At 43.1% G+C, this 72089-nt stretch overlaps 1 protein-coding gene and 1 long non-coding RNA gene across 2 annotated transcripts; one reads left to right on the top strand and one right to left on the bottom strand.

Moving 5' to 3' along the window:
• Nucleotides 1-20105: 20105 nt before the first annotated feature.
• LOC129382367 (uncharacterized) lies at nucleotides 20106-46033 on the top strand. Its single transcript, XR_011894926.1, has 5 exons — nucleotides 20106-20318; nucleotides 23779-23900; nucleotides 24813-24927; nucleotides 39621-39774; nucleotides 45691-46033. It is a non-coding gene; the product is annotated as an uncharacterized lncRNA (long non-coding RNA).
• Nucleotides 46034-48486: 2453 nt separating this feature from the next.
• On the bottom strand, nucleotides 48487-67939 carry LOC129382518 (multidrug resistance protein mrp-7-like). The gene is made up of 9 exons (XM_055066627.1): nucleotides 67726-67939; nucleotides 61448-61758; nucleotides 59072-59404; nucleotides 58433-58534; nucleotides 57104-57298; nucleotides 55792-55950; nucleotides 54625-54791; nucleotides 51742-51936; nucleotides 48487-48805 (listed from the first exon to the last, which is right to left on the bottom strand). Exons 2-9 carry the CDS (start codon nucleotides 61682-61684, stop codon nucleotides 48661-48663), a joined length of 1533 nt encoding a protein of 510 aa, XP_054922602.1. The 5' UTR covers nucleotides 61685-61758; nucleotides 67726-67939; the 3' UTR covers nucleotides 48487-48660.
• Nucleotides 67940-72089: the final 4150 nt, after the last annotated feature.

The raw sequence follows: 72089 nt of genomic DNA, 5'->3' as shown, positions 1-72089 counted from the left end.
GAATGTTTCTGCAATTTAGAAATCATCAGCGCGATGTGGAAATATTGATTTGATAGGAGAGAGTAAGAAGAACAGAGCAAGCATTATGCAGTAGCGCTTAGGGTTTGCTCTGTTCTTTCTTCCTTAATTCATACGAAGTGTTCATTTCCACCTCGCTCTATGTGACCCCTAGAGTTGAACCAACTAACGCAGTAGTATATATTACGTAGAAATCATTGTTTCTTTGTAGCTGCTAAGTTTGTCGCCTGATACTATGTAATGTCGAGGCGCTTATTATGGTCTTAGATTCGCATGCTCTGATTCACAATCAAGAGACTGCCGCCTCAAGCACACCACATCAAAATAAATTGATCAATCACGCAACATGAGGTGTTGCCAATGATCGATAGCCGAACAAAAGAAAGAGGGTGAGGGATATAAAAGAGTACAGACATAACGACGTTTCCAACCTCTACAAAATGACGCAGTGTTGAAGGCTTGATCACCAGTCGAAAGAGAATAAGGCCACATTAGCACTAATGACAAGTTTAATGAGAGCAAGTATTTCTAATTCGCCCAATCATTCATTTAGCATGTAAAATAATTCTCCAAAGAGCGTGCACGCCGCTTCGATCGCGGCCATGAATGTTGAATATTTTGCTACGTATTTTTTATTTATTTTGCAGGCATTGCTATTACAGCAGCCGTCGAAGACTCAATAAGCTTTGGATGCATCTTGAGACAAAAGTGCGATTCAGGACGAGAGACATAGAAATGGACAACACGGCATATACAAACGCTGTATGTGTGTTCTTTCAATCAATGTTAGTTTAAAGTCAAACTAGTGCTCAGCTTGTCCTAACTGTCACTCTCGTTTTCATTTTCTTCCTCGCAGCTTGATTCCAAGAAGGTTTCAACAAAAATGTGTAGCGCATTGCGTTTCACATAAGAAATCAACAACAAAACGGACAGCCACTGTTTCTACAAGTTATAGTTTACCGTTTCTGACCCACCAGAATCTGGAAATCAGAATTTCATCTCGCACACATACCCTTTTTCGACGCAATGAAGTCGACGCAATGAATTGAGTTGCTGTGCTTCGGAAACAAAAATGGAAAAAATAATTTAGTAGGAGATATTATGCACAATGCGTAAAAGGAAAGCAATATTCACGTAGTTTAGTATCGATCAATTTGTGGGCACTGCTTTAGTGCCGCTTAATGCGCCCTAAAATTAGTGATACGACGGCCAATGAAGCTTTCTGGTCAGCAATACAGCTTTGTGATCCCGAAAGACTGTGCTATTTAGACAATAATTTATATTCATTGAACTTTCGAAAGAAAGATACGCCCTTCTAAATGTGCCTCTTTTTTGTTAACAGCTCCGATAGGTAAGTATTACAACTAGTACTCGTTTATAATTATGTGCCAACCAACGATATCATGTGCATAAAAATCAGGACGTCTCAAAAAATACTTGTTTCTAGTTTGTTCAAATATGAATGACCTGCCATATATAAGGGGTCATGACACGGTCGACATGCTATTCTCAATTTACCACTTTGTCTAAGAGTAGAGTGCCCAATATAGTTTCCAGGGAAAGAGACAACTGGGAACATTTGAGCTGAAATTTTGAAATTTGAAATCGCTGCCTCTCAGCCTCTCCCACCGACAACAGTCGCCATTTTGGTGTGGTCTGTGTACAGTCAAGTAATGAGGAGACAGCGTTGTGTCCTCTAATCCGAAGTTGGCTTAGACATGAAAGTACGTTTCTCGCCGTATGCCTCGAATGATTCGGCGACCAAAGGTGCAGCAAGGGCGTCGCCCGTTGAATGTGCGTGCAATTCCTTCGCTCATGCGGTTAAACGTAGCAGCGGGACGCAGAGACAAACATTTAAACACGAAACAACATATGGTAGCCGCCATGCATTTCTACGTCTTGCAATCGCTTCCGGCTCGTACAATACACAAAAGCGTGGTCTTTGAGATCGGCTTCCGTTTCTCCAAGGGAACCATTCCAAAAAGTAAAGTTCATTTCATCACCGCTCAGTGTTGCTAGGATGTAAACTGGGATGTAAAAAATAAAAATTCATTTGTTCTACCGCGCTGAACGCACAAAAGTTTCGCCAGGTTGCTCTGGGACGCGCACTTTTTACTGTGAAATTCAAAACTAAAATTGAAAAATTCGTTGTCATGACACTTTTTAAAGGTGCCAGTGAGAAACCAGGCAAGAAATACTGAAATTAAAAATGACTTGTACCTTTCTTGTCTAGAAGTACTCCGTACAGTTTGTATTCTTCAACATGGTTGGAGTAGCTATCAAAACTGACCGCTGTATTTCCTTTTGTCTCACAGGTCGGGCGTTGCATCTCAGTAATTTACCTGAAAGTTGTCAATACGTTGCTGAGATAGAAGTTTATATAGTACGAAGTCATCCGTAAATCGCCTATTACTTAAACTATATTTGCGTGCCTCACAGGTACTTCGTCTCTGCTTCCAGCTGTTGAGCAGACGAGATTGCCGATAATTCCGAAACTTTACAAGTAACGTATGCTAGCTAGCCCCGAACTGGATACTTGAGCGAAAATCGTGCGTCCCAGGTAACGTTAGCCAGTCTGTTTCAAGAAAAGAAAATGATCTAAAAACAGATCATGGTGCAAGCATCAGATATAAGCCTACGGTGCTAGGTCTTGATAGGTCTGACGAGTGAACACCGTTGGTAATAAATTTGTGTCTTAGGCGACGATTGGATTTCGTTTCTTAATGAGCTTGGCTACCGTTAAGAGGCGCACCTTATGTACGGCAGGCCTAAAGTGCAGGCGTTTTTGCAAATGCACGACATAACGCCGAGTATTTCGCTTCATCTTCTATATAATGAGTGTTGCCCACTTGTTTTGCTCTTCTTAGTTAACACACGCATTCCACACAAGAGAACGAGTACTACCACTACCACTACTACTACTACGGATACTACGGAAAAAACAACGAGCAGTGCTAAGACTACGACGACAACGCCAACGGTAAAAACCACGCTGATAACTAAAGAAAGTGAGTTTATTTCACCTGCTTAGCTAATGAAGGAAATTCTACTATGTGGTGCATTTTCGAAGCGTGACACAATATTAGGACAAAAAAAAGACGAATGACAAAAAACAGGTATACGCCTTGAGTGCATCAGTGCTGTTTGTCTGCGTATTACACAGAACACGCAGCGAGACGTGTTTCCTTGAAGCGTTGTTGTGCGGGCATTGTTCATAACCTCCGAGAAGGTTAGTATTGTCATTCCCTCACGCGGAACATCTCGTGGCGGCAGAAACGACAAACGTTAAATGAATTATGGGCTGTAAGTGAGAAAATCACAATCTTAGGCACGCGTCGTCACAGACTATAGATAAATTTGACTCCTTGGGGTTCTTTAACGAGCACCAAAGTCAAAGTGCATGGGCGTTTTTATAGTTCGCCCCCATAGAAATGTGGTTGCCGCGGTCGTGATCGAACCCGTGACCTCGAGTAGTGCCATAGCCGCAAAACTACCAGGGTGAGCGCAGAAGTGTTGAAATGACCTGCGACGCGTAGACGCTACCGTGGTTTTATGCGGCCTTGAGTCTGCACGCCATGCGTCAGGTGTCCGCTTGACAAATTTCGAGGGCGTTAAGTTATCAGAAATAGGAAGAACCGTACCCTACCGTACCTTGAACTTAAATTTATTTAGTTTGTCTGGCACCGCTTTCGTCTCAGTAGCGTTTCCTTGCCTTCTCGCGTCGCCTTTTGGGCGTCCCGCCCTCCCATGATACAAGCGAGTCCTTGGTGAAGGGCGCATGCCAAGGCTGTTATTCACTCGTTTCGTGGCTGCGTTCGTTCTACCCATTCTCTGTATTCGCTCCCCTACCTCCTCTCTACTATTCTGCTCACCTTTTATCTGGAATGAAAGGTAAGCGCTGGAATTTATGCAATCCGTTTGCGGGCGTCAGAGATGCTAACAGCCGTCAAGTGGGTATTGTGGCGACGCCAATGATGCTCCGGAGGGTATTGTGCACATACGTGGCAGTTCAAATGTCCAAACGAGGTTCTCACGCTCCTACCATGTATATACACGCTCTGAACCACATTCTGACGCGGCGTGCAAGACAGCAGCAGCTGCAGCAGAAGAAGCTGAAGCAAGACGCAAAGAAAGCTTCGCTTGAACAAAGACGGGAACATACCACAAGCTCCAGCCACATGCGTTTATTTATCAATTGGCAATCACCTGCACTTCCCCACCCAAGGCAGGCGATATGATATTTTTCAAGTATAAAAGAAATACGCCCACCTCCGACACCCTATTTAGGCACTACTTCCGCCACACTTCCTGCTAACTACCACAGATATACGGGCACTGAGGCTTATAAATGCTTATGCATTTCCAGCGCTGTTTAATTACCAAGCGAGGGCGTACGCAGGTCGATCTGTTGAGTGAGGGTCCGGCCCGAAGCGCGCGAGTTGTAGCCTCTAGCTGGACATTGATCATGCGGCGAAAGCACTCGTTTGTCTCATTCGCTTCAAATGTCAAACAGTGAAAAGGAAGCTGTTCTGCTGACTCAAGAGCGGGAGAGGGCAGCGGTATGGTGGTGCGGCATCTCGCGGCCATATGCGAGGTTGAATAGAGATATGCTTGTCGTGGCCTGTGATATGCCGTTTAAGTGTAGGTCACACACGGTAAAACCGCGGCCGACTTGGTGCGGTCTGATACAATTTACATGGGTAGCATGTCGCGCAAAATGTGATGGAATAGCTCAGTCACGCAGTTATCCTGCTGGTGATAGAAAGCAGTGGTGCGGTGGACAGTACGGCACACAGCCACGAGCGCATTAAACACCTCGGAAAGGAAGACATGTGCCCTGTCAATCAGAAGTTCCCGGATCGCACCTTGACGAAATACGATATGTTGCAAAGGGGAAGTGGCAACATCGCAGCCTGTGGCGATCGGAAGGGCAGCTCTTTCTGCATAAAGCGTCGGGTGATCAGCGACAAAAATCCAGCGATTTAAAGCCGGTGTGCACGTCAAAGGCTCGTAGAGTTAGTGACCAACGTGGTCAAATGTTCGAGAGGGGCACGGAATTGGCTGCAAGGGACCACAAGGACAGCGAGCAGGAGATTTGCAGCCTTGGCACGCTGAACACCAGCTTATGTACTTCTGAAGAAAATTGTAAAGGGTGTCTGGAAATTTATGCAAGAGTTGAATTTGGCGCCATTTCTGCGGTAACGTGTTGGCAACGAAAAAATAAAGACAGCGTGATAGCTGATAGTTAAGCCTTACTAAAAATGCAGTGCTATACGAAAGAACGCGTTTTTATTGCTGAGTTACATTAAAAAATATTCAAGGACGGCAGCTACAGTTCGCAATTTTCCTACAAAATATGGTCTGAATAGGGATTCAACTTCATCAACTGTGAAGCGAATGAAGTTTTTTTGAAGTCAAGGTTTATGTCATTGAGCCCACGAGCCCATACGCTCTGAATCAGGATATTGAGTTGTGTATCGTCGACCTTCAGTAACACTTATGCATAATTGTAATGGAAAATTTGAGCCGAAGAGTGCGTATGTGACAGCAAAGCTGTGGAGGAAATATAAAAGATGTGCTATTCCATATATAACCCTATACTCTAGACTTTATGAATCAATAAAGAAATTGCTATTTTAATAATGAACGTGCATTTTATATCAAAATTAGTCCTAAGCTCATATTTGGGACACCCTATACATCCGACGCCAGAAAAAGCGGCAGAAGAGCATGGCACGAATTTTTCAGCGCCCAGTGTGGGCGCGCTGCGGGTCCGCACGGAAAGTGGAGCATGCATTTGCGCAAAGATGGCGACGGACAAAGAACCACCTGTGGCGTTGTCGGAGGTGTACTTGTGACGATAAAGCAGTCCATCGCGCACCGAAGTGTGAGAACCTTGGTGGCGGAAAAAAAGACAGGCTAGGGCGAGTCGTCATGGAGTCCGAAAGGCAGCCCGAATGGAAATGGTCACCTAGGATGCTCGATTTCACCACGGACACTTTTACTTTTGTTTTTGCTTACGTTTGTTTTTGTCACCATCACACATTTTAATCTCGTGGTTGTTGCTTTATATTTTTGCTTGCCCAGCACAGTACACCCAGACTAACACCACGACTCTCTCGTCGAGGTTGCATGAGGCTCTGCGGAGCTCCGCCCTCGACGACCAAACCTGGGCGACCCAGCACGCCCGCGAGGCGGCGGCGAGGCAAGCCCTCGACGTCCCTTCGTGGGAGGCTTAGGCCCGGCCATCATAAAGTGCTGGTTCCACAATAAAAGTTTATTCCTCCTCCTCCTTTACTTCCTGTGTAGAAGTGCCTTGAGTTTCCCCGCGTCGTAGATGGAGTTAGTTGCCAGCTGGCAGTAGTACTTGTGTTATTCGATACTTGGTGACTCGGTGCTTTAGTCGTGTGTGTGTGTGTGTGTGTGTGTGTGTGTGTGTGTGTGTGTGTATGTGTGTGTGTGAGTGCGTGTGTGTGTCTGTGTGGCGCTGACATTAGCTGTATTTAATACTTCCCGCAGGTTTCTTCTATATATTTCTGTTTTGTCTAACATTGTCACCCGTTCCTAGTCAGCGCTGGTCTTCTCTAGTCCCGTTGCCTCCGCTCTTAGCTCAATATGTCGAGGTTTATCCGAGGCATCTTGCCGGCTGTTATCCCTCTGTTGCATACACTGTTTTGAGAATATCTCTTATATGTTCTAAGTTGTACAATATCTGAACATGTCTCACCTGCAGGTCATTCACGACAGTTTGGTGTTTACGTTAGAAGAAAGTTACGCGTCAAGACAAATACACAAGAAGAGAGAAACCAATGACACAAATGCCGGATGAACATTTAAGGATCGCACAGTGGCGCCCAAAAATAGGTAGACAAGACAATTATCTGCGCATGCTCAGGAAAGGTATCGCCACCCGTCAAGACTTACCTGTGTGAGCTCAGGAGAGGCAGCGTTAGCTGTCAACCTGGCACACGCGCGGCCTTGTTCCATGGACAGCTATTAAGACAAGCCATTTCATCTTTATCTGGCATAATTAGGAGCTGGTTTACGCAAGCACTTCCGCTAATACTGATATGCCCAACCTCAGCCGTCAGACATGCTTCTTCGTCCTTATGTCTAAATGAAACTATTCTGTCTTCAGAGTTTTGAGGCTTACGTAAGATTGCGACTGCGCAACGAAGGCTAGGCGGCGTTCTTCGTGTTTAATGCATTGTGATAATGTAAAAACATCTCATTATTACGTTGCTACGGTGGCCTGTCTGCCCTAGATAATGTGACCGTAGCTAAAAGGACCTTGATATATTGTACCCATTTAATATTCTGCCAATTTCATGGCGAGCTTTTCTTAACGCCTGACGGCCTTCTTGACGTTTGACGCCATTTCCACACGACGAAAAAATTGTGCACTCAGGTCGAGTCATTCAGTGTGACTTCGGTACGCATGACCTCGTTGTGTTGAATTGCTTTTCCTCCATACGAATGCAACACTGGGCTACTTTGATACAGCTGCGGCTTGGACGCATATTGGGGCAGTAGCCCCAAAGGCAGCCCATTTAATGTGCTCCTGTGTCAACTTTAGGTCTACTGGCACGTTCTCCACTTGAGCTCGCATCGTCCGGTCACATCGATTTTTGCCCTAGATTCAACACGTTTATAATGTCGACGTTGTCTACGGAGGCTATAGGAGCTCGTCAACTTCCATGGATGCTTTACAGAGTGTGGTGAAATAGTTACGCCTGTGGCATTTCCTGAACCTTTTCCCAAAGGCTGGACATCACGTTGTATGCCTGTAACCTCAATGCAGACGCTCGGAGAATGTAGGTTCTTGCTTTGGTGGAAAAGGCTAGTGATTGTGAGCCACGCCTACCTGATCTACATGCTTCTCTTCGCGTACCCAGACTTTGTGTGCTGCTGCTCTTCCGCGGCTTTACAGGCGAGCTCTGCATTTTGCAGGGTTAAATTGTTCTCCCTTAACAGCTTTTCTCGGAGGTTGCTCTAGATAGTCCCGTACACAACCTGGTCTCTGATCATCGACCCTCTATGGCTGCCGAAGTTGCGCACTCCTGCCTGAATCTTCAGATTTCCTGACAAATCGTTCGAAGGTGTTTGGATCCTTGAACGAAACGCATAGCGTTCGTGCACTTCGTTACTGTGTCCCGCGAAATATGCGTTGAACTTCCGTACGACTGTTTTGTAGTCGCTGCTATCTTCATTTTGCTGGTATTCGCACGTTTTGAAAATCTGGTGCGTCCTCATCTACGACACCTAGGAGGAGCGCTGTGTTTGTTGCCTCCGTACGAGGTTTCTTACTTGGCTCCGACACCGGCAAGAGCAACTCGAACTGCTGCTTGAGTACCTGCTTTAATACCCTCGTCAGTGCGTAGTGAGGGTGGTGGATTCAATATGTTCATGCTGTACTTCCTTAGGCGCTAGCTTCGGTTATGTTCTGGCACCATGTATCGTTTGGCGCCGTTGGGCTATTCTGACAGTCCAATCGTAATGAAAAAAATGATGTCACGTTTATGGTACGAGGCTTTATATACATGCATGGATCGGGAGAGGGCAACCCAAAAATAACTAGTACTGATCAACATGTGTAGTAGGTGCTGTGGCGATAGCGTGCGATTAAGGTAAATGTTAATTCGTGCTATGGTTAAACGGCAACTTCCACTTACATGGCTTTCCGCGCAAGCTATTTTGATTTATATTTAGCAGCGGACATCTGATACTGGAAGCGATTTCTGTGCTCATCCCGAAAGCGTCATTCCTGTTTCATGTTTCTCATGCCAAACGACTTCGCAAAAATAATTATATTTGCGTTTTGATTCTTTATATTTTTACTTTCAGTTACACCCCTGTACTGCCATCTTACTGCTCCAAACAAGTACGAAAGGAAATTGCGATTGACTAAGAGCACTTTCGAAAACCAGGACCCACCACCATACGGGATTTGTGACGTTATCATCTTGTCGATACAGCAAGAAGCCGATGGCACCTACAACGGTAAAGGACATGCCCTGCATAAGTGCTCTATAGTGATTAAGCTTACAGATTTCTTGGTGTGTAATAGGGGCCGCACTTACAAAACGCTCTCACGCTAGCATTATCTTCAGGAGTTAATTCGAGCCAATTCTGATGGTGACCATGTGTAAAGATAAGGCAACCAGCTAATGACCAAAAATGCTTACGCACAAAAACCTTTGTGAATTTGGCACTAGATGCTCGGTTGACCACAGTTCATGCAGCACTGTCCGGTAAACGAAATTGAAGCATCTCGTCACGTTTACTCACCACGCGCTGTTCACGGAGGCAGTAACTTTCAGTCTGCGAGCAAGTAAATTTGTAAAAGAATGATGTGCCATGTGTTTGTGGCGTGTTAACTGGATTCGGGAAATAGAGGCCTTTAGTACAGCGTAAATGGTTGCGTTAACATGAGCCGATGACGCTATGCTAATGCTGTCGTATGCTACAAAGCACGGCCCAAATCACCCCTGGATCTCCAGAAGCGAGCGCAACAATTCCGCAACTCAGAGTTCCAAAAGCACCTCGATGGGAAAATTCACATATAGAACTCACAAATGCACATGAAATATCAGCCATGTTTAATGACGTGTTCGCATAATGCACAGAATACCTACCACGATAGCCCGAACTGATTTCGACTTTACGCTAACGATTTAGGTTGTGGCACGATTTGTCGCGCAAAAAAACACTGCCCAGCTTCTAAGGTCTCGTAGCACCTGTGGCTTGTGGCGCCCATGGCGAAATTCCGGAGGTGAAATCTAGCTAGCGCAACAACTTTTCTTGAGTGTAAAGGAACGAAAAAGTGAGAAAGGCTTCGGGAGCAGCAGCCAGTTGTCGCTTCATAGATTAGTAGCGGGCCGCTGTCGCTTTGAATGCCCTGCCATGATTTCGGCACTTTACAGACAGTGCGAGCGTTAGTATCTACACGATGTTCCATAGAGAGAGAAAGAGAGAGAGAAATACTTAACTTTTTTCTCAGCTGTTTGATAGGCGGCAAACGCTAAGTCTAGTGTCACCTTGTTGCTTCATTTTCGGCTTGGTTCGACCTGGTACGGCAGTGTAAACTTCAACTTCAGGCCCCTACGGACATGGTCACGCATCGAAGCGAGTCTTCGACATACCATGTAGCACACTGGTTCTGATGACGGGCAGGTGTATTCAGCCGCCTTGTTTGAAGGGTAAGCCGCGTAGAAGGATGGAAGGGGTACAGGCGTTTGGGTAGACACGTCCATGCTTTGTGGAAGGTGTGTTTGAGACGTGTGTTAAAGTCTGCCGCCAATAGGAACCCGACGTGGGGCGAGTTTCGATTGGCGACGCCTTTTTTCGGTGGCACCGTGAGCGTAAGGACATGTGAGGGCCGGAAAAGGCACAGACGCTAGTTGCGAGGCTGGACGGAGCAACGTTGCTTGCTTGTGCTTTTTCTTCTCTTATGTTCTGCGCTGCCGAAAGGCCTCATGATGCGAAGTCCAAACAGACATGCTACGTTGTTGGGCGCACAACAGCTATTCAAACGTGGCTAAAGCTGGGAAAGCCATTCCTTTTAATCGGTTCCCGTCACGGCGTCACCATCCCGAACGATGGAAAGCCTAGATATGCGCAGCCCACCGACAGCGGCACGTACGTACATTCCCCTCTCTACTCTGCTGTTGTCTAGTTGCTTTAGCATGCATGGAGGAGCCGTTCAGTCACAAGAGCATCGGAGCGTCGTTTTCTTTGTACGTCTTGCGCCTTCGCCTCAACAGGTGTGACGGCTCCGAAGCTTGGGCACTGAAGCCGGAAGATCCAAGGAGCCCGAGTTACAACCCTTCCATTTGTCCGTCAGCCAACAGAAAGCTGATGCAACCTCGCAAGACTGCTACTAGAGGTACGCACTTGTAGGTGAATTCGCCTGAAGAGTAGCTTTAGAATGGATGCTTTTGCTAGCGCAAGATACTCTCCTTTTTTAGAGCTGTCTTAACGTCGCTCCGTCGTCGGCGCGGAATCTTTATTTACCATGCTTTAACAGAAGTATTTGTACTTTGAATTTGTTTTTCCGATACTATTTAGAATGTGACAAAAGAAGCTTTACAATTCTGAACCAGAAAATGTAGCGATATTTAATTTGTTTGCTTGTCGTCTGGGGCTGCGCGTGTAGCACGGTGAAGTTTTAAAAAGGCGTACTAACTTTTATCTTTTATCCTTGTATCAACAGAGTGAAGAAAGCACAGCTGGAACTGGCCTTCTCCCTGTTAGTTCCCCACTAATCGAAGCACATGAACAGGTACTGTTTCCTAGCAATAGTCTGAGCGATCAGGCGAGACCAACATCTTTAGAAAAATTTTTTTTTCATCTCCAGTTCCTTCTATGCAGGGCTAAACTTGCGCCTGCAGATATCTATAGTGACGACTGCGCAGCTTAGGATATTCCTAGTTACGGATACAATAACTGAGCGCGTGAGGTAAGTTATCCTGTATTCTTGGAGCGGTGGAATATCGGAATGATTGTGCCAAAGCAGTTTGCATATGTACTAAAATCAGTCAGAATGAACCAACAGTGGATTCTTTTGAAGCTTATAGTCGGTTTATATCTGGCCTCTTAGTACTTTATTACCATGTCTACTAGCACAATATGAGGTGAATGTGTTCATGTCGTGAATGCTGAGAAAAAGGCATCCAAGAACATATGGCTATCATTTCGCACTGAAACAATCAAATGTGCTTTACGAGCCCTGGTGCGTTGTTTGTGAAAAACGCTATACCTTTTGCTTATTCTGTTTTCTTTAGGTCGGCACAATGACGTCCTTTGATTCAACTGGCGATCTTGGTTATCCCTGCATTTTTTTTTTCTACTACCACAGGGGCAGTAACTTGAACCCAAACATTCAGCAAGTTTGTCGCATCCCAGTCAACTCAGTGTGAAGCAGTATTAAAACATATTCAGGCGCAGCCGTTCAGTTTACTTTGCTGCAGTGCAAACAGTGCTGAGCGATATAGACGCCATGCAAAGTCTATGCTCGGAGTCCTTCACGGTGTTTCAAAGCTATTTAGTTTATTAGTATCAAAATAAGTGTTTGGGAAATGAGCGAATCCGATCGATTACCTCTGTTTCTCATGAAGCTGAAGACTGGACTTACATACACAGCATTGGGCGCTTTGTTTGGTGTGCACCGTAGAACAGCTACTATATGGTTTCTTAGCATTCTGAATGCATTCTACGCGAGAGCTCGCACTTGGATTGAATGGCGCCCCAATATCTACGGGCTCTTTAGAATAACCAGTTGCTTCAAGCTGCGTTATCCAAAGTGCAGATTTGTGACAGACTGCACAGAGATTAAGTTAGGGCGGACTTTATTACTAGAAACACAGAACCTGATGTATTCATCCTACAGAGGGATGTGTACAGCAAAATATCCTAGTGGAATTGCTCCAAATGGTGTCAGAATGTTTTTAAGGCAATCTGGAGGAAAGACCAGAGATGCGTTATGAACAGTCGACTCAGGATTACTTTTATTGCGAGAACCAGGGGATGATGTTCTTGCGGATAAAGGTTTTCCTGGGGTGGGGATTCCCATGGCAGAAGAAAATGCCATGCTAGTAATGCCACCATTTTAAACCGAAGGAAACTTCCAACGCGAAGAAATGGCTGAAACTTACATTATAGCAAGTGTTAGAATGCATATAGAGCGGGTGATGTAACGGGGCAAAAATTAAACATTCTTAACGTCCGACTACCTGTTGAGCTGCGTGACCACATTGACCAAGTTATCAATTTTATCTGTGTTCCAGGAAATGTACTATACAGAACATTTGAATGTGCTTAACTACTTGTTAATTCTCAATTTTCGGGTCAGTGTCCGAGTCAATGGCTTTAGTACATTTTCAACGCAAACAGAAAGTGATGCAGATTTTATAACTGGTGTCATATACCACTTTTATTGCAGCTTGCATTGAATACTTGCCTCCCACAGGAGTCACACATATACCTTTTATGATTCTTCACTATTTACGGCACACTTTTTTCATGCATGTGTTGACTATATTGTAACATTTGGGAAGTATTATTCTCAAACGTGTTCGAATTTTTGTTCTGTGTATGTGATCTTACTGTTGCTGTTAGGAGCTACCGTTAAGTCCAAATTTTAGCATATACATAAATACTGATGCAAATTGCATTGTAGAAAGTCTTTATTGCACCTTGCCTTCATTACAAACATTCCGTCAAAATCACACATATCATTTTATGATTCATGACTAGCGATGACAGCAGAAAAGCCCTCCCAGGTATCACAGCTGCTTTCCTATTCAATGTACAGTTGACTAGAAGAATAAAGTTGAAATAATGAAACACAGCCACGTGCAGTCTCATTACTGGCTACGTACTGCCTTTGGCAACTTTTGATTCAAATAAAACTCTTCTATCTTGGGGATAGGTTGGTTCAAAAACTGACAACAGCTGTTCACAACGATAAGAAGTTGCTCTTTGGCAGCTTGCACTAAGATTTTCCACACTTTCAGACCGAGTTCCTAAAGCGCCACCTGCACTTGACTGTAGTAATTGTGGGATGCCTTAGGGGAACATGCTCCACCTGACGTCGTATGTAAGCAAGACTTTTTCCTTCGAGGTACTTCTCTTGCCCGCTCCTTCTCGAGTCGGGGCATTTCATCTCAAGAAGCCAAATTTGTGAATGAGGACACTCAACTGCTACACCTAGACTACATCCTAGCCATGGTTGGCTGCCTTTGACAACAAATCCCAACTCATGAACATTAGCATTTTCATGATAAGCAAACCATGCCCGTCCTACGGATTCTAGCTTTATGCCATATGTCATGGCCGCTGTGGTAACCAACTTTTGCTTGATCATCTCTTTAGCAAGGTCTCCGATGGGCCCTCGGTGGCACAGGATTCTGTGGGCCTGTGTTGCGGTCACTCTGCAAGCTCACAAAAAACATTTAAATATTGCAGGCTAGTGCGTTGACTGTAGGCTTGTGCTGTTCTGTGCCAACGACTAGCTTGTTTCGCACTCTGTACAAACTTTTCACTAAACCGGATGAAAAATATGACATAGAGGCAACTTTACAAGGCTCATAAGAATTGTTTCAGCCACCTTACCTTCTGCCATGCTGTTGTGCGCTGCGTCTTATATGTGGCCGCAGAAGTCACCTGTAGAGTGTAAAAGGCATTCACCTCAACACTGAGTTTGGTAATGGGCTTTGTGGAACTTGCGAACATTGTGTTTTCCTCCTGCCACTCATAATGAACTTCTAGAGGTGCTCCAACGTGGAAAAACACAATTGGGTCGAATCGCCGTCTATGGAGGGAAACGCGTAGAACTTACTGGCTCGAGGTCGCCTTGCTCCTCAGGCTTTGTTTTCGCTTTTAAGAATTGCACCGTAGTGCAGCTGACGTCACATTTTCCCACCACATAGCGGGATGATTGACTATCTGGTATATCGGTTTCTAGAGAAACGTCATGAAAGATATATCACGTAAAAAAACGCGCGTAAACCGAGGCTTTAAACGTCGCGTTGTTGCATGGTTAAACAAGGATTTTTTTTTTGCAGCCGCTGATATGTTGACGCGACGTGCCATCATTTCGGAGGCTCAGCTTTTTTTTCCTTTGGGGTGCACTTTTTTTCCTGGTGCTCCCCAGCTCTGGCTGCTGCTGGTACACGACTCGGCGTGCTCAGCATCCACGGCAAGCGCCAACGCAGCGGCATTTTTACAATCGCCGCCGACTTGTCTTTACAAGCGCACCGGCCGCCGAACACTGTTCTCCGTAGGTCAAGCAACGTGAAATACTCTTTAAGTGAACATTACAATAGCTTGTAAAACATCAGTATCAGCGAGGCATAGAAAAGTAAAGCACGACGGACAGCCTATGGGAACGTGTAAGTACAATCTATCAAAAACGCCTGCAATCGGCAAAGCAGTGCAAGCAAAAAATAATAATAAAGAAATAAAAAAGGAGTAGGGGCCGTACGCTCTTTGTACTTAATTTATAGGAGACAGCGTTAACGTGTACAGCGAAAAACAAAATATTGGAGGAGTAGGAATAGTTGCATTGTGCTCCACATGTTAGCTTGTGGCGTTCAGCTTTGTTTGTAGCGTGCACGTGTCACGCAGTTTGCACTAGTTTTCTTCTTTGTGCTCCCTGATGTCGTGTACGTGACCTACTTCGTGCAAGCGACGACCTTTTTGGAGGACAGGTGCGCGAAAAGGCATTTTCTAGTTGGTTAGGCCTTGAAAACTGCATTGCGAAATTACTTGAAGCGTCATGGGTACACTCCGTGCCTGTGCCGTATCTTCTGCATCACATGGCAGTGCTGTTGCTGCCGCCGTTTGGAGCGCTGTTTTACAGAAGCGCTGCTGGTGCCTTTAGGTGCGTTTAAAATTCAGGGGACATTTAGTTGTTCCTATGCGGGTGAATGTGAAAGCACTGCGATCACCGCGCGATGCCTATGCTCTTTCAGTCGTCCAATTTAACTTCGCCTTAATTAACACCGAAGGTAGATGTTTCCACTCCCAACAAAGCTCGTGGGTTCGAGTGCCCTAATTAGTTCTACCTGAATTAATTGTGCCTTAGTTAGCTTCACCTTAACGCAAGAAAACGTGGGCTCGACTGCCACCAACGGTCGAAGGTTCGACTCCCATCAAGGTCGTTGGTTCGAGTACCTCATTAGCAACCTTCATTAACTGCCTTAACTGCGCTTTATACAACAGGAAAAGTGAGTTCGACTATCGTCAAAGATCGAGGGTTTGTAGCCTTTTTGGACTATGGCGTGGTTACGCAAAAACCAGATTTTCGGCCTCGTGAATCATATAATGCTTTCGCATTAAAAGGCGTGTTGGCCGAAGCTTGGAAATTGGCTGATGGCTTCGGTGATCTGTACATGTTGGTCATGCAAAGATAATGGCTGGTACCTTTGATGTCCACAAGGGCAAAAAAAGCACAGCAGGTCCGCCGCAATCTCAAGATCATATTGACCCTTTTTTTTTTACTCCTGTCATAAGCACAACACGGCCAAAGCACCACAATGGAATACTACAAGGAGGTCTTTCGTCGCCTTCGCGATGCCGTGCGGCGTAAGAAACCCGATCTGTAGGCAGTAGTAACTCCGCACCTCCATCATAACGAACCCGCCCATTCTGCGCATCTGATTCAGGCTTTCTTCACCAAACACAACATTCCTGTGGCTCGCCAGGCTTCTTATTCCTACGACATGGCTTCGTATGACTTCCCACTTCCTTGGCACTTCCCAAGCTTAAAATGTCCTGAAAGAAATCCAATTTAAGTCAAAACAAGACATCATGCGGAAAGCGACTGCTCGGCTGATCACCATTCCAAAATACGCGTTCCAGAAGTATATTCAACAGTGTCGGAACCACTGCAAGAATCGTGTACATTGAAGGAGACTATTTTGAAGGGGATTATGGTTTTGTACCTCCTAATCAATATGCATATTTCTGCTGATAAAAGGTTCAATTGATACTTTTTGAACACATCCGGATAGCTAGGGATAGCCGAGCTCAAGATAAAGAATTAACTGTGCTCGACGAAATATTAGAGGGTGCAGAAACCGGGTCACGTGACGATTGTACGAGATATGAAGTGCGTATTGAGTGTCTATACGGATATACTTATTACAACGGTTCGGTAGTGCTCGATGCCTGTGACGAAAATATGTTTGTTTAGTATATAACAGGGATAATAAATGTCATTGACAATACAGTCATGTATCGACCACAGCTGAGTCTCTAAAATGGTTTATGAACGACTTGTCCAAATTACTACACACGAACAAGGAGAATATATCCTGCATGTGTGGCGATCACAAACGTATAACCTTAAATTTTCGGAGAGACGACGCATCAAGAGAAAAAGGAACAGAAGCCTAATTTTTAAAAGTGAAAAAAGAAACCAATAGCTGAAATCGCAAAATTACACAAAAGAACATGCAAGCCTCAGATACAGCAATCTGCGATTACAAGGAACTGCTACACAACCTGCAGCAAGAGATAATATAAAAGCGGTACAAAATTTTTCGGGTTGGAAGAAAACCCAATCAGGAAAGAGGATCCCATCACACAAGCAGTGACTCTCAACTAAACGTTCATTAAGAAAAAGCACTAACATATAAACAAACACCAACCTGGCTACGATAAAAATCCGTTCATGCAGAGCAGAAAGCGTGTGCAAAAAATTTGTCACGTACAATAAACACATGCGCGAAAAAAAAATCCGCCTCTATTCCACTCTCTGAAAGTGGATGTACAGCAAAACTGTTGCCGACGTTAAACAAGCGCAACCCACGTTAGACGGCGTTACACAACCACCCCATTCACGAACGACGTAAGTAGTTCGCACGTGTGTGTGAAGTGATTTTTAAATAGAAAAGGAAGAGATAAGTGCAGTGCCGTAACTTTCTCTCACAGGAGGACACCTCGCACGGGCGTGTGCGGAAGTGAAGCCTACATTCTCGTTCTTCGAGGCCCTCCGCCAAGCGGAAGCGTATTATTGAATTCAATCAATGTTTAGTAGTAAACTCCGTAAAAAAATTGTAAAAATGTGACTTACAGACCTGCTGCAAAAATGATGGCTCCACATTGTTATTCGATATACGAGAAAACATAACCGTGTTGCGCAGAAACTAAACTGAAAGACAACGCACTTTTCAAGCTACCTTTCGAGGTCTATCTGAGTGGCCGCCACTGCTACGTGGCGGTGCTGTTAGCGCAGCATAGATCCTCACTCTTGTAAGCTGTCCACCTAGCGCAAATGCCTTATTTAGCTACTTCAATTCCTCGAAATAAGATACATAAGAAAATTCGTTATCTACGACTTGTACACAACCTGCATTTTACGATAGCATTTGATTATCATTAGAATACACAAGAAACCATAATTACCTTACGCGGAAACTGAAAAACAAAGGCTTCCAGCTGCCGTTTGTTTTTGGCTCAGCACGTCACGAAAGCTCCCAACACACTAGAGGCTAACAGCTTTGCTGTAAAACTGAAATCCCATAAAGAAAATTATTTGAGAGCCTTATACAATCTAACGTAGAGTTCTCTCTTTAAGGTCAGTAATACTAACCTGATAGCGGTAACAGACAGCTTGCTACCGCTTTTTTATGATGTCAAATAAACTTTTAGTTGAGAGTCAGTGCTGGTGTTGTAATCCTTTCCGTCTTCACAAAGTTAGCGATAGTGTTTGCTAAATGTGAACGCCCACAAACTCGCAAAAATGTTCCTACTATTGAAGACAGTGGATTGGGTTGTGATTTATGCTATACCCGTAATGAACAAGGGCTGTAACAGAGAGTCGCTGGGCTGACGTATGTGGCCGACTTAGTTTTACTACCGGACATTGCAAAGGATTTCCGGAGACTTCCAAATACGTATGGGGAAATACACCTAGGCTGTAGTTGTATATAGGCACGACGTTTTGGCAACAATGTCATCGTGAATTCGGCTTTTGTGAAGTTTACCGCTGCACCTCCTTCAATAGAGCTTCGTCGCCGTGGCTCTTGTAAGGCCCTGCAACAGCAGCGCACGTGTTTGCGGTGGAGACGATAACGAGATAGCTCTTATGGGATTTTCTTTTCTCTTCGCGAATTCATACATGCACTTCAAATCTCATTATTCGTCATTTTGTTCGTGCATGAGTCCGTGATGTTTGGCGCTATATATATATGGCGCATTGCTGGTGTGGTAACTATGGAGCTTTCTTGCGAACGCTTACGCCATGTTTCAGCGCTAATGCACAGGGGTGTGTGAACGGTGCTTAGCGTTTTTGTAATGAGACGGACCCTCTTGCCCTATTTTTTTCGAATTCTCTGGGAGACAGGCTTGACGGATTAATTTTTACTTAGTGGTAATAACGACTGTTGTCACCGCACAAGAAAGTGACCATTGAATGGAATATCTCCCAAATAAATTTCTCGTTTTTTTTTCCAGACGCCATCTGTGAATAGAAACAAGATTCCAATAAAAATTGATTTCGGGGACCGATATTATATGTATAGGAGACAGGGATAAAAACAGCATAGAGTAACGGCACTTGGCCTGCGTAGGGTCACAGAAGGATCGAGGAAATATGTCGCGGTTTTGAACGATACTGCGTGTCTGAGTGATTAAACACTGCGCTGTTTAAACAGCAGTCACCCCACCTATATCAGCACCTTGAACATGTTTAAAACATCGGGTTGGGTTATTTGCCTATATTTTGCAACGCCCTCGCACACATGAGAAGGACAAGTGAAAATGAATAAAGGCACTGCCAGGCCATATTCAACCCCCCACCCCGCCTCCATCTTAAACACTTCTTGAGTCTTTATAAGTTTAAAAGTTCTGGTGAATAACATTATCATTGTACCTTCAACTTAGTGCCTCTTTTTTCTTGTATTGGGATCTACAGCTCCTTAGATCCCAATGAGAATAGTTTGTGCACGTTTGTGACCACTCAATCATAATTTTTGAGAACCGATGTGCTAACGTTATGGTATTAAGAACAGAAGTGTAATAAAAGCTTTAAAGGCGGCTCCCCTGCGTTTCGCAGCAGCCACGCGATGGACTGCAGGCTAGTGTGCCGAGTGCAAACAGCCACGCCAACCACCTTGACCGAGCAACAAATCCCTGTTGCAGGAACTGTGGCTTTAATGTAGATGGAACATGTTCTTAGGAAGCAGACAATCACTAAAGAGAAGCTCTTTAAGCAAAAGAAGTTCGGCAACATTCAGTCCACACAATTTCATACCAGGGGAACTACAAGGGCCTTGGGGCTCTCAATGCAAGCAGCTCAAAGACCTCTATTTATTATTTTCGTAACTCAAGTGAATTATCTACCTTCCATAATGCTAACTGTCCCATTTCAGTGCGTCTGCTTTAAACTCTTAGCTATGCAATTGGGATCACGAATTGGATTCACATGTTTGTCCGTAGCGAAGTACTGCAGTCCCGTTATATTTTACCAAATCATAATCCAGCCCACGTCATTAAAACTTCATTATCCTCTTCATTTAGAACCCAATTTTTCAAAACCATACACATTTTCGTTCCTCTTTGCAGAGTCTGCGTACAACTTCCTGAAGACGGTTAGCAAGACCACAAGATTTCTCTTCACCATATCTTGGCAATCATTTCCTCATAAAACTAGTGCCGCTATCGCACAAATGCAAACCTTAACGTTTACGGCAGAGGCAAGGAAACTGTATAATAATATGATGTGTCGTGGGTTCGGTCTCTTCCTAGACGAAAACGATGACCTCACCAAGCCCGAATTGAATCTGTTGTTCAAGGTGAGTATAAAAGTTCTTGTATACGCGAAGTATTTATTAATAATCACATCGGTAGTCATAGCTTTGTGTCTCACAAGCTCATGCCGTCCTCTTATATTACACATCTTGCCACGCCCCCCTGGCGCCTGTATGCTGACTGTAGTGCTGTTCCAGCATACAGAATGAATGAGATAGCTACTATTTTTAAGTGAGAGTGCACGTAGTGAGAAAGAGGAGCTCTTGGTCCAAGGCCCTCAGGAGCCGCATGACGTCATGGGCCCGCGGTGTCACATGGCGCTAGGCCTGCAGGTCTGAGATGGACACCACAGTTTCCGAAAGACAAAGGTTAGCGTTATGGTTGCGGAGTTTAGGGTAGACCCTGGCGCAGCAGTATGATTCCCTAGAAAATATAGTTTACTATAAACACATCTGTAGCGATAGGGCATGTGACTTCACACACGTCCATTCATCCCGCCGTGGTTGCTCAGTGACTATGGCTGCTGAGCACGAGGTCGCGGGACAGAATGCCGGCCACGGCGGCCGCATTTCGATGGGGGCGAAATGCGAAAACACCCGTGTCCTTAGATTTTGGTGCACGTTAAAGAACCCCAGGTGGTAAAAATTTCCGGAGTCCTCCACTACGGCGTGCCTCATAATTAGAAAGTGGTTTTGGCACGTAAAACCCTATTATTTAATTAATTTTTTATCATGTGTTGATTCGGTATACGAGTTCTGTCTTGCGTGTGACACATTCCGCAATACAACAGCAGCCACGCTCAGTAAAATTTGGAAGGGTTCCCAAATAAATGTTTGCCTTATACGAACATATTGAAAGCACACTAAATGCCGCGATTCCAAATTAAATACTATTGGCAGTGTTCTAAGCAGTTATCAGGGTCAAACAAAGCTTCGCCTCAAACCATTAGCCGCGACGTGATAATAGAACGCATTTGCATTCAGACATACTCTCCTCCTCTCTTTGAATATTGGTGAAAATTTACCAAATTTACCACATAGTAGCTGCGTAACATGTGCAGAACTTCTTCGCAGATCATGGCGTTTGGTTTCCGCAGCCGCTACATTTTCATTAAAACTTTCTATCAACTTTGTTCCAAGCACCACTACTACAAAGGCTATTTTCGTAGCATCGTCTTTCACACCATTTGCTTAAAGATAAGCTTATCTCTTGACTAAGCATGCTTGCCACATATATTTCTCATGTTTGAAATGCGGTAGCCTGTGAGCCATGGGCGGTAGTAGGTTCGTTTTACAGGGTCATTGCGCATCGGCGTATGCTACCCTGCTTGTTTCAATAGGATCCTTCTCACCATTGTTACGTTCTACCGAAAAGCAGCCCACACCTATGAGCTGAAAATGAAACCGATAATGCAAAGCAAAAAACGGCAGTTTATTTCCATCTCAGAAATATTTAGGAAATAAAGGGAGACAGAGAAGAAGAGATGGGTCATGAACGCATAGGCCGCGAAGCGTTACTTGACCCAGACTTCGCGCCTACAATACCTTCATATTTAATTTTCAAGAAGCATGCGCTGAATTCAGCATAAAACACCAGAAACGTCATGTAGGTTATTTTTCAGTTAAAATTGTGAAGACGCAAACCGAGTTACTCAAAAGTTGCCTAGGTGCCCCATAAATGAATACTTGTCTTAAGTAAAGAAACATCCAGTGAATTTAGCAACCTTCATCCGGGGTCACTGAGCATCGTGCCAGGCTTATGATGGTAGGTTGTTTTTGTCCTATTAGGTTTTCAAAATGAGAAACACTAAATATACAAGTGTAAATTAACTCATAACCGGAGCCTAGTTTAAAGGCCAAGGAGAAGGCCTGTATAAATATTTGACACGAGAAAAGTTGAAATGAACTGAACCCCCCCCCTCACCCCCAAAAAATTCACCACATTCCGTCTAATACAAAAGCTGTTCACATCTAGTATAGTGCGTTTAACTGCAGTAAATTACTTCTAAGAAAAACAGGCTACAAGTGAGAGAGTCACTCAACAAGTCCCACTTGATCAAGTGCGTCGCAACACCGTAGCATGTGCTCGGTAAAAAGTGAATTCGTTGGAAGCGCTGTTTTTTTTCCTACACCTTGGTACAGGCTTGCGTATATCTCTCAGAAGAAGTGGTGTAAAAATGAAGCTGCCATTTTAGTTTTCTCAGCCTGAATTCTAAATCTGTGCACTCGAAACATAATTGAGTTTATGCCCATTAGGCATCGAACCTGTTAGACATTTTGCATTGGCCCTATAGACGCTAGCCCTTTTGCAGAGTTGGCTCCAGTTGTTTTCACATAAAGCCTATGCCAATATCGACATTAATTCGTTAGATATTGCCTATTTGACGGAACTAACATTAACCCTGTAATAAATTATGTTGTCGTAGCTGGTGCGATACAATTCACGGCATTTTCATGCTGTAATTCAGGATTACCCATTTTTCAGCATTTATGCAGGACCACTTCTCGTGTTCTCCATATCCTTCCGTGAAAGTGAACTGCGTGCGTCGTGTGAATAATCAGTAAAGTTGTAAATAGTCGCAGTTTTGCGCAAAAGGCGAAGCATCGATTGCGATGGCAAATTAGTAGACAGCTATAAAAGTAAGCAAAGTAGTTTTATCGTCCGTATAAACTTGTAAACATTCGCTTACCAACTAAAGTAATATGCATAGTGACAGCGCGTACAGGCGCATTTGAACACATCACACTCGATGACCCCGGACACTGTCAAAACCCTGCCATGAGGAAGCGTGGCAATAGCAGCGAGCAAAGAGACCTTCATACTGTACATTGCTCCAACTAAAACGGAGTGGCGAGAACATAGCATACACAAAGGTGTGAGCCGTCGGCGTACGTAGACTCTGCCCCAAACGCAGATCGCTTTCAAGAGACGGTCCGCGCGACCGCGCAATACGTAGTTGCTACCAGATTACAGCGCCCCCCTTCCTTCCCTCCTCCCTATGCCTGTCGCGCGACTGAAGGCGGCGCGCTTTCTTCCCGCTTTCCTCCTTTGTGCGCGAGATCGCACCGCGATCGTCGTCTTCACTGGCATGCTTTCACTTACACACACAGCGTACGCAGCACGGCGACGGTGTTATCGTCCTTGGGCTTTGTGAGGAACATCAAGGTGGCGCCCAGAGCGACGCCGACGGTAATAATCAGCCGGGAGTGCCTATATAAGTGCTAATATATAATTGCATAACGTATTGCTGTCTCAACAATTAACTAAGAAAAATTTTTGGAGAAAGAACATTTTAAGTAGCACATAGGTATAGTGATTTTTTTACAACTAATGCACGAAGGACATAGCGCTTTTTGAAAGTAACGCATAGCCTTCTCGTCAACGACAAACACATTTTGCTATTTTAGATGCCATATTTCTGTCCATTACCCTGCTTCCTTGATCTGATTACATTTTATCAATGATTTATTTTTTTTGTACTCAATCTGCTGTATTAATTTCCAGGAAATCTACATCTCGCTATTGAGCGCTACATATCCCGAAGATGAGATCACTAATTTCGCAATGTATCCGGTGCCGGCTGTCTTCAGAGAGGAAGAGCGGGATAAGATCCTCAACATTAGACCGTAAGACCAGTTACCCATACTTTAGTATTATAACAATTTCATTACTTAGAACGCTAACTTATAGCTGCAAGTCTTAATGTGCGCGACGTGGACAACGATTGTATCCTGCTGCTGCTTTACTCGGGACGCTTGTCTGTATGTTAGGAGTATACAACTTATTATACATGAAATAATTAATAAGCAATAAGAATTTCAACGGCAATCGAAATACGTTCAACCATCGCACTAGCTGCCTATTTGAAGAGCTCAAATATTTTGCCTCGTCACGTCTAACATTGACAAGGTCCCTACAGCCCCGAAATCCAACGGCGACCAACTGCGAAGAGCATTACAAAACTGTGCATTATTGCCTTTGTTGTAGAAAGGACAGTTTGTCAGTAATAGAACCCATTGCAGTGTGACTTAGGTTAAAAGTGCAGTACCTGGTATGTTTTCTCCCACCTTCCAAATCGCCTACTTCGTTTATTTGTGTCTGTCTTCGTGATTGATGCATGTGGAAGTGTTTATACGTGTATGTATGTATGTATGTATGTATGTATGTATGTATGTATGTATGTATGTATGTATGTATGTATGTATGTATGTATGTATGTATGTATGTATGTATGTATGTATGTATGTATGTATGTATGTATGTGTGTATGTATGTATGCATGGAATTGTATTGATCTAACATTTGAACAACAGGACACTGACAAATGAGATAAAACACAAAGTTTGACGGTTCCGGGCGCGCACAGATCCTCTTGTTCCCAATCTGGATTTTACTTGACGAGACGGCGTTCCGTCGAACTCTTGATTGAATCGCACTTGTCTGTGTCTGTCTGGAGAAATTTGAATTGTAGCCTTTGACAGAAATGACGCGATTTGTACTGCGCAGCAATACTCACCAAACATTGATGGATGTTGCAGGTACTTGGGGCTTCTTGTTTTCATGGCATGGAGACAGGATAACCCCAACAATATTGTGGAATGCATCGCCTCCTGGAACAATATAGGCATGCCCGGCGAGAGGCAACCAACCTTCGTAAGAGCACGCTCAGAGCTTAGTTAACCAACGTTGTTTGACACATTCCAATGAAAAAAGATTTTACTGATTAATAAAGGACCCGGTCCACAAATTCTAACCAGGAAGCTGTTGCGTTTAACACTTCTGATGGGTGACTTAGTTGTGCCGTCAAATGAAAAGTACTTAGTGAGGGCCCGAGCCCTAACCGTCATCTATAAATTTCGGTTGTGCACAACTGCAGAGAGCATGGCAACCCACCTGACCGAAAATCCCATTTCCTTGAGCGTAACTCATCCTTTTGGAGACCTGTTCAGAATGAGTCGGTAATGTTTAGCCTATAATACGGGCTTCACGAGCAATGCACTGAAAGGTAATGACGTTTGCAGTGACGAGGGAGGATCGCCGTGCATTCAGTGGAGCAACTGAACAACGTTGGTCCCTAATGTGTTGGTTCCAATGCAAGAAATGTTTGGATGTTTACAGTAGTCAAATTTTTAAAAAGAGAAATATCGTTCGCACCGCTACTTACCAAGAGAACTTGTACAACCCTCATGATGATTTAAAAGTGCGTGATAGACGTCTTTATTGGCTCTGTCATATTTACCTACTTAACTTTGCCTTGCGGAAGTGAGAAACCAGAACAACGATGTATGATATTAGTTTTTTTTTAAGAATAATAATTTCGCTTTATGAAAATGAGTTCTGTTTACGGTTGTGCACAGTTATATCTCCTTTTACAGCGTGACTTTTTCTGCCTGTCTGTGTCTTATCACGTGCAATCCTTTTCTTTATGTTACTATAAGTTTTCTAAAACAGCATCTTTATTATCACCATTCTTTCTTATTTCTTGTAGAATATTCTCAGTTTTTTTCTTGTACTATTTAACGCCTAGAGGTATTCGAAGAAGGAAACGTCATCCCTTCAATTCTTATGGCTAGGCTAATAAGGTATTGTTTTAGTGTTCTCGTCGATGTAAATCGGTTTCCCGCATATCGCGAGAAATATGTCAAACATTCAAAGTGTCCCGTATAGGCCGCATTTTAAATTACAATAAAGACGAGTTCGTAAAGAAAACAAAGCCAACCTGGTTAGTTATGTTCAGTTTGTTAAAAGTGTATGTCTTACGAGTGTGGGCAGTGATTGTTGCTAATCGCCTTCCTGCAGCGAGTAGGTTAGATCGTCCGAAAATGAGCAGATGCGTACGCGCACTAATCCACGTAGTAATTTCTGGTAGCTGTGGTGTTAATTCAGGTGTTGGTAATTCAGACTTTTTTTGCCACCCAAACAACACTTCTGCGTTTTTGTACCCCTCTAGAGACATTAATGAAAATGTGCTGTCAGGACAGATTGAGAGTTTATTGGTCAGGCAGTATGTCATTGGTTTCTTTGATTGTCGCTGGAGGCCCTGCTGCGGCTCCTCAATTTCGAACGAGAGTGCCAATACGGACGCTTTATTGCAATCTCCATTAACCTTCCTCTAAGGTGCTTTCTGAGAGGAGGGTTATTATAGTCCACAACATGCAGCATTAATTTGATTTCTTTATTTTCGCCATTTTCTCGCTTACAAAAGTTCTGTTTTCGCTGTGAATTACGAATTTGGTTATTGCGGACGCCTAATCTTTCGGTCTAGCTCGGCCTATTATTTTTCGTTAGCGTTCCTTGATGGACCGTTGTAGTGATAATTGTTAATAACGCAACTAGAACAAAATGGCCGTAGGAAAGCTCCTCAGGGAACTTCGGCTAATAATATTCTGGTTCAGTGCTTCGGTCCCATTTTATTGCAAGAAAATAGACGCCTTCGTTTGTACATACTTCTAGGGCATATTGAAGATCTTATTACTTTTTAACGAGGGGTATCAACACTGCTTCTGTATGGAAAACAAGTTTTTGATATCTGATAATGTTATGGGAAGCCAGAGTTCTCTTATCTTCGCCATGAGGCAGCTTAGCGCAGGAAGTAACTTAAAGTTACATATGTAAAATATGTTAGGGAGGGCCTCAGCAAAGAAGTAAAATTCAGCAAAAACAAAGTTCTACAGAAGTCATCACAATCAACATACCTTTGTCATTGTTGGTATAAATAGAGTGTTTTGTACCGCGACCTGGCTATAACTGCTCCCCCAAAAAGTAACCAACACTGCTATGCAAGCAGTTGGAACAAAGGACCTCATCGAGAAAGTTCTCTTCACTACCACTGGTCCTTAGTTAGCTCTCGCTTGCAAAATTAACTGCTTGCCTTTGTATATCGCAAACTGAACGTTAGGGATTGAATAGAGTGGTGATGCTGCAGTACAGTACTGCGAAAGAGTTGGTTCACTAATAGCGTTCTGGCTTTTCCCTTCACTCCTAGCCTTGCACTAAAAGGGTAGGATCTAATTGCTGACGAGAACCAATAAAATGGTTTTTATTAAATTTAAATTTTGTAGCAAGCAAACATAACGACATGGAAACTTTATTAGCTAGTACTGTCGGACTCTGGATCATCACATAGGTGCGGACTATGTGGTCAAATCAACTACTCAGTTTGATGCTGCGGCGCATCTGGCCGCTAGTAAAGCTTAAGCTGCTAGCCTTTTGCAGTGAACTACTAGAGGCTAAATGGTAAGAGTGTTATTCTTAGGGCAAATCACACTTATCGGTGAAAAATGTTTTACAGTGATATCAAGGTTTCTAGTTTTCATAAAAAGGATATGCCATTGCATTCTAACGCGAGCACCTGAAAAAGATGCATATATTAAAGATTGATTTGTCTTTTCATTTCTTTTAAATCCTCATTCTGTAAGTCAACCTAACGCTTTCTGGTTTCAAGAATTTTACAAAAAGTGTGCGCATTTACAGGAGAAAACTTTGGCGAAAATCATGACCTTTCCTGGCGGAGTTATGAAGCTGGCAATAGCTCTGAACCTTGTGGTATTAGAGTACTTTCATGTTGAACGAACACCAGCTCTGAACGAGATTGAGGGCTTTGTTATCGGAAGAAAATATCAGGGAAATGAGATATATGTCCAGTTCGAGGAGGTAAGCTTGCATAAGACCAGTTGTTTCATCTCTGTTTTAAAATTTTACTACCACAATTCTTGAGTGGAGGAAAGGAGAACACACTATGCGAATCGTGACTAACAGCCTAACATTCCTTAATAGAATAAACTAGAAGGAAGAAAGACACTGGAAGCATGAGTACTGGAATTGCGGAGAAGTGTTATAGTGCAAACAAATAAGTTCCCTTGCGATGCCCTTAAAGCATGGTAAGTGCACAAAAAGAATGCCTTTCTGGTCCAATAATTCCTGCAAGTATCATACCCAAGCCACAAATTTTTCCAAAACAACAAAAATATCCGGGACATAAAACAGGAAAAGCCAAAACTACCCTTACGAATATCCGCGCTAGTAATGCTAGCTGCGTAGTCTACTTTAACTTGGTGCTGCAGATCATTTGTCCTCTTTGACCCTTAGAAAAATACACACGTAACCATATTATGAGATTAAGAGTCCCGAGCAAAATCTTTGGAGCATGCCATTAAAGGCATTTCCAGATCACGAACAGCAGGTTGGCGTTATCGCTCAAGAGAAAAGTGTATAACAGCTGTGTCTTACCAGTACTCACGTACGGGGCAGAAACCTGGAGGCTTACGAAAAGGGTTCTACTTAAATTGAGGACGACGCAACGAGCTATGGAAAGAAGAATGATGGGTATAACGTTAAGGGATAAGAAAGGAGCAGATTGGGTGAGGGAACAAACGCGAGTTAATGACATCTTAGTTGAAATGTAGAAAAAGAAATGGCATGGCAAGGACATGTAATGAGGAGGGAAGATAACCGATGATCATTAAGGGTTACGGACTGGATTCCAAGGCAAGAGAAGCGTAGCAGAGGGCGGCAGAAAGTTAGGTGGGCGGATGAGATTAAGAAGTTTGCAGGGACGACACGGCCACAATTAGTACATGACCGGGGTAGTTAGAGAAATATGGGAGAGGCCTTTGGCGTGCAGTGGGCTTAACCAGGCTGCTGCTGCTGCTGCTGATGATGATGATTAAAGTTGTGAAGTGTTTTAGTTGTAGGCATGTCATGATAACTATCATTAAACAATACGGGCCGATTCTGCACATAATTGTTAAAAGCTAAAAGTGTAAAGCTAAAAGTGCAAAGCTCCACAGCTCCTCGAGCATACTGAATTAGTGACGGATGAATCCTGTTTATCATGAAAATGTTCAGTGAATCTTTCTTCTTGCTTTCTTTTTTTTCATTTTTCTTGTGCAAATGCAGATTTGTAGGAAATGGTATAACAAAAAGGCGACATTGTCAAGATAGACTAGAAAGGGTTGTCATTTCAATCTGTACAACACAGTGTCTATCACCCTCTGGCAAGTCGCAGGGGTGGGAAAATGGACAAACAGAAGTACTTTGAAGTCATACAGTCTGTGTCACGTTGCAAACGCTGTCTCCCTACGATCTCGTTCATAAGTTTCTGGTTTCTGGCAGCCACTATCCACTTTTCTGGTCCAAGGAGGAAAAAGACTTCGCATCTCGTAGCCTATCCAGAGTCGCATCAATTCTTGAAAGAGGAAATCATCCCGCTTTGCAATGGCATTCAGTTTCCGGTAATAAATCCAGAAGTGCATGGTCTGCGTGGGAAGTGCAGTCGCGCAGGCGAGGCCCATAAATAATGCAACGGCTGAATTATGTTGCTTTAATAATTTTCCTAACTTGAATTCCTATTACTTCCCTCCCTCAATTGATGTTGCTAATCAGGGATGCTATTTTATAGAGCGGTACATAGGCCCCACAGATTCGTCGTCAAAAATCGGATGTTTGGCGATTGATGCAAGTCGGTCGGTGATGAGGTGGAAAATAATTTAGCTAATTCTCTTACGATTCTTTATATTTTCTCCTTCTGCCTGGGCAACAGTGCTTGATTGATGTCTATGCATGCGAGGACTGAATCCTCATCTTGGAAATTCTATGGTGGCCTGTCGGGAACGCTCGCGTATATAATTGAACGATGTCATTAAACCGGGCCATTACGGTCCGCTTCAGAGCATGTTACACCTAATTTGTAAAAGTGGTGAGGAAAACCTTAGGACATGCGGGACGCAGCTGTACGAGGCCTCGTCTCGTGCCCTACATACCTTCTTTTTTTCGAGCAAGAGTCCGGTGTTGCTCTCTGCTATGCTTGCATAGTGACTGAACGCGTTGATGCTTATTCCGAAAGCTACTCTGGATTTCGGAGGCACTACCACATCGTCGCCCGCATTGGGTATGTCATGCAATTTTGCTATAAGTTGAACGTTGCGATACCGTGCCTTATTCAAAATGACAAGCATGATTTCCGCCAGTGGACTGTGCGCAACATTAGCCCCCAAGAAGTCCATCACAATATTGAAATATTCTGAGCATTCGGAAAGCACATTGAAACAACCCACGTACGTGAAGCGACCTATTTTAATTCTAGCAGTGCTAATACCCGTCGGTACAATGAGATCTGCTCCTCTGGTGCAAATTTGCGGTGTTGTGTTTTTCCAAGGAATCAGCAGTTCCTTAAGTTTTCTGGCAAGATCATCACCGAGTATTGTGCATCTCTATCCACTAACGCTTTACTTAGTGGCCAACAATAACCATACTTCAATCGGAATCGACGCAGCTACTGCAGCACTAGTTTCTGAATCTTTCGTCGTCATTAGGAGTCATCGATGGATGTTCTTCTGTTTTTGTGTCGGTGGCGGCTTTGCCTCCCCAGGTCACTGACTCTAGCTTTCCGGGTGGGGGCTTTGTGAGCGGCGTCTAGGGCAGGTTGATGACGGACGGGCGCTCGGTGACCGATACTTCAACGGCGCTGTTGATCGATATGGAAAGAGGCATATGAAAATTTTGACGAGAGGCATATGGAAAATTTTGACGAGCAGAGCGGTACAGTTTGATTTCGAATAGGCACTCACTGTTTCGAGGTCAAGGTGCGTTTACCAAGAAAACCACAAAGTCCTGCTTGGTGATAACGGCACGTTCGGTGGGGATGGTCAGCCTCCTCCACAGTGGTAGCAAATAGTTATTTGGTCAGAAGTGCGCCATATATCGGCATTTCTTATCGTCCTCTCGGGTGGCGCCAGCATAGTTTGAGGCATCGGGTTGTTTATATAGGCAGTGGCGGGGACATCAGCAGGCCGTGGAGTTTGTCGCAGTACATCAGGGTATTAGATGCTCGACTGACGCAGCAGCGGTGCTTTTGGTCGTGTATTTAGCCGTGGTTCCCGGCCCATCTGTCTCATTTCTTCGAGAACCTAGTCTGCCAGTAAACAGAACATTGGGACGCTCTGGTTAAGTCGTCGCCTCTGAAGCTCTTTTTGCCCAATAGATTAGCTCCCGTATGTCCTACACGCTTTTTTTGAAGACTGCTCGCACTGCGTCTACAGAGGGCATGCTCACATCCCGGTTGTACACGCTTGCTTGCTATTGCAATGCTCTCTTCATTGTTGCCTCCTCAGTGCGAAAATCAGCGGTGACGCGTGGAGGGCTCCTAATCAACCCTGCAAAGAGTTCCTGTTTTACACCCCGAATGAGATGGCGAGGTGTCTTGTCCTCGCTTAAGTTTGGATCAGTTCGCCGAAATAGACAAGAAGTGTCTTCTACATGCATCGCGACGCTTCCATAGCCACCTACTCGTGTAGGTGGTTTTTAAACCACATTCTTGCACAATCCTCTAACCCAAAGGAAACATCTCGTTATTTGCGCTGCCTTCCGCATACATTAAACTACGCGACTCGTTAAAAGCGTTCTAGCGTTTCACTACATGAAACAAGAGTATAGTTGATTGTGAGCGCAGGTGTATGTTGTCTCCGTTGTTTCATTCTAAAGCGTTAATCCTTCGCAAAAACCCGAAGAAAGTGGAACAAGGACCGACGAAAGAGAAGCACCCTCACAGAATTCCTGCTTCATCCTTCACACGACAACAACAATAATTCCGATAACAAGGCTCATGCGTTGGTCGAATCGTGGAGTTTCGAACATCTTCTTTCGGCTGTGTCTGTGTTTCTTCCATTTCCTTTGTTCACAGTAAAGTTGGTATACGTTGCTCAGTTGAAGCGCATACTGTCGCTTAAGCTAGGTCTTACATTGCTCTTGTTATCGCACTTTCAGGGTCGCCACCTCATTTAAGATATTTTTGGGCAATAACAAGTAAACGTTTCCCACAACAACATGGTAAAATATTTCCGGCAGGAATGCGATGTACCAGTTCGCGACAAAGTCAACCTATGTAATTCTTAACAACGGAGTGAAGCGTACACTACGCAGAGAGCGATTCACCCATAGGCACCACACTCTGGTTCGCATCGTATGGGCGCCGTTAACGCAAAGCAATTTCTTCCTGTACACCCCGCAACAAATCATTTCTATATACGGAGGGAACATCACTTGAAGAACTATATAATAATGCAACGACAAGAACGGGGAAGCCACAGAACCGCACGAGCACAAGTTCTTTGTAATGTCCGCGATTTTTTTAATACTGTCCTAATATTTTCTGTATCATTAACCAACTCACCCCTCAACACGTTTTGTTAGCGATAGCCATGACAACATTACCGGCCGCAGAGTGAGGTGTGCAGCACTGATGCAAATAACGACGCCTCAACACATTTTTCGCTATATTGACTTACTTTATTCGCCTTCTGAGAGGCACATAGGAAATAGTACACTAACTCTGTCGCCACAACGGCCACTTTCTTGTGTACCGCTCTACTTGAACGAATTGCTTTACGAAGTAGTGCCGAGCTTCAGAACTTAGAATAACCGTGAAGGAAGTCGAAGACAGTGTATAATTTACCTCATAAATCATATCGATAATCTGAAGAGGGAGACGAGGAGATACTATATATCAGCTCCAAATGATGAGGCACAAATCAATAAATAAAACTCCATTTTTGAAAATATTGCGGTAGTTGGTTTAATTCTAGAAATGTATGTGGCAGATCTATATGCCACAGACAGTGTTTGAAGCTAATGTACGATGTAAATGAAACCCGGAATATCAGAACCAAAGATGTCATTAGCTCTCGTAGACTTCACTTCGGCCGCTGGTTAAGTGTACTTAAGTATGAGCTCAGACCCAAAAGAACAATAGATGCGTGTAAGATATTACTCTAAAGAAATCAAATTAAAGTACAAAAAACATTAGTATTCATTGGCGTGTCATCGCACAACCAAGAAATAGCATCTACAGTACAATTTAATGCGATACGTTAGTGAATAACAAAGTTATTAGCGGAGACTTCATTTGTGCTGCCGACAGAAAACATTTCCGCGAATAAGTAATAAAGGTTATGGGAAACATAAAGATCCCACCTCCATTTTCCATGGTTTGTAGATATTGGAATAACAAGGTTATGATCAACGATCCTTAAACCTCACGGCTTACGTTGTATATGTTTGAATATTCAAGATAATTTCAACAAATCAGTTCTGTCTATTCCTTCATCCCAAATGCTTTTTTTTTCCTCTCAGAGATGTTGGAGAATGTTCTCTAGCGGTAAAGTAAGCCCAAAAATTCACTACAACGATTCAGCCGCCTGCAATATCTATTTCGACCCGAAGACCACCGACACATTCACTTTTGAAACAGTGGAAAGCCTTGAAACAAAGGTAACAGATCACCTTGATGGCAATAGCTGTTTTTGTTGCACTTACTTGTGGTGTTACATGGCTAATTCAAAGCGGGGGCGGACATATTCGCAGCTTCCTGTCATCTTAAAGCGAAGCTATGCATGCTTTACTAAGTGCACGCTACATTTTGTGCATGCAAAATCTGTAAAAAAAACAATTCTAATTTTGTTTTTGGTCCTACATCCCAATACCACGATCTGATTGAGGCATGACGCAGCGGGTGCTTACGCAATAATTTTAACCACCTGAGGTTCCGTAACGTTCGACCAATGTACTCTAGAGGAGCGTTTTTTGCCTTTTGAACCCCGTCGAAATGCGGCCACCGTGGCCCGTATTCGATCCCGGGACCTGCTACTTAGCAGCGCCACGGCCTAGTAACTAAGTACCCAAGGAAGGTGTGCTAAGTTCTACTCATGGTAAATTGTGCGCACGCTACAACCAGCTACAATTACTGCGTTGATCGAGCTGTTGCCAGAAACCATGTCGAGCGCAAACACGGCCATTTCACTACCTTTTCGCATACCAGCGCCACGATAACGCAATGGCTACAGCATTATGCTGCTGAGCACGAGGTCACGGGTCCGATTCCCGTCCGCGGTGGCTGAGTACATGACCTTTGGGTGCACGCATAAGAAACTGAGACGTTTCAAAAATAACTCTGAGGCCTCCATTCAAGGGCCTCTCTCATAACCACTGTGTCACCTGGAAGATTTTAAAACTCCATACGTAAATCAATTACGGCAATTCACGACCACACATGCACGCTATGAGTAATCAGAGTGCGCCTACGGGTTATGGCGCGAGTGTGTTATTTATTGTTGCGCCGACGTGCCGCGTAGGACCTCTTATCATTTTGAAACATGCGTTGTTTCATATGCCGAGCGCACGTCATGTCGTAGTAATACAGAGATCCTTCAGCGTAGCCCTAACTAACACATTCTTTGTGTCAAAAATACTCTCTTGAGAAAGAACATACACTCTTAAGACAGTAGTATTCCTGCCGTCACTGAAGTGTCCTCGCCACCCAATGTATTCTATTGTCCATTTTAGTGATTATGAAACATGCAGTAGGCTCTGCACGGCTGAGAATTCGTTCTTCGACAGAGATATATTTGTCCCCATGTTAAGTAACTAACTTACCAAATGTGTACATCCTAGAAAAAAGGATAATTAGGCTTCTTTTTGTTGTCCCCTACAATTATCATACACATACTCTGCTCATTAAAGCAGATATAATGCCTGTCTGGAAATTGTATAGATATAGACTAATTGTTGCCTTTAAGTGCGAAATAAAACAAAACCAAAATTTATTTCGCAACCTAGCCAAGCTGGAAATAAAGCCACCATCCTGTACTATACGTCAGTCTGAATACTGGAAGGTGGTCACTCCCCGTGCTAACTATTCTATGGGTACACTATCGTATATTTTGCCTAAACTTCTTAATAATCTGAATAAATGTGGAATTGATTTAGGTCGTGCTACAGTTCGCGAACTGCGCCACGTGATATGTTTTAGAACAATTTTAATATTGTTTTATTTGTAATACATTAAATCGAATCAATTTTGCGTTTGTATTTTGTTAGATTCCGGTATGCTTCATGCATGCTCCTGTACTGCGTTGTAGAGGGGACCGTGGGCTCTAGTCAAGCTGTTCAGCAGCTTTTACCCACGGCCCCTCCATCGTTTTGATGGAAATAAAGGTTATTATTATTATTATTATTATTATTATTATTATTATTATTATTATTATATCGTGCTTCGTTTCACAGCACATACGTGTAAATTCTCATAGGCGATGATCCTATGGAATGCTGGGGCTGATTTCACAAATAATTTTTTTAGTCACTGCATTCTGCCATTGACCGGCCACCTTTTCTAATATTTCCATCATGAGGATTGGCTGAAACTCGCTCTTACGAACACAAATTGCCTATGGTGTTTTTATCAGTATGGGCCCACGTTCGTAAGAACGAAATAAACAAAGAAGACTGGCTAGCAGCTTTCACATATAGGTTGCCAATACAAAAGTATGAACAGTGGTGCCCTGACTGTGGTGCTTCGTTGCTGAGCATGACGCGGCCGTGTCAAACCAAGTCTGTGGCGGCCGCACACGATAAGTTATGAGGAAAGTAAAAATGCTTCCTCCCTTTATACACGTTAACATGTTTTAGGAACCGTTGGTTCTATACTCTGTTCCAAACACGTTCACTGTGAGATCTGCCGTATCCCACGATGTAGCTTAGATAGAAGTCACGAAGTTATTGGCGTCATTATTTCGTGCAAATTTTACTGCATGTGACAAGCAAAGAGCGAAGCGTGCTGCTGGTCGGAAATTTTCCGTCGCTGTCACTCTAGCGTTATCATGTTCCGAATGTTTTCTTCCTGGTCAGCATAAGTAGGGATCACTGTTGCCTATCTCCACAAAAAGAAGAAATAAAAAGAAGCAACCAGGAAAACGAAGAAAAAACACACTTATTTTTCTCGAATTTCGGTTTCAGCCGAAAAGGGTCTACGCATCCAAATTTCATGAGCTAAATGTGCGACTGGTACGCCACCGCCACCCCGTTCACGCACCAATTATTTATATTAATTAAAATAGTAATTACTCCCCGGCTTTTGCTGAATCTTCATTATCATCAATAGCATACTACTACAATATGAATTAAACAAGTTCAATTCGCCAGAGAGTATTGCCGTATTTACGAAAAGCGTTTTACGTGGAATAGAACTTTAGAAGAACAGCAGATATGGCAGAATGAACTGTGTTATGTGTGCCGCACGTGTAAAACACATATCTAGCCACTCAAAAATGTGCGCAATGCAAATATTCTGAAAAACTGAAGAAGTTAACCGGCTACATGACAGCGTAATGATACTGAGAGTGATAATGAGCCGTCAACCTTCCAACTGGTTTTACTAAAGCACCTTGCGCATAATATTGTAATTTTCAATTCAGGTTTACCAAAAAGTGTTTAAAGTCGCATGCGCGGCATCCCACATATCTTTATTTTTTACCGCGGTTTTCGCTTTCGAAGGCATACGCTTTTGTGCATGCAGCGTCTCAGAGGGGTTGTTACCTGTGCTCCAACGCAAGGACGCTGACGAGGTCACGGTCACGCGTCAGCTTAGGGTCTAAGCAGTGCTAACTTACATTGTTATTCGAGCAGCTTTATCCAGCCGTTGCATTCAAATGCAGAAGCGGATTCGCCCTGGGAGTGTTTGCCATCTCCCCCTATACCACGCCATGGCCGTTCACGCGCGTGTGTGCGTGCGTGTGTTTGTGTGTGTATGTGTGTGTGTTTGCGTGTGTATTTGTGTGTGTGTAATAAGAACAAGACCTCGGTTGCACGGCACAGCACACCGCCCCGTTTCAAAGGGGACGCTCATAGCACTCATGCATCCAACCAGGTCGAATCCGCTTCATATTAGTTTCAAGAATGACTCAGGCACATGCATAAAAATAGATGGGTGACTATAGTGCACAAGTATCTGTAGTTGTAAAACGTCGACAGCGATTGTAGGAAGAGGTCAAGAAAGTTGGCAAACAAAAAGCGCGTAATGGAAAGTGTAAACAAACAGCCCGGGAGGATTAAAAGAAAAGCTACAGAACAGGCACAGTAAACTGAATGCAAAGAACGCGAAGAGAAAAGACCATGAAGATTTACAAGGAATGGCAAGAAAATAATTAGATGGTAAAATCTGTACAATAAGACAAACGGCAGTGCCTTGCTATTTGAGGCTCGAACTGGCTACTTAAGGACAAAAACATACAGGAGCAAATATTCCCAACAAGGGGAGGCATATGTGTCCTGCAGCGAAAATGCGGAGGCCACTCAGCACTTCTTAATGGTATGCGAAGCAATTCACCTTGTGAAACCCGCAGGTAACCCACACGTTCCAGTAGCGCTCCAATGTAAAGTCGATCGAAGCGTGAAACGGTCAGCATACGAGATAAGCAAGAGACGTTTAGAGTGTTGGTTGAAAAGAAATGGCGAGGAGATTGATAGGAACAGATCTGCTACAGGCATAGGTAGCGGCGCGATGTACATATTGAAGTTTAACGGAAGAGAAAGAACATTACGAAAAAGAAAAATTAAACAGCCTTCAACAACTTTTTATTGACGTTGAGAAATTCATTCGCAGTTAAAATACTTTCTTCGGGATATACTTTGTCGCAAAAAGTACTTACATGCATTCAGCTGAAGCGGAGTTTTTGGCAGTCAAAGAGCCCCTTCGCGGTGCTTCCGCTTCTTCTTCAGTGACTTGCACTGCGAAGGCTACGGCGGAGCGCAGCATGCCGACAACGCTCCGCCTATTCAACTTCACCGTGGCGCGTAGTTGAGACTTGATTTTGCATGTTCACGTAGACGCCACTACGTCTGATTTTGGCACCTACGCGGTGGCCGTGCCATCCGCACTGCGTAGCAAACGACAGCTGCGTGTAACCCTAGTGGGTGTGCAGAGCGTTCGCTCTGTGCACGACAAAGCCTGAGTGCGCGCTCGCGCTCGTAAGCTCCACTCTGGTCCTGCCACGTGGTGCGGGCCAGCTTTGTGCTGTGCCAGCTTGACCGACGCGTAGTTGACAAAACCGACTTGCGCATTGCTGCGTAATAGCTCCATACGAAGCGAAGTCTGCCTGGGTGCCTAACCAGCAGCAGCCAGGTGCGAGCGGTCGCTGGCAAGCGTGCCTGTGATCTGACCTTAAGTTTAGCGTGATTCGAGGGTTTTCGAGTGTTCAAATCTATTCGAAATTAACCACACCCGAGAGTTACAACACCAACGAGTAGGGTAGCCAAAGTTTGTTTTTCCTAGGCGGGTGGCCAAGGCCGAGCGTGAGCAGACGATAGTCGGCTTCTGCGGCAAGTACGTAATTATTATCGGAATTCGAAAGCAGATTTTCGCTTACTTCAGGCTGATGTTTAAATTGCGCCAGTAAATATACGCAGCAACGGTAGTAACAAACGCACTGATCCAAACACCAGTTTTTATTGATGCCAGCTATTGGCCAAGACGAGCCTCCATATTGAAATCTGCTGTCTTACTAAATAAAACGTCCCGAAGAAGGTGAGCAGTAGGCTTCCGTAGGAACGAAAGTGCCTCAGAAAAAGGCGACTTGGCGTTCCACTCACGAGATCCACGAGCTGCGCACGGCTGCAAAACTTTGCGGAGATCTTCACGGCAGCGTATGCTATCCGCGGACTGTGATTTAGGACCCCTTTAAGTACAGAGAAAGAAGAAGGAGATTTTTACAGAATGCTAGAATGAAAGGCATGTGTAGCATACCTGATTAAGTCAAGCAAGTTAGGTGGCTATTTGTGACCGCCCCTTTCCAAAGGAATGCCGATAAATAATCATCGGGGCTAAGTTTGGTTAGCATATATAAATATCGAAAAAGTGGACCGGCCGATGGCCGCCATGGTACTTTAACTAGTAAAGCACCACATGTGCGATGGAGAGGGTGCGGGTACGACTGCCACATGCTCCAAGTTTTCTGTTCATCTACTTTCAATTCTATTTTCTTATTTTTCGCATATTTCAATAGAAATATAGTGTATATACACTATGCTGTCTGTGGTTTTACTGTGTGTTTGCTCCATATTGTTGTAAATAGAAAGGAAAAGAAGAAACGAGCCCTTCGATTCCCAGGATATATTTTGTTCACCGCTACATTAGTGAATTTTTCGTAAGTCACTAACCAAACACAATGAATTACTGGCTCCCATCTTGCATATTTCTCTCGAGCGTTACTAAGAAATTTCTAGAACTACCAACAGAACAAGACATGTTTAAATAAAGCTAATATTCTTGCATATGAAGTAAAGCTGCTTTCTTTTACCTTACAAAGCGCACTTGTCAATAATCCGATTTCGCGTTAGTATAATATACCCACTGGAATGGAGTTGGGCTATATTATTTCTTTGCAGTGTTTAACGCAGTGCAAATTGCAAAGAAGCATTCGCGTTTCGCTTTTGTTCTTTTTGCACTTGTGAAAAAACAACTGCTTACCCTTTCGCGAGGATTGTAAACAATGGATCTGTTGTTCTTCTTTTTTCTCCAGATGAACAGAACTCGAGAAGTGCTTGCAGCACGCCCCGATTTGTCCGTGGCCTGGGCTGCTATTTACGTGTCGAAAAGTATCAGTCCGGAGCATTGCGGAGGCACCGCACATCGCCTTAAGCGGATACACGAACTTAACTACGTAAAGTAACTAGGTGACTGTATTGACCCCTTCGGTTTTCTTATGTACAATGAGCATAGCATAACGTCCTGCCTCAATACTATCAGAAGATTCTATATAATGACGTGTCCACGTTGAGTATTACATACTGCTTCCTAATCCCACGTTTACTTACATCAGACCAATTAACCCAGTTCAGAAGTGTACTTTTCACTCAATTCTCCCTATTCCTTACGATGATCCTACAACGCACGTCTTTTAACCCTCAGCACCATTTAGGTATGTTATACCATAATGCTCAAAAGGCACAAATTAGGGGTGTAAGGACGAAGATAGCACAAGCGTTACTGCTGCTGTAAGTACTGAACCAGCAGTAGTTTAAATTCTGCTGGCGGTTGGCAAAAGATTTGTCGAAGGCACCCAAGAGTCCGTCTAGTGTTGTTAGTAGTGTAGGCAATGTGAGAGTGTCATTATAAAATCATTTGATGTGTAAACACTAAGGTATTTGTCGGTACTGACCTGCTCTAATTTTCTACTATTGAATATGTATTTAAACGTTTGATAATTGTTTGAAAAATGCGCGATTGTCATACTTTTGCTTTTAGTTACCTTAAGGCTTACTACACTAGTCAGAGACTCGATAAAGGTCGGCTTGAAGACAATTATCGTTTTCGTTGGTTATTCTACGGTACAAGGCACAGTCGTCAGCAAACAGTTGTATGGATGCATGTGACGTCGAAGCTCATTGATATATTATAGATTAGGAAGAGTAATGAACCTGGAACTGAGCCTTGCTGAGCACCAGATTTAACTGCACAGGGATGTTGGGAACAATTATTAGCTCTTGTCTACTAAGTTCGCTTAGTCAGAAAGCGTTCTATCCATTTGAAAATATTTGGGCCGATGTTCACTGTGCTCTCCTTAATTAGTAATAGGTGGTACGAGACATTATCGAAGGCTCTAGCGAAGTCTACAAACATAATATGAATCGGTATTCTATTATCTATGCTAAGAAAACTTCATGAGCAAAAGACTGAACCTAAGTTTCGCGCGGATCGTTTAACGAAGGCCGTGTTGGAACCTGCTGAAGAATGAGTTGGTTTTAAGAAATGTTATAAGCATAGAATATATTACATGCTCAAGTATCTTGCAGGGGATACTTGGTAAAGAAATTGGTTGGTAGTTTAGAACAGTATGTTGGTTTCCACTATTAAAGACGGTGATCACCTTCACAACCTTCCTATCAGGTGGCAAACTGAAGTACTGGGGAGACTGCATGACAGGTTGCAACAAAATCATGAAAGCGTGCATTTCAGTGTTCTTCAGAAATTTCGAGCTTACTTCATCAGTGCCGCAAACAGATGACAGCCTAAGTTTCAGAATCAAGCTAATGGCTCCGTCAAACTAAATCACATGAAGATCCTTTGAAATAAGAACACTGGCTGTTGCATAGCTCGGGCACCGAAACTGCACATAAATAGGAAAAACATTTGGACAAAGCGTATTTAAGAACGGAACAGCATTTTTCGCTTCGCAGTGCACGGCCATCGAAATCAGTGAGTGTTGTGACGGTGTCTTTCTTGATTTAATGGTTTTCTGAAACATTCATGTGTTAGTAGACAATTGCGAGGTAGCCGTAGTGTTGAGATAATCACTCCTGGCATTTTTCATAGAAGAGCGATATGCGGAAGACGCTTTGCAATAAGCGTGCCAGTAAGAAGCACTGCTGCCGAAGATTGCAGAACGGGAAAGGCGTTTTTTCTTCTTATTTAGAAGACTTTTTAGATTTCTTGTAAACCATGGCAAAAGCTGCTTTTCTTATATGAGGCGCCTGTCGTTCAATAAAGTGACTTTGTCTCTAAAAAGGCTCTAATTCTCGATTGACCTGTCAAAAAAGCCAGACTTAATTATCGACAAACTTTTCAAGTCCATTATTAATGCTGCATATTCCCCTTTCTTTTAGTTTCTTATTGTCCTTGTAAAAGAAGTTCGGTGTGAAATACTCACGTTTAAAGTAAATTTAAAGCAGCAGTGGTCGCTAACAGAACAAAAGTAAGTCAGTGAGTTCACTCAGTTCGGTGTCGTGGCAGGGATCAAATCAAGCACGTTAGCATTCTTAAAGCTGGTTCTTTGACCAATTGAGTTAATTCATTAGATATATCAGGTATCGTCTAGGGAGCGCTCTAGCACACGTAAAGAGAGCTTTTTGATAACGCAAAACGATGTTCGCACAAACAAGGTGTTAGGAAGAATTCACTGGTATCATATGCGACGCTAGGTTATCGGCTACAGCTATAAGTACCCCTCCACCTTTTTCGGTGCGAGAATGACAACGATAGATATCATATTTATTATTGCAGTGAAATAGTTTGTCACTGCCTACTCCGGGAGAAAGCCACGTCTCCTTTGAGCGCCACAACGTCAGCTTAGCATGAGTCAACGACAGCCGATATATTGTATCGCTTATTGGTTATGCTTTGGACATTTTATATCAGGAAGGGCATACTTTGAGGAACAGGGGGCCTATCATTTGCTCTTTGTGCTACGACAAGGAAGTAGCACGACCTGCACACATAGAAGCGTACGATAAATTGCTCGTTCTTCCGTCACTGCCAGATTGTAGTTCATAAGTGCTATCGCTTGGGCGCGAGTAGACAAAGCACTTTTTTATATGCATTGTTTGTTGTAATGCACCCTGAACTACTCCTTACTAGCGATAAAGAAAACTTGTTGTCGTTGCAACGATGAAGGTGGTATTAGGAAGATGGGATGACGTTAGTGAAGTGAGGACAATCATAAAACGATAACGTGACGGCGACTGTATGACGAAGATGACGTTGATGACGACAGCATGACAAGAGTCGGATGACAAGCTAGTATGACGACGATGCAATTACCACGACGGCATTGCGAACGCAAACGCATACCTAACGACGCAAAGGAGTTGGGTCATTTGCTCGGGTTAGAAGGCGTGATGACGACAGAATGGCGAAATCAGATCACGAAGCAGGAACGAGAAAGATTGAAGGACCTCAACAGCAACACTGTGGTAGTGGGACAACGAATGCATGACCAATGTATGACGACGATGGCGAGACAACGGCGGCATGACGAGTGTCAGATGACAAAGCTTCGATGAGCGCGATACAACGACCACGATCGCACCACGGCCATCAGCCCATACCTGTTGGCCCAAACAATTCGACAACTTCAGAAACTGGGTCGGTTTACATGGCTTGACGACGACAACATTACGAGATTAAGATAATGAGCGTAGAATGATGATAAAAGAACAACCGCGGCATCTCGACCAGAAGCACATACCAAGTGACCCAAGCAGGTTGCCAACTTAGGATACTGGGCTTCAAGTTTTTCAAGTTTATTTCAAGAAAGTTAATACAAATTGTTTGCAAACACTGTATGGCCTCTTAGCCAAAGGGTAATAGTGAGGCCAATTACAAATATGTAATTGGCAGTAAACTTGTTAGTAACAGGTTAATGCACTGAGGAAACATAAGGAAAACAGTATTTAGAAAACCAGTATAGATTAAAAAGTACACTTGGTTTGTAGGGTTACTACGAAATACCTCTTAGGGCTGGTGTAAGAAGTTATATAGATAGGCTCTACGGGGCTGAAGTAGGCAGAGTGCTATTCGCAATTGACTAATCGCAACTGTTCATTCATTACTCCTGGAATCAAAACACGTAAGCTTATTTCATTATGAACTCAGGATTGCAAAGACACCGTACGTATTTTTTACCAGGGATACAAACAGGTATAATTTTCGAGGAAGTACTATCATGAGCAATATGAGCTGGAACACAAGAGCACGAGTCACATAGCCTCGAACCCTTCTATGTAAGATATGCTGCGGCCGCCGTCGGAAACAAAGTGGAAAGGAGGACGCTGTTATAATAACTGTTGGCACTCCTAACGTGAGTCACTTTACACAAAGTGCGCAACTACGCATCGCCAGCGCACATGGATAAATTTGTTTGATATTGCGGTTACTGATAACTTCCCTCACCGAAGCGTGGCCGATAGCAGCCCTGTTTTGAAGCGCAAACATTGGAGAGCTACTTCCCTGGGAAATCTGTGCGTCTGTCTGGAACTCGTGACACGGTGCGCTCCATAAGATATACATGAATTCTAGGGGATGTATATGAATATACCTTACGCTAAACGCAGGAACGGGCGCCTAAGAGCTGCGCCCTAAAAGAGAAAGGAAAGCATGACTGAAAAAAATTACTCGCTGCATGTCACTGCGCACGTAACCACCGTATAGTCCATCGGTGGCCAGTGAAATGCCGTAAGCTGCCGTTTTAGACAAACGCAAGTGCGGTGGAAGTGCCAAGAGTTAACGGATAAGCGCCCCCTCTTCCCTCTCTTTTCGACAGCGCCATCTACGTATCACTCGATTGCGAGGCTATTTGCCACGCGTTTGCGAATTCCCCCTCATATTGCTCACGACAGCACACAGAAATTCGGACGCAAAAGTTGTGCAATTAATAAATGGTTTCAGAATTGGGGACACAAACGAGTTGGGAGCCCAAGAAAATGTGCGGGCTGAAAGCACGCATTTGCAGAACCCCAAGCAGTCTTGGTTTAGTACATTCGCGCTGACCCGAGACCCCAAAATTGAAAAGTAGCGTTGGTACCTAAGCGCTCCTGGGTCCCCTGATGGTCTAGGAGAAATCGCAAGATAGCCAAGAGATCCGTACGAGCCGAAGCCATTCAAAGACATTATCTCTCATTTCAAACTCTGCTACTTTGATAAACCCAAGAGCAGCCTACCCAATGCATCTTGGGGACCCACATTCTTCGGTTCCTAATTCTGAAACACACACACACACACACACACACACACACACACACACACACACACACACACACACACACACACACACACACACACACACACACACACACACACACACACACACACACACACACACACACACACACACACACACACACACACACACACACACACACACACACACACACACACACACACACACACACACACACACACACACACACACACACACACACACACACACACACACACACACACACACACACACACACACACACACACACACACACACACACACACACACACACACACACACACACACACACACACACACACACACACACACACACACACACACACACACACACACACACACACACACACACACACACACACACACACACACACACACACACACACACACACACACACACACACACACACACACACACACACACACACACACACACACACACACACACACACACACACACACACACACACACACACACACACACTTCTGCTGCATTTATTAGGTTGTGTGAACAAAATTCCTCAAACCTTCGTGTAAGTTGATGAAACACAAGTACAAAAAGAAGTAGTAGACTTCAATGGGTGTCCTTCAGCAACAATAATTCAACCACCTTTTGAGTAGCCACTTCACAACTGAGCATTTGTGTTCATTCATTTTGTTGAACAGTGAAGGATGCCAATGCAATGAAATAGTATAGCGAGGCCCCGTGGCAAATCATTTGTTTCAAGAAGTGTGAAGGCAAAAAAAAGCTTAGTATTACTTTCTGATACTGACTGATCTGCTCACCGTCCCTTAAATTAGAGTTGCGCGTAGTCGAAAAATTATCTCATGTGAATATATGTCATAGCATCGTTAGGTTTCCGTCCTTTGTTGAATGTAGGGTAACGCTGACTTTTAATACCTGTTTTGAAGCAAGCGTGCTGAATGGCATGGCACACCTCTACAAATGGGCGTGCTAGGCTGTTGTTCGGCTTGTTCAGTTGTGCTTTGGGTTCCCTAAATAATGTTGAACTAATTGTGCAAAACTGTGAATTCCTGCTTGTAGCCCACCTTTTTGTGCTTCACTATAATTAACCTTTTTTATCATTTCTTTCAGGTGAGGCAGCCGTTGCCGAGAACAATTCAGTGACCTAAGCTATTTTGTCTTCGAGGTGAAATGTGCTTGGGTTTTATACTTTATCTGGCCAAGCGCTGATTCTTTAGACCGAACTTGTTATATTGAACTCATACTTCAACTTTCTTACGATGCCATCGCGTGCATTTATGGTCTCTTTTTTTTGTTTTTAATGCCGTCGTAGAAATTCGTATCCTAAATGTGCTATGTACCTACGTGTTCTCCGAATCTTAGGAATGAATCAATACTCGGTTGTTGCAATATTGTACCTAACGTCTTCGGCAATCAAGTTACTCTGTCATACATATTTGTTGAAAATATATATGTTCGCAATTAAGTAAATTTTTTTAGTCATTCTTGTTCTTCATCATACTCCGTTTTATGCTTAACAAAGAACGCTACGGAAGCTATGCAAATGGCGAGGTCGTCGAAATCTCACTATGTGAGTATCGCAATGAAAATGCTTTTGAGCTGTGACGTTTTCTGCGCAGCAAGTAGTCCACATATTATAACCATAATGTTTGGACGTCAAGGTATGTCAAATCGAAGAATTTTTTATGCTTTGCGCTTACTGTAAGCTGCGTCCTATATTTCTGTCGCGACTACAGGCGATGCCATTGCAGGCGGCGTCAGAAAGGTATCATTCCACTCCTTGTGTGGTAATTTATTTTATCTATGCGACGACTGCCGTGTAATACCTACGTCCTAAATTGCGACACGAAGTAATGAGAGTTACTGGCAAGCCAAATGACATGACCCATGCCTAGGTCCTTTTTCTTCATGTGACGAGTAATGAGGGAGATGAATATAGGCTTCGTAGCGCTACCTGGTATGTATTAAACGCAACATAACCTCTCCTAGACCATTCCTACCTGAGATTTGCATTTATCGCAATCGTAGTACTGCTTAATTTCTTGTATCTCTGTAGAACACAAAGTGGTTCCTTTGGGACACATTGGTTTCGTTAAATGACTGCGATAAAGTGATTTGTTTAAAATTTTGTGTTCGTGTACTGAATCTAACTGGAGTTCTTTTCGTATAGTGGACCATGCGGCCACAATGTGTGCCCAACTATTCTTACGAGTTGTGAACCAACACTTATCTTAAAAAAAAGAAGCTGTTTTTCTCCCACTTTGCCGACTCGTACATTCAGAGAAGTATATGTTAGTGGAGTCGATCGCCGTAACTTCTCGATTTCGCTGATACGACCGCTTTTCTATAGAACTCGTCCTGCAAGAACTGCACTTGGAAACAAACGTTCGCCAGTAAGAATAATTCTTCTTTACAATGATGCGTTCTTATGGCTACAATGCTGCGCACATTTTGCCTATATTTCAATTTTTCTGCTACACATTGTGTTAACGAATGCATGACCGGTTAAGCTCATAGCAAGGCTGCGACACAGTAACTTGTACTACAATATCCGTTAGGGCAGTTTTTCTTGAGACAAACGGTATAATAACCGCCTTTCAATGACGCAACGGAAATTAATTAGCGCAGCCGCACTTCGACGTAAGTCATTGTTCGCCATAATACGTGCAGTACTAAGCAGCAATGAATAAATCTGCTTCCTACGTTACGTCCTGGCTGATATAGATCCTTTGATCTTGAAACTTTGTCCAACACACAGACAGGAAAGATATATGTGCTTTTGCCAATTTCAGCAACTTGGTATTTTGAGTGGGAAGATATCGCGTGTTTGAAGCGAACATTGGATGCAGGGAATCCACTCGAACTCCCATTCGAGCTTAATAGGAAACCTACTTCTTCGTTAAGCGCTGATATTGATAAGTAGAATTAAATCTTACTTCTTCCAGAAGCTCGTAGCCGAAAGATTTTACATATCTCCCACATCAGTGCTATAGAATACACTGAGAATTTTATGTGATCACTTGGCGCACTTTAACAATCATGAACGTCTTTTCTACTCCACAATATTAATTAACGTTTTTTTTACCTCTTTCTGGTCCAATGTTTGCAAAATTAAGTGAGAATTTTAGACTGCGCGCGTCAGAAGGACAAGAACCTGAGGAAAATAAGTTCCCACTGCAGATTTAACGTTTTTCTGATGAACTGTCAAAATCTAAATGCGTTGTAAGCATGGCGTGGATGTTCAGATTACTAATTAGCAATTATTTTAAAATGACATATGATGAAATCTTATTTAAAGACCGATCTCTGTGCATCCCAAGGTAGAATATAAGGATTACACAGTAAGGTAAAAAAAAAGAATATTGGCACTGAAGTTTAACATTAGGAAGACGCGACTCATTGTCATTTGTGAAATTTCAGAGAAAGTCATGATTATTTCAGGTGAAAATTTGATAAGTTAGGTATATTAGCATTGCTGACACTTCCACTAGTGAAAAAGATATTTTGCTTGTTTTTCTGCATTCCATATATCTTAAGTAATATATTAAGATTCCTAGATGAATACTTGTACCAGAAAAATAAAATATTTCTACGGGATGATCGCTGCTGAACGTAAAGAATACAAAATATTCGTTGTAGTCATATTATGAAACCTAATTAACGCTATAAGATTACCAAACGCCCCTTTCCCAAACCACCTTGTCGCGTTATTCCTGGGCATGTAACGGCAACAGTTTTTCAGGGGGTGTTACAAATAAAATTGTGAACAAGAAAAAGGCTATCCTTGTAGTTTCTATATTCGCTCAGTAGAAGTAATGAGTACCAATGCCATGAGTATATCTGGAAGATGCTGTTTGGAGTTTTCGACAAAATAAGAGCCAATAAAATGGGTAATAAACTTTAAAGTACGATACTAAGCGTTTTTTATTCCACTGTACTTTGAAAGTCCATCAACGCACGCCAGCAGGTGCACTCTTAAAGAACATCTGGTAATTTTGTTACAATAAGCGACCTGCAGGAGCTAAATTTTGGATAATAAATTGAGGCAGTGAACATAGTTTTGTGAATCTAAGTGTTGACTTATTTCATCTGTGAACCCTGCAATATTATATCGGGGTCTATGCCAGAACATTGCACCATGCTACGAAAGGTAGAACTTTGGTCGGCGAGCAGTTGCCGGACCAGTCCATATTCCAAAACTCGTCCTTCGCCCATCACGACCACCCTGAAAAGAAACAAGGTATTAGTGTATGCGCGCTGATATGCAGGAAAATTATTGATATGCCAGAAAGTGCATACATCGTCAGGTCATTGTGGGAACTAATATAATAATGAGTCGCTATAATTCTAATGGCACCCATCCAGCTCTAGTTCGTAATTGCTAGTCTACAGGGGCTAAGTATATATATAGTCATATCATAAGAAGCCAATAAACACTGACACCAAGGACAACATAGGGAATATTATTTGTGCTTATTATTTAAATAAAGAAACGATAAATTATTGGTAATTAAAGTGGATGAAAAGGAAGTAGCCGCAGGTGGGAACCGAACCCACAACCTTCGCATTTCGCGTGCGATGCTCTACCAATTGAGCTACCGCGGCGTCGTTTTCCCATCCACTTTCTTTGGTATTTATGTGTTCTAGTAGAACCCTGGGAGTGTTAGCCAGCGCCACCACTCGATGACCTTGCGGCAGACGTGGAACGTCTTTTTAGCCGCAGGCGTCACGAGACCGTGATCTTTTTGGGTGAAGGCAACTGGTGAATAAACCCACATATGCTACCTGAAGGCATCAATGTTGCCGGATTCGAGACCCTCGTTATGTAATCAACGAGAAGAAAGGGGGTTAACCGAGGGGCCCGATTTTTATTAGTCATATTATAAGAAGCCAACAAACACTGATACCAAGGACAACATAGGGGAAATTACTTGTGCTTAATAAATTAAATAAAGAAACGATAAATTATTGGTAAATAAAGTGGATGAAAAACAACTAGCCGCAGGTGGGAACCGAACCCACCAGGGAGCATTGTACACGTGCATGTACTACTGATTATGCCCACGTGCGCATGCCCATAAAGCGGCTGCGCGCTTGTATGTGTGTTTATTCTGACGAAGGCCATGCCACGGCCGAAACGTTAAAAACATTAAAGATGCAATTTTCGTAAGTGTGCACCTTCGTTTCTAAAACTACCTATGCACCGGACCTACAGAACTCCTCATTGAATTATATATATATATATATATATATATATATATATATATATATGTGTGTGTGTGTGTGTGTGTGTGTGTGTGTGTGTGTGTGTGTAGGTGGGGGGGTGGCCGATAAACGATGTCAACAAGGAAGTCAGGGGCAAATATATATCGCTCCCAATTGAAAAACAGCAATGATAAATAAATGAAAATGGATAAAATAGCAACTGGCCGCAGGTGGAGATATAAAGACACGTCCACGCATTACGCGTGCTATGCTCTTACCAATTGACTTTCCGTGGCGCTATTTTCTCACGGATTTTCTGGGGTACTTATACTTATGTACTTGAGCTATGTATGCACATAATCTTAATGCCGCTCTTTACATATCAGTATCGGGCGATCATGCAGTGATGAAGATTTCTATCACGTCATGCATTGGCATCTGCTAACGGCGTGCGAGTCACACACTTCGACGCTTACGTTTACGGTGCCAGGGTTAATGTGGCCAGAATTATTTACACTCCTGAAATCAGTCGCTTCAACTTGCAATAATTCGGACAACGGTTAAAGTCCTTGGTTGATGGGCTTCAAGTTTCGCATTGGGATCAATCGTCTGGTGTCCTAGGTTGCAGCTAGTTATCCGATTTGTATAAGTACTGAATTTAATACCTCGAGTTACTATTACCTGTGATGAAAGCAATCCATTATAAATTGCTTACATATCGTGTATATTGCTTCTTCAAGAGTTGTTGAACGAATATTTCTGAAAATTTCAATATATGCAGCGTAGAGACTCGATCCCCCATGTGTTGCGATTATCACAGGTTGTTTCAGAACCCGTGTACTGACGCTCTTTAAAGAGCTCTTTTAGTGTCAGCAGCGCAATTTAATTCTGGAAACAAAAAACAAAACCTTTGTTTTGGTGCTGCCATATTCAGTGAACGGTAATTTGCATTAGTGGACACAGGTTCTTAGTGCAAATATATTACGTTTGTCGACATTGTTGTCACTTATCTGGTGGAATGGAACGCAAGTAAGGTCATGGCATTATTAAAATATCGGTAACTAAATGTCAAAGCAATAAAAGGTACAAATACCTAGTCATTTCCAGGCTACTTTTAGTTGCACTTCTCTAGGATTGCGAATACACGGCCTGTCTTGAGAATAGCTACTATACAAGACGCAGAAGGTCAACCACGCATCGGGTTTTTTTTTTTTACATTTACCACGCAAAGCCGGTGTTATCAGAAATCCCCCAAGGCAGATAGCGATGTCTTTATGCTTAAGCTGGGTTAATCGACAACTGGACAGTAGTTGCATGAAAAATCGAAATGCTTAATTTAATAATTATCAAAGTTCACTAAGCTATCGCCTCTTATTTTGAGCATATATTGCATTTTACGATATGCAACCGGTGAGTGACAATATATGTGCCAAGTACCTCGGTGCGCCATTTACTTTGACACGTCAATGTACAAAACAGCGTATTGTTTAGAAAGTGCGCAACACCGCATTTCAGCTTATGCTTGATGATGCTCATCTCAAGACCAGTGCCTCATAATTCTAGCCAAGAGTATATCTCATGCGATGTGGCTGGGTAACTCGCAAGTTGTGCCATAAGGTCATTAGTTCAAAATATTATGAGGAACTTTTTATCAACTTCTATCCAGATTCATTGCGTACATATTGTCCGCCTTTTCGAACAACACAGTTCAGAGATCAGATGCGTGCTATCTTCCGTAGGCAATTTTGAAAATTATGCATAGTCTGGTTATGCTCAGAAAGAGTCTGTCTAATGAACCGTGCAGTAACCTTGTACCGGTGGTCATTTACCATTATTCTGATTTTGCAAATAATGTTGCATTCCTGTATTCTAAATCACAAGAACGGCTGTTTTACTAATGCGCATAGTTGTTTCTAGCAACCAAGCTACTTTCTTTTTTAAATTAGGAATACAAACCTGTCGTAATCCAGTATGGTATCAATACGATGCGCAACTGTAATAACTGCGCAATGAGCAAAGCTCACTCGCAGTGTCGCTTGCACCCTGCGATCCGTCTCGGGGTCCATTTGGGATGTGGCTTCGTCAAGAACAAGAATTTTGGTCCCTCTCAGCAGTGCGCGGGCCAGTGACACCAGTTGACATTGGCCGACACTGCCGAAGGTCACATTCATGATGTCACGTAAAAACACATAAAGATGATTTCACACTAAACTTCAGGGAGCACCAAGAATCTCATGAAGTATTTCAATTACGGATAGTCACTTTCAATATTTTCGCTTACTGTGTCACCAATCCTCCTTGCCTTTTTAGGAAAACCACGGCAAAAATACATATAACAATTCATTTATTTTATTTCCAGTCACAATAGATATTCGGGAACCAATTTATTAAGCTAAATTTACAGGGCCGTAAATCCAGCAAGCTTAGCGCCTTGTGATTGTCAGCACTTGTGTTATGGCTAAATATGATAAGGAACAATATGGTTACGCAAAAGTTATTTTTTGTGAAGCCACAACTATATAACGCAGGGGAGCTACCCGCTGTTTCAGTTCTCGACTCACTCGAAGGCGACCAAAATTGTGTCACCTTGTTTTTGGGCATATGTGCCTCAATGATTGCACTGTAAAATCAGCTACTTGCATAAATAGCAACTAGTTCCTTTTTTATTCCCAGTTTCCAGCAGTTAAAAATATGCATACGTGTACTGGACATACGTTGAAGTTACAAGCGCTCCTCCACATTCAACAAGAACGCCAGTGGCATCATGAAACCACAACAGACGCGTAATAGATAATCTTCGCACAAAGGGAATGTGGGCAACATCAATGAAGTATGTCTCGTTTTCAAAGGAACTTTGAAATATGGATCACATCCAGAGTTACGTCAATGGTTCTTGCAGTGTGGACGCCTTCCATTACTCATTGGATAGCTCTCAAAAAATTTCTCGGCAATTGCTTGCACAATAAGATTATAATGGTAGCGTCACTCACTGGAGGGCGAACAGCAGAACGACATTATTATAGTAGGGAGATGGATGGATGGATGGATGGATGCAAAACTTTAATAAGGTCGTGAGGTACGCGACTCAACGCGCTGCGGGCCGCTCCCACGTTGGGACAGTCAGGCCTTGCCCGACTGTATGAGGGCCCTCTGGACAGCCCATAGTTGTGCCCCGGCATCGGGGCTCTTGATAGCGGAGAGCCACTTGTCCTCATTGATTTGTTCTGTGGCTCGTAACGAGGGGCAACGCCAGAGCATATGGTCTAGGCTAGCGATGTCATTGCAGTGCCTGCAAGATCTATTTTTTATGTGTCATTCCTTACGTCAACTCAAGGTCAAGCGCTGTAAAACACACATAAAAACCTATTGCCAAGTTTCAGAGGAACAATAATTATTTGTTGTCGTACTTTTTCTACAAACCAGGACCCGTATTCATAAAAAAATCATGAGTGATTCCACTCTGTGAAGGTGGTTGATAATCGAAGCTGTATGAGCCAATGTTGATCATAGTTTTTGTTCACGGAGAACAAAAATGCATGGAACCCTAGCCATATACAGCAACGCTGTAAAACATTCTAACGGTAAGACTGTTCATGCTAGACAATCACAATGCGGTACCAATGCTCAGTGAATCTAGTCAGACACTGAAAAACAACGGTTACTAGTAAAATATATGTGGATTCGGACACATATTTGTTTCAAGGAGATGCATGAACCATGACGCCCTAATTCATTACCTCATTCCATTGCTGTGGCTGCAGCGGTTGCCACTCGCGATTTCAGCGGTACGACACGCGCGTTTCACCGTTAAGTATTTTATCAGCAAATTCATTACACCTATGCTCACTGCTTAAAATGGACAGGACATTTCGCTCTGTTTAGTGACGTCGTGATAATGTCGATGACGCCTAAGCGGTACTTCGAGACTATGTTTAGTACGCAATTACTTAACCTACGCTTCAGCACTTTTATGCTTGCTAAGTGTCACCTGTCGTCGTACGAGCAGCGTGTGGTACTGTTTTAATCACTCCTTTAAGGGCTATAGTACTCCATCATGCACACAACTACAGGGACAGCACGCGCCCTTATAGGTAAAAAGGCAGGGCGGGAATGGCACTGAAGAAACTTAAGGTGCCTATCAGTATAGAACTGATAGTTACAGCTCACTGCCGAGAGATAAAACTGGAAGCTTATACAAAGCGCCACTTCACTTTTCGTGTTCCAAAAGAAGAACGGAGGATTGAGGGCACTGACAGCAGAATTGAGCCATCCTGAAAGTTATATAATCGCACGTTTTCACTGATAATTACATGCAGAGAGCTCCGGCGCTCCTCATCTTGAATCACGTTGTCTCGTTGCTTTCTTTTTTTTCTTGCTAACTGCAATGGAGCTCACTTTGCAGATATGGAGAAAATATTTAAAACTTAAGTGGGCACATGCAAAAGCAAGCGCTGAATAAGCCTGTCGTGTTGGTACTATGGTGTACTTGTGAAACTTGATATTGTCTACAATATTAGGTCGGAAGTTCAGGCATACATTGAAGTACTGGCACCACAGTGGCGTAAACGTAGTAAACTCAAGAAGGCAGAAATACTGTACAGCAGCATACTATATTCATGACAGTGCGTCCTGCCAGGAAAAGTCTCCACATGTTTTATTCCACCTCATTTTAATGTGGTCGCCGTATTTGAGAAGATTTTCTTTGACAGGCTGAAAGATAAATTTGCTTTCAAGGTGTTCGGACATATCGAGGTCATCGACCGCACTGTTATGCGCAACACTACTGTACATGTCGGGATGCCCTCATTGTTGCACTATAGTGAAGTCCGCAATACTTACCTCAAGTTTTCACCCTTTTCTTCTATGACCAAAGAGAGGCCACCGGCGCTTTTTTCGACAAATGTACTCAAGTCTACGCTTTGAAGAACTGTCCATATCTCTTCATCTGACTTGCAGCATTCGGGGTCCAAATTTTCGCGCAGCGTTCCGGACCACAGCGATGGGTCCTGTATCGAGCAGCAAAAGTGTGTTTTAAGGTCATTTTATCTAGCTGTACTCGGTTCTGATGCGACGGTGGCCCATTACCACTTTCTGCACCAATTACAAAAATTAACATGTATTTCGTACACCTTGGCTGAAACAACAAATTGCTAGTAATAACAAAGAGCAGTACTAGAAATTGAGGAATAGCACCTTTCTTGATTACAATAAACAGGCCCAACAGAGAGAATTCAAGCAAGCAATAGGGGAAATGAATTTGCTTTTATATAAAACTGTGAAATAGCAAAAATAATGAAAACAATAGTAAACGAATAACCAACTTGCTGCTGGGGAGGCCCAACCCACTTGTTTCTCATAACGTGCATCTCATAACCATATTTCTCGTACCAAGTGAGCCACCATGATCGTTGTCGCGGAGTCCACTTGTATACTTGTGTATATGTACAACAGCTTGCCCTGGCAGCATTAGCCAAGCCCAATCAGAGCTATGACGTTGGATGTTGAGCAACCCTTCAGCCACAGACGTCGCGTAGAACGTGAACTTTAGCACCAGACAGCGGGCGAGGTAGCTTTAGATATCTCTTTCATCAAAGTAGAGGGCTTCGTCATTTGTATTTTCAAATATGATCAAATGCAAAGGTACGTCTAAGTTGAACAGAGCGCTCCTGACGCAGTGCCACCGAGCGAACGCACCACGAAAAAATGCCTGTACTTCTATGACTACTCGCTCTGTGTATGTCAGAGAGTAACGGCAAAAGAAGTATGTCGCCTCTTGTTTGTATATCATGAAAGCTTCACTAGATCCTTTGCAGCTGTCACTCTCGTCAAATGCTTCAATCACGCTTTTACAATAAGTGCTTCCTGGGTAATTTCAGAAAACATCGCGAGACGAAAATAGCCTAAATCATGAACGTTATATTTCAGGGGAAATCATTCTTTTTGACGTAAACCCTGTGGGCCACAAAAAAAGTGCGACAATAAATAGAAGTAAACAGTGTCGCTTACTTGGTGAATGACGCTGATTGCAGAGCGAAGTGTCCTTAGCGGCACGCAAGAAATGTCAATTCCATCAATGGTGACAGAACCCGATGTGCTCGAAATCATACGCAGCAACGCGAGTATAATAGAAGACTTTCCAGCACCAGTTCTGCCCACTATAGCTACCTGGAATTCAAACCAATGCAGAGGAGATATCTGAATAATACAGCGCTACGTCTCATACGAAATACACGAACCGCGATTTTAGGCGCATCACGAAATATCTAATTGGAACAACAGAATCAAACGAATATATGTAAAAGCCTCATTTATTGAGGTATATTATTTGACAAAGCAAGTGCGAAGCACGTTTGATGCGTTTCTTATTTAAGAACCATCAGAACAATATTTGTTATGTCTCTTGTGCACTGCGCAGTTTTAAGACATTTACCGCAGTCTTCGACATGCTTCAAGTACCTTAGTGTTTTTATTTCCGAATTATTGTGTTATATGGTTTGCAATTCAATCGAATTCTATGGCTCGCGCAACAGCCCAGGACGCGGTCTTTCTCCCGTATGTAAGAAAAGAAACGTCTTAATGTACCTTTATGTCGGTAGACGTTAAAAAAATACATTTGCCCCTAATTTTCCATGTGTGGTACAGTTCTTTGATAGTATCTTGTACGAGCTGGCAAAGAAATAATTAAAAATATAAAATAATGATATCGTTACAATTAGTATTCTATATTAGTTTTTATGTTTTTGGACCCGTAACGGAACTTGTTTGCGGCTGCACGAACATATTATTTTGTGCTATAAAATACGAGCTAAAGAGTCATCGTCACATAGGCACCAGTGCGTGTCCTCTTGAAGCCTCTTTTGGAAAACTCGAAAGAAATCGTTTGCTTCACGTCCCATCGTCGGAGGCCTAGGCCCAGCCGACAGAACTGCTCGTGTTCATTAAAGTTTACTCTCTCTCTCTCTCTCTCGAAAAGTCGAAAAGGCCAAAGCCTGAAGATATAGCGCATACATTGGTATTTTTTTTTTAGTGTTTCAAGTCCGCAGTTCTGTTTAGTAACTCACAGTTTCGCTAACTAGATTCCGCAGATACATTTTTGGAGAATCGCCCGCGAAAAGTAGACTGCTCAAATCCACTAGTGTTGGCAGATTACTCGACAAGTTCCAGAACCGAACTGCAGTGATAAATGTGTCTCCAAATTGTTACGTTGTTTTTAAAACTGTCGGGAAGTTTTCAAGAAACCTGCACCGCTTCATAACGCACACAGCGTTTATAATAAAGTAATAGAATAAGAATTCAAGCACACATAAATAAAAACTACCTTCTCTCCGGGCTGGACACTGAATGAAAGATCCTTTATGGCATCTTCGGTTATGCCCGGCCTGTACGAAGCATTGTAATGATGAAACTCCACTGCACCATGACAAGGCCAACGCTCAAAATTCGTCTTGATGAAGACTCCACCACACCCGAAATCAGTGTTCTCACTCAAACAGTTGTCTTCAGATACCATTGCCTGCGAATGCAAACGTGCGTACATGTATTTATTCTTGAGCTCCAGATTTATTGCAAATATGTGTGCACTAGAGATACTCGTGGACTGCTTCCTAAAAACTAACACTTTACATAAGCCAAACAGTATGCGCACAATGTAAAATTTAAATAAATGCTCTATGTTTTACCCGCTTAAATGGAGAATGGCCACATTTGGCACAACAAGATAATTTTATCTCTTATCTTCATCGTGAAGGATCGTTCAAAGTTGCTTGTTTCGGCTCTAAGGTTAGGGAGTGAAAACTATAAATGCTCTCAGCAAATTTTAACAAATAAAACATATTTTAACATTTGGTTGGTGCCTAAGGGAGTGAGATGTTCGAAGTACACGTTTTTCAGCTCGACGAAGCGTGTTGAATACTGGCAGCCACAAAGCTGTTCAGCGTCGTCCTATTAATTATTTTTGGTTTCAGTGCCCATGCTGTTTTTTAGAGAAATGTGAGGCACAACGTTTTAAGTGTAACGGTTGCCAAGACAAAGTATTTTTGGAAAATTATGGCAAATAGCTAAAGGCAGGTCTATCGCTTTAATGTTCTGACATTTTTATGCCGAAGTTCTGGTTTGTTTTTACTTATTTACGAGCCAAGTTACTTGCGTGATGCTCTTCTTATAGGGGACAAGCATACACATTTAGTCAAACCTTACTAATTTAAAGAGCTAGCGTTCCATCTGTTTCTTGCCTCAGGCCGTCAATGTTGAAGTATTTTAGAACTGTATTTTATGTCTGAGCTCAAATTCTAGTAATCTGATAAATTACATTAGTTGACGTACTAGCAGACAGAAGATAGTAACGATAAAATCTGCAACTCTGAACAGGAGAATGCATTTTGCACAGGCCTTCGCAGCGACCGGCATCTGAATCCATGTTTTCACAGCAAATGCAACAAATAGTTTTCGATGCCTACCTGCAGACATTCTGGATAAGAGCCTACGAGAAAACCATGGGCTGGTTCTGAATTAGTCTTCACATCTCACTGATATTGCAGAATAAATTTATTGATTGATCACCAATGATTTTACTTTGTATTTCACATGCATATAAAACGGACAAATGTTTATTTGCAGTTAACCACATATAAAATAATTGAATGCTCACTTCTTCCGGTAGCTCAGTGTATTCGAGTGCACGTTTGAAGGCTACATCGCCCTGGGTCATCCAAAATATGACCATAAAAACTCCTGTTATAGCGAAAGGCACCTGGAAAAAAAGAAATTCAGAAAATTTGAAGGAAAATTGCGTTTGTGCAAGTTGAGAGAAATATTTAACAACACGCCTTAGTGAACTAAGCAATAAAGGAAGGTCTCTGTTACTAGGCAAGGCATCAGCTGTTAATGTGCAACATGTTTTGATAATTAGCTGAGTTTCTGTGGCACCCTAATCTGCCTATAGAACTTGAAGTTAATAGGTTAATATTGGCTTTCTAGAGTCTGCGAATCTCAAATTTTAAGTTTACTGCACAAGACGCTAAAGATTGCGCACAACGGAGCCGTACTGAAACGTATATTTTACTCCTAAGCTTACATAATTATGTAGCAAGCTCTTGATTATGGCGGCCCTTACATGCTAAATTACTTGGGTCAAGGAAAAAATCTCGCGTGCGCTATTTTTTTCTGAAATTTGGACAACTATCTAAACCTCAGGTATATAAGGTATATCTACTGCACCTGAATTTTGTTTAACCGAAGTGCGGCATTAGCTTTATTGGTGTCACGCTCTAAAACACTTCCAACCTACCGTCAATGACGACAGCAGAGAGAGTCCCACGGTGGCCGCAGATGCAACGTCTCCCTGTGCCGGAACAAGGACGACGAATGCGGTGGCGACTGGGACAATCTGGGCGCTGAGCGTAACCACAAAGCGGGTGAGTGCGTAGCAAATGATGAACAAGTGAAATGCGCGGGCGTATTCATTCATGAGTCGCCTAAACAGGCCGAGGAAGTGTTCTACAACTCCGAAAACTCGTATTGAGCCCAAGTTTTCCAATGTTTCGGTCACATGCTGCAGCACTCTTGACAACCTTGTGCTCTCGTAAAAACGTCCTACGACTGTGACGTGTAAGCAGTAGCGCTGCAAAAGAATATAAGAAATCACATATTAGTAGCGGTCTTACGGACACTTCTGAGAACAATCGAAACACCCGTTAGTATGAATGGATTTGCAAACACACCAAAAAGCACCTCTAAGAATCAGTTCCATTAGCAGCGCTAAATCAGCAAAAGGCAATAAAGAAAAAAAAAGCCGACATCGGAAACCAGCTTCTTGTTGATAAATACAAATTCGGCGGTCATTTCTTGCCTTGTGTATGAATAATCATTCACAATTGCCCGACGCCAAACTCCTATACATGAAAGATAAACTAGCGGGGAGCCTAATGTTGACGCCTTAGCTAATATTTTATGTTAGGAATGAATAATGAAGCGAACACGAGAAATACTTATTTCTGCCACGCTTATCTCTATGTGCTCCCTTGTTTAGTCTGTTGACTAGTAAGTAAGAGGGTAACCATAAAAAATTTTGCGTGTAATGGCTAAGAGCTCTTCAGAAGGATTAAGAAGAAAGGCGCTCTTTCCTGCAGCTCATGCAGGTAGGTAGTATATCAATGCATGTGCGGTAAGTTTAAGGCAGTTCGTTCCTCCTCGCCGAGTATGAGTGCAGGCACGATAAACGCAGCATGTCGTATAAGAAGGCCTTTGCCCATATCAGGCATCTCTCAGGTATTGCATAACAGACTTTCTTATTTGTATCACTGCACTAGCTGTACAGTTGGCAGCTCAAAATTGCAAACTACCGTCAAAAAGGAGAGGAATTAGATATGTGCCCAACTTTCCCTTTCAATGAAGGACAGAGATGAAACAAAACATGTGTGCCGCTTGGGAAAACATGGCCCCGATGAATGAATTGGGTTTACGGCGGGCAAATTCATCTTTGCTGAAATAATGTCATGTTCAGGACGCAAACGCTGGAGCCATAAACAAATACGCAGGAGTAGTAGTCTCCAAGAAGCCCATAGAAAAATAGAACCAAAGGTTAAGCTGTCTGAGCACCTCATAAACCGATGTTATACACGGAGAGTTGCATTGCCCTGTAGATTGGGAATACTTGCGCACAAAAAACGCTCATTTGTATTTCTCAGCGATTGCTACAATTCCTCATAAATTTACATTTGGAACATCACTCTTTTGTAGATTGATTGATTTCCTTAAATACTAAGGTATAGCTGTTTTTTTTTTTTTTGTTTCGATGGTGTTGTCAGCAATAGCCACAGGCAAGCCCGAACAGCCAAACTGGTGCAGACGTGTGCTATCAAAGTTGCATCACGCAGCTCTTCACCCAATATTATTCTGATCGCTATCTTAGGAAAAAGACAGCTGTTAACTCAGCGTATTGATTATACATTACACCCCCATTGCCAACTTACCGAATTATTTATCATTCACCACAACCCTGAAGGGCAGCTAAGGAAGAGAATACCTTGTTTCTGGCGTAGAGCATCAAGCAAACAAAAACGAACCACGGCAGGAGCAAGGTGCCATTATATTAGAGGTAAAAGTGCTGGAAAGCGTTTATTTGGGTAATTAGAAAGTATAATTCTACTACTAAAAGCTTACTTGAAAAATATGCCTACTTTGCTATTTGTATTACAGGAAATGTGCCCAGCGTAAAAAAAAGATAGAAAGCAGCTCACGCAAACGTAATAACCCTACGTCCAGTGCAATGACACAAGTGCAACGTCGATTGCAACGGCAACTGAAACAAAACATGAAAAGCAGATACTCCAGGGCCTAGCATTGAAATATTATTAGGAGTAAAAAGCTGCGCTTTGTATTGTAGGGTGAGTATTTATCAAGTAATTATTGTATTATGTGAAAAAGCAACCAACTAGGGAGAACTTGTTTCTGTAATACAAATTCTTTTCCTCACAGCAACCTTTATGGGTTCGCAATGGCGCTTTGTGTGAATCTCAGGAGAATGCAAAATTATCCTATTTTAATCAATGCCATGTATTTTGTCATGCTGCTTCTATGTTTTTACGTAGCCACGTCCGTACTTCTCAGAGCGCACTGCGTTCTTAGCATAGGGAATTCGCGAAAAAAAACACGCTGCACGTACCACCACAAACACCAAAAAAATCTCAGTGACGCAAGCGATGCCAAAGACGATGGGTGCCTGGGATCCGATGACGACCTGTCTTCCCAGAAAGCAGAAGATGTTTTGGAGCAGCTGCTTGTAAGCCACGAAGATGCGGACATCGTTAGTTTCCAGATCTACTGTGAAACGGTTCAGGATCCTCCCACGAGCTGTCGAATCGAAAAAAGAGAGAGGACTCCTCACTATCTTCTCCAGCATGTCGATGTGAAGTTTGGTGGACCAATGCCATGTCGCCCGGGACAGCAGAATACCGCCGGCGAGCTTGCACAGTGCTGGAAAACAGAAGGAAATAATGCCACTGCTCTTATCTGATTAAGACACCTAAATCGCACTGGCGAGCATACCGCCCGCGATGCCACGAATATGCAGGCTGCCCCACGTAACTTGAGCCAAGATTTTAAACAGGAAAGGTGTGTCGTAAGCGAATTGCACCGAACGCATACTATTCCCATTGGCCTATAGTAACTCAGGCATTTTCCCCCCCTACCTCACTCATTAAGTTAGCTTTTTTACCCTACTTTTTAATTATTGGCTGAGGAGAACAAGTATGACACGTAGATTTGTAGAGCACCTTCAGAGACCACCCATTGAGTTTTTTTCCTGTACGATCCGTTTCACGTAAGTCCTTTTTTTGGTTTGCAAAAAAAGCCCAAGAAATCTGAAAGAGCTACGTGACGGAGCTCTTGCGCATTAGTATCGCGCTGCTCTCCAGCGTGACTTTGGGGAACAGGGTCAGCAGCATGCATTTGCGCCGTCGTCCGATGGGAGCCGCCAGCACAGTTGCCTACAACCATCATAACGCCCTGGCGCTTCTCCGTCGCCAGTCACAATGGAGTCGCCCTTGTTCAGCAAACGAATGCTTGAGGGCAGCGTGATAACAATGCGCGAGCGCTCCGTCACGTGCTGTTTTTCTTTTCATGTTTCGTGGGCTTTGCAGCCGGGAAGAAAGGTCTACATGAGGCTTGAGACGTGAAACAATCCGGCGTGTGATTTCCGAAGGTCTTATACAAATCTACGTATTATATTTGGGGTTCTCAGCCAATACTTAAATAGTTAGGTAATACAACTTATATGGTGTTCTTCCAGGCAAGCAGGAACCAGGCGGTTGCAGGGACAGTACGCAAAGGGAATTGCTTTATTCCATTGACAAGGTGACTGGCGAGCACCAGCGCAGCTGGGCCGCCGACTGTGATAAGCTGGGAAGAAGTGCGCCGGCTACGCTCGGCGCCGCGGTATATAAGCTCTTATCAAAGGGGCGTGTCGCAGTAGCGCACGTGTAGGTTATCGGTAGACGTGCGGCCACTACAACTGAAAGAGTGAGCTATGGCGAAAACAAAAAAAAATTGCCTAAATTACGACAGGCCATTTTGAATAGTAAGCGTGCGGTTCAATTTGCTTCCGACGGGCCTTTCATTTTTAAAATCTTCGATCAAGTTTCGCGTTGCACTCGGTATACCGGCCGCTGCTTCACCCCAGAATGGTCCCCCCTTGTACAGCATTCAACAAAGCGAACCGAACAATCGTTTTTAGTCTTCATCGTCCCATCGGACAAACACCGATACATTGTGACGGCACTCAATACCGCGCAGGATCGAAAACATTTTTGTGATTAGTGCGACTATACATTAAGAACAGCGTCGCGGCCTAGTATTACTGCTTAGCTCCTTGGTACTAAATGTACTAAGTGTACGTGCGTGGTCTCGCCTATTCGTATACATATCTGAATGATATAGTGCGTCACGGACAATATGAAGACATTGTTCGCCCATTCTTGGTTCTCTTCGTACTAGATATTCAGAAGAGGGGATGTTCTTGATATCATAATATTTACTTCAATTTATATCTCAGCGTAGACGAGCCTTCGCTACTATAAGGTGGATAAATGTCATTATATTTGTTTTGTTGAACAATAATTCCAAGATCGCAGGCGCCAAATACATTTTGCACTCTACGCCTCACCCTATGGAGCAGGTGCCATGCCCCTTCACGGATGACATCCCACGAGAAATGACATCGTCTTATCATTTTACTTCTCTAAGATTGTTAACCTTCACCAGGCCAAAAAGACGCCAATTTACACACCATTACTTTTTCAGCAAGTTACCAACGCATTGTGGCATCGGCTATGTTTCTTGCCTTTTTCTTGGACTGATCACGAAGATAGTGCGCTCTAAAAACGTGGGCCAATATTTCTACTGGGTGGGTGGGTATATGCTTCCGGTGTCACCGGACGCCGTAATGTTGCGGATATATATAAATATAGTCACATCATAGGAAGCCAACAAAAAATGACGCTAAGGACAGCATGGAGGAAATAAGGTGCAGTTCATATTGAATTAACAAAATCATAAAAAATGCAAATTAAAGTAGGTGGTAATATTCGTGTATGAGGTCCTCTAGAAGTTGAATAATATGCGTAAACGTTGTGCCACTTGCTCATCTGCACGCAGCCCGGTGTCATTGTCAGTGTTACGAAACTTTATCAAATCGTTATAAGCGACAGCTGTGGTGAGACGAATTGTTGCGGACGGCGGCGCCAGGGGCACCGATGACGTTCTGATTATAAGCCGTTATCGGTCGTTAGCGCCTTATCCGTCCAGTCGTACTACGGTGGCTGCTGCGCATTTCGCCGACGCGCGGGCCCTATCTCGAAAGTGATCTGCGATGAAGACATGGTGCAGCGAGGGCTGATAGCTTCCTGTGCGCTGTGTTCTCGCCGCTTAGTTCGCGTTAGAGCAAGAGGCAGCACGAGGTTAGATTCCCTCTCTGCTACGGGCTTTATTTTGAAAGCAATCGTCTTACGTGACGGACGGCCGGGTTTCCTCGTATGTTGGCATAAAAATGCTTGCGCATTTGAAACGAATGGCCGAAGGTGGGATACGAACACGTGTCTTCGCATTAGGTGTGCTGTGCTCTTAGCGACTGAACTCCCGCGACGTCGTTTTCCCATGCATTTTCAAGGCTATTTATGCTTGATATGCTAGAAACAACCTTGATAGTGTTAGCCAGAGCCACCACTCACTGCCTTAATGGTGGATGTGGAACAACCGATCAATAAACCCACACATGCTACCTGAAGGCATCAAAGCTTCAGAATTCCCGACCCTTGCTATGGAATGGACGACAAGAAAGCAAACAGAGGAGAACCTATTTCAAATGGTCATAGCACATGAAGCCAACAAACAGTGATACCAAGGACACCATAGATGAAATTAGCTGCAGTTTTTATCCATTACAGAAATTATAAAAAATGGAAAGTGCCTGACAAAGCGACTTGGGTTCGCACCCACCTGTGGTCAGTTGCATATATATATATATATATATATATATATATATATATATATATATATATATATATATATATATATATATGTACATGCAACTGACCACAGGTGGGTACGAACCCAAGTCACTTTGTGAGGCACTTTCATTATATATATATATATATATATATATATATATTGTGAGCCCTATTCACGTACTTTGTCTAGTTCATAAAGATGTTAGCTGAAGTCAACCGAAACGATGACAATATCGTCCAGATATTCTGGCCGACATTCCTACAATTCCTCGATTTCTAGAGTTCCTACATTGTGCTTCAGCCGTCATTTGATGTAGAGAGGCAGTTGTCCATATCACTGATACAGCGCTTTCACCTGTTACGGACTCTTCACCTTCATGCGTGAACTTGGCCATCGCTGCAGACTACGTCCGGCGTCCTGGTCACGAAGTACGTTACTAGTGCTTACAATATATATATATATATATATATATATATATATATATATATATATATATATATATATATATATAGGGTCTCTAATCCGGCAACATTGATACCTTCAGGTTGCATGTGCGGGTTTATTCATCAGCTGCCTTCACCCAGAAAGATCACTTACTCGTGACGCCTGCGGCAGAAAGGATGTTCCACATCCGCCGCCAACGTTGGTGAATGGTGGCGCAGGCTAACACTCCCAAGGCTAGTTCTAATAGTTACACATAAATACCCAAGAAAGTGGATAGGGAAACCACGTCGCGGTAGCTTAGTTGGTTAGAGCATCCCACACGTAATGCGAAGATGTGGAATCGTTCCCCACCTGCGGCAAGTTGTTTTTTCATCCACTTTCATTGCCATTAATTTATCATATTCTCTAATTCAATTAGTAAGTAAAAGTAATTTCCTCTGTATTTTCCTTGCTGTCATTGTTTGTTGGCTTCTCATGATATAATTAATAAAAATCGAGCCTCTCGGTTAACCCCCTTTCTTCTCGATGATACAACTACTTGATTACAAATTACATGATACAACTCAAAATGATTGATTCGTCTAGTTTTAAAGCAATATCAGGTATTATGTTATCGACAAAACGAAAGGCCTTTGTTGTACCAAACTCGGCTATTACAGGTATTTAGCCTATTAATTCTGATCACATAGTGGAATCACACAGTTTCACAAGGCAGGTACTTTTGGTAGGCAACTATACTCCGTTTCATACATAACAGTCAGCACTGTGGAAGCTACGCAAGAAGTTTGGCCAAGAAAAGTTACAACTACACTGGTTCCGTCGAAGCTTCGCTGTGCGCCAGCAGAGCTCGCGCGAGCATGCACGCGTGGCTCCTCGCGACGGGTTGCACATAAAAATACCCGCAAAAAAAACAGCAAACATGAGAATTATCTAAAAGAACGCATTAGCAGCCGTCTACCACAGTGCGTTTGTTTCTCAGGATGAAAACTTGTGTCATTCAATAATGAGTCTATATAAAAAAGCAGGTGCGCATAATTGCTGTCGAAAAACATCAGGCTATATGCAAGTGCGAACGATGCCACTGCCAGAAGTCTCTCTAGCCTCCACAGCGTTGATTGCTATGCATGAAACGCAGCATAGAAGACAGCGAAAATTTCACCTATCCATTGCCAAGATAGAAGTGAAATGCATTGGAGTTCAAACTATTGCTCTTTAAAGCCAAATTTTCGGTTGCGAATGCAACTACTTTGTACTGCATGCAATCACCGCTACACAAAAATATGTGGAACACTGACTATCTTGCGAATGTTCCGGCACAATTGCAATACGGAAGATTTTATACCAACTCCAAAAGATATCGAACACTGAGCAACTTTTATTCAGCTTCTGCAGCTTGTCCATTAAGTAATGAATATAGTTACGTCCACAAGAAGAAGCATAGAGTGAAGCCGGAGCGGGCATAGAGGAAATAATTCTGTTCGATATAAATGTAGTAATATTAAGCAGAAATGAAATGAAAGTGGACAAAGAAACAAATTTCCCCAGGTGAGAGCAGGTCGATAATAAGCATTACGGGTTATTCGCTTTACTAATGAAGCTACCGTGACGGCCACCCTCACGCCAACTTGGCCGAATATGTCGGTAGGGGCACTAGGTTAGCCCCGAAAGAGTTAGCCAGCTCCCCCCCCCCCTCCCCTTACCGCCATAGCAGTGGATGTGGGATATCCTTTCCAATTACAGGCGTCAAGTAGCAGGTGAGCTCAGGAGCAGGCAAGCGGGCAACAATTTTCATATCATTTCATGGCATCAAGACTGTCAAACTGAGGTCATTCAATTCTAATAAAATAAGCAGAACAAATAAAATTTCTGACGCTTTGTGTAGCTTCATTGTCCATTTCTTAATACTGCTTGGGTCACAAAAATTTCAGCTCCTCAGATCCTCCTATCCTTTTCACACCTTGCATAAGCAGGACATCAAATTTAGCAGTCTCCAGGCCATGACTCAAGTTCCTGCAATTAGGAGCCACCTGAGTGCGGCTCGCTGTGTTTTACATTATATGTGTCAGGGTTTAGGCACACAGGGTTTTCTTTCTGCTAGGTAGTCATTACATAGGCAAATATTTGGAATGCACTAGAATCCACTGAAGCACGGGCGCAATATTTTACACCCTAAGTCAATAGAGTCTTACTTTTATTATTGAGAAGTTGCTTAGCGAACGCTGTTCTATGGTCACCAGGCATCTGTGCTACGTCCTTAAATTTTTACACACGTGTTTCTGGCGCTTCTAAAATGTATTGTTGGAACTGTGAAAAAAGAAATTGTTTCTTTTTAAAGTTGCATACTGGTGGACAACTGCCAAACAAATCTGACACATGTCATGTGCAATGAATTTACTGGGGCATATTTCTTTCGGAATTTCAAGAAACAAGATGTTAGGAGTGCAACGATTCGTTCAAACATGGGTTATGTTCAATGCAGCAAAGTTATTTTACCATCTCCAAGGCAGAAGGCTGCTAGCCTCTGGAGGATAAATCGGCTAGAAGGGTGGTTGTCGACGGTTTCGCTTATCTTGAGGGTTGACCATTCCTTGATGCAGAACAGCTGGCCGGCTATGAACGCTCCACTAGCCGCGAAGCAAATCAGGGCTAGCACTGCGCATGTCCCAGAGTATTTGAAGTAAGCCACGCAGACATCGAGAAAGCCCTGGATAGAATGCGAGTTATGGTGCACAATAAGATACAAAACAAAAAAACATGAAATCACAAAAATAAAATTCAAGCTAGCGCAGCAACAAGTTTTAGTAAATAAAACTTCACCGCTCTTCGCATTCTTGGCGCAGCAAAAGAAAACAGAACGATACTGATGCTACGTAAGAAATGACGCTATTCAGTTGGAAATTATGTGAATGTTTGATACGTGCTGGTAATGTTCCCCACCTAAAAAAGGTTTAACTCAGGCGCGCTCTTATAAATTCAATGGAACTGAGGAATAATATTTCAGTGGCTTAGCGGTGGTGTTGTTGTACTGCTAGGTACGAGGTCAGGGGATCAAATCCACGCCGTGCCAGCAGCAATTAGATGGCAGCAAAATGCGAAAACGCATTGTCCCATGCACGTTAAAGACTCCCGGGTAGTCAAAATTAGACCGGAGTACATCATTACGGCGTGCCGCATAATCAGATCGTGGTTTTGGCACATAAAACCCCAGAATTCACATGAGAAATAATTTTTGTTGGTTACCACGGCAGGGATTTATTAATGTCTTTTGGATTTTAACGAACAATATTACAGTCTAGTAATTCCAGCAACTTCATTTTAAATTTATGCCATCAATTTAAAAATGGAGCATTTAGAAAACGGCAACACTTAACATAGCAACAAAAATGATGTTGCAATTATCTAAGCTGCACGAAATGTATCTATAAGCGACACAGTTCGTGTGTCATATACCGCAGTGGCAGATACCAGAAATTTCTGAGTAGGAGTTTTGGAAAAACCTCGTAACCATGGTAGGTATTTTACGTTAGCTGTGAATATGGGTATCACGTTTTCCCGCTTGAGATGTTCTAAAGGACATGGCTTACATTACTACGATATCTGTTTTGGGTGGAGAGTTTGGCGTCCTAAACCACGTGTTTGAATTTCCTACAATTACCAATTTTTGGCATACTTTCTTTTTGCTCTATAAGCAAAATTGAAGTACCGCTTCCTATAGTTGCTATAATTTAATTTTTCTTTCAAACGCTACAAAGTTTATTAAAATTAGTCCAGTGGTTGTTTCATGAATGTACTACAGCGTTTTACATGGATTTAAACAGGAAAATTGTAGTTAGCAGCGCACTAAACCTTCCTCTTAAGTGACGGCATTTACGAATCTGTGTAACCGTACTGCCATCTTGTATACAGAAGCAGAGAAAAGTGCTTTCTCATTCTACTCCGCATCACTATGTTTGTGTACTTCATATAATATACTTAGAATCTGCTGTCATTATATTCCCCTGTTGTAGGAAGCATGTAGGATATTTGATAGCGTTCACCACACGCAAACTTTCTTAAAAGGCTCTTTCCTCAAGCTTTATACTGTGGGCATGCGCTATTGCCGAAAGTAGTACGAAGTTTGCATGGTCAATTCCTTTGCAAGAATTTGAGCAAGAACTCCAATTTCCTAATGGTAGCAAAATGAACGCTTCGGTACATGTAATATACTGTGCTGCTATAGACCGTTTCATCGGGCGAAGAGGATAGGGCGCGCGGAGAGCCTCGCCTCCTCTCTGGCTTGGGCGATCCGCCGCGGCGCTGCTTGAAAGTATTGCTGTCGCGTGCTGCGGAACGGTTTCGAGATGTTTTAGATCTTACTTTATCAAGTTTACGCCGTGGTCGTTCATATAAGGTCGTCAGGGAAGCCTTTCGGTGCATCAGTAACTACTGTAGGCAGAAATGTGTCTTGGGGGCACAAAAATGTGACGCGCATAATCAGCCGCCGTGTACGGGCATTATCAGTCGCGGTGCGTGTATGTGTTGTTTACTCTTTTGCTTATATCGATTTTAATGCAACAATGAAAACCGGCGTCTCTGTATTACCAGCATTAAATGGTAAATGAGCTCACTGTCTGATCGATTGGCGTTAGGAGTAAAACATAAGACATAGCGCATGCTCGTGCACGGCCAACCTAAGGCAACCACGAAACATCTGAGCGGCAGGCGCTATTAAATATTTGTGATGCACCGGCATCGTTCTCGCGCATTTCAAGTCTAGTATGCTTGAAGCTACCACATGTCTTCGCTAGCCTTGCTGCATGATGCCCATGGTGCTGCTCAACACAGCGATCACTGCGGTTGGTGAGCCAGTACGATACATATAAGCTGTGTGGATCATCATTGCCTTTTTGGCCTGTATACAGCCATAATATATGAGAGGGTTCGCATGAAAAGAATGCGATGGCTATTTCTGAGCGCAATATTTCCGTAATACGTGTGAGTGCGTCGTAGAGAACTGAACGAACACAACCGAAAAAAAAAATTCGGTTATCATCCTCTTTCTCTAAAAAGGAAAAGAAAACGGGCTAACGCCGCACAACGTTTAAAAATATATAACCGCTGATGCCGTATGCTTGGAGCATGCGGTATATAGAACAAAGATATCTAATCCAGCACCTACTACTGCTTAGGACGCTCGCGCACTTCGTAAACGGTCGCTTTGCTGGACACGCTTAATTCAGACTGTTAGGTATGCTGCTGTTACTAGCCAAAACTATTTTATTCATGGGTGGAAACCTCATCCATCCAACCAAGTTGTCACGCAATGTAAGCTGCAGCGAACAGTTTGAACGCTTGTCAAAGTATAACAGCACAGCTCCTATCGTAGCAGAACAATACCCACGCTGTAACGGTGGTCGCGTATGTTTCATGGCTCCTAAACTGCAGCTTAGAAATAGAGGACGCTAGTGATTGGAACATTCGGAAATACACAACTGATCTCCAAGGCTGATTGTAGGCTCAAATATGCGTGCACACATCGCGCTGCGTGTTTCCTTCCACCTCAACGCAAGCAGAAATTCCGGCCATGACGCCTTAAACCACTTCAGCACGTCTCACAGAACAGTTTACCGCGTAGAAGACGCACGTCATACTAAACAGACGCACGACAGTGAAAACAAACGCCAGAACCTACCGCCGAGCGTATACCTGCCATGCAAAAGACCGCTTTCACCCAAGCCAGTATGTCGCTGCTCATGGGCGGCGCCACTGCGTTCACAATATGGCGGCGCCTACGAAAAAACGGTCTATAGCTCGCACACATGCACGTGAAGTAACTTTCAATAAATACCTCCGTTTGCGGCTAACTTCTGCAAAACAACCTCAAATTTAGCAGGTCTGTACTTGCTCACGTTCACAGTGGCGAGCTTGGATAGGTGTCAAAAAATCGAAATATTTAAAATTGGCTTCACTTAGACTGCTTCGCATGCATTCGGGTTGAAGCTCCACTTGTTGGGACAACTTAGTACTGTAGTGCAAGCAACGTGTTTCTACAGTAAGAATGTGCTCTTCATCCATCACGAAGCCTAGAATGACAAAAAGGTGACCGAGCTGGAAGGAATTCGTGGTATAAGAAGTTAGGTGAAAAAAAAATGGAATCCCAAACAAGTAACACATTATAAAAAATTTCTTATTCTTGACCATGCCTTTGTATCTTAGCTACGTCATTGCCCGAATCATTGCTTAAATAAATATAAAATGTTATTGATGGTTCGAAGGCAATGTCCCCTAACGTAGTATTTGGCGTATGCAAACGTGCAGTGATGCTCTTTTCATTTGCAGGAACGTAGAAGTGCTTATAACAGTTGACGCACGTCATATCAGAAATTGCGCTAGCACATGCCTATGCCAGCTTTCGATTATTCTGCGTCAAGAATTTTCATGCCTAAATTTGTTTCCATGGAAAATGCACACGTGTATGTGGGTTATGGGTTAGCATTGCCGTCCCAACAACATGCCCATTATTCATTCTCTTCCTTCCTAGTATTCCGCCACAGAGCAATCCAGAAGTTGCCGTTGGAGTTGTCCTTTTCGTTCTTCTCATCTTCGTGATTTATTAGCCTAACTTTTCAAAATATCACCCTAGAATAACGTACACACCAGCAAGGAAGCATAGAAAAACGTGAGCACTACTTGCGTAGGAAAAAGAAGCGTATTAGCGCTCAATATGTGCTGAGAAAAAAAGAAAAGCAGCAACATCAAAATAAATGTAGACAGGGCAATAGACACGTGGTGGAAGGCGTCTGTATAAACCGCCTAAAACGAGCTGGTATTACTGCTTTATTGTTGTCAGCTCTGCAAAAAATTATTTTGAAAGAACA

This window comes from Dermacentor andersoni, chromosome 6 (genome assembly GCF_023375885.2).
Source record: "Dermacentor andersoni chromosome 6, qqDerAnde1_hic_scaffold, whole genome shotgun sequence".
NCBI lineage: Eukaryota > Metazoa > Arthropoda > Arachnida > Ixodida > Ixodidae > Dermacentor > Dermacentor andersoni.
Note: the sequence above shows the minus strand (reverse complement) of the source record. Positions and strands in the feature narration are given on the sequence as shown.

Coding starts and splice junctions, on each gene's coding strand:
- LOC129382518 (XM_055066627.1), bottom strand. CDS start 61,684: ATGCTGGAGAAGATAGTGAGGAGTCCTCTCTCTTTTTTCGATTCGACA. Junction 58,535..59,071: donor CTCTGCTGTCGTCATTGACG/GTAGGTTGGAAG, acceptor CTTTTTTTCCAG/GTGCCTTTCGCTATAACAGG. Junction 57,299..58,432: donor ACACTGAGCTACCGGAAGAA/GTGAGCATTCAA, acceptor TTGCATTCGCAG/GCAATGGTATCTGAAGACAA.